The 72,089-nt window shown below is 40.5% G+C and overlaps 2 protein-coding genes across 4 annotated transcripts; both read left to right on the forward strand.

The window, feature by feature from the left end:
• Positions 1-1,390: 1,390 nt before the first annotated feature.
• Positions 1,391-17,104, forward strand: LOC311059421 (glutathione S-transferase omega-1-like). Its single transcript, XM_084077349.1, has 6 exons — positions 1,391-1,536; positions 2,575-2,683; positions 3,192-3,414; positions 3,773-3,874; positions 15,496-15,602; positions 16,146-17,104. Exons 1-6 carry the CDS (start codon positions 1,509-1,511, stop codon positions 16,294-16,296), a joined length of 720 nt encoding a protein of 239 aa, XP_083933475.1. The 5' UTR covers positions 1,391-1,508; the 3' UTR covers positions 16,297-17,104.
• A 3,994-nt stretch (positions 17,105-21,098) lies between these two features.
• LOC311059225 (potassium channel subfamily K member 1-like) lies at positions 21,099-40,078 on the forward strand. 3 transcript variants are annotated; one of them, XR_014602142.1, is made up of 5 exons: positions 21,099-21,818; positions 28,382-28,535; positions 29,089-29,330; positions 36,826-39,192; positions 39,249-40,078. XR_014602142.1 is itself a non-coding variant. In XM_084076942.1 (4 exons), exons 1-4 carry the CDS (start codon positions 21,458-21,460, stop codon positions 37,107-37,109), a joined length of 1,041 nt encoding a protein of 346 aa, XP_083933068.1. In that variant the 5' UTR covers positions 21,099-21,457; the 3' UTR covers positions 37,110-40,078. The 3 variants fall into 3 exon arrangements, 2 of the variants coding, with proteins under 2 accessions (XP_083933068.1, XP_083933069.1); XM_084076942.1 differs by having other exon boundaries at positions 36,826-40,078; XM_084076943.1 differs by lacking the exons at positions 36,826-39,192; positions 39,249-40,078 and adding an exon at positions 33,091-33,735.
• Positions 40,079-72,089: the final 32,011 nt, after the last annotated feature.

Consider the following 72,089-nt stretch of genomic DNA (forward strand, 5'->3'; position numbering starts at 1 on the left):
AAAATCCTAAAGCACAACATATGAGAACCACTGGCTTAAACTATGAGATTATTTCCTGAGTTTACAGTGTTCCCATCCCATACTATGAAAGAATGACATCAGATGTCTGTGAAATCTTTGATAGACGATATATAACAACGGGTCATTGGATTATCATTATTAAAGACTATATTTGAGGACAGTATTAGAAACAACAACATCTAATGGCACAATTGTACAGTAATGTATACCCTTTTATTTTAGACACTGCGTGAGAGGTATGTTTCGCGGTGGTGGAAAGTAACTACATTGATCAGAATCAACTTATTGTTATATTTTACACAAGGATTTTCTTTCAGTATCAGATTTCTCTGAAATCTGATGCTGACAAATCAAGAAGTTGAGTGGTTCTGAATAAACATTGGCAAGTGGAAATACTGTACATAACTGGTACCAACCACAGGGCCTTGGCCCTTTACTTCAATGGTGGCATATTCATACAGTACTTCACGTCAGGTATTGGGTATTTATTATTAGTGTATAATTAATGTGATGTATATGTATATATCTATTTTGGGAAATTATTCCTCAGCTAGTTAGAAAGACGTTTAATTGGGATTTTTTTTTAGCACTGTATGGAAAAAAATATATATATATACATTTATATATATACATATCATTAAATGTAACCTTCCATGAGGCACTCTTTTATTAAGAAATGCCATGCACTGATGCACATCAGGCTTGCAATGGTGTTAACTCCCACAGCACAGAGGGGCGGTGCAACCCACGCTGTGAATTGGCTAGCTGGCTGTGAAGCACATGTTGACAAGTAAATGTCCCAATTTGTGACATGACATAGGTCTGTGTTTTGCTTTTTGTGTGGGGCTTATTTCTTCCCCCTTTTCTCCCAATTTAGTCACTATGCCACTTGAAGGGTAATACCACTCATTTTCAACATTGAACTATGTCTTTAATACACCTTAGAGCTGTTGTGTGGAAATAAGAAAAAAGTCCCCCCCCCATCTATGTTGCCTAGAACTGGATAATTGATTGAGGTCATGTGATCAGTGACATACGTACGGTGTACTTTTGGCTGAGGGGGCGGAGCCAAAGTACACCTTGCGTATGTCACTGATCACTTGTTTGAAAAGCCCAAAAAAACGTAACCCGCAACAACCAATATTTACAAGCAACTTTACAGATAAACAAGCCCAAAGTGGCTAATAATATGAAAACCAAGCCCGCCCATAGGCCCCGCCCTATGGGACCCACCGCCTTTCGCCCATTGGGTCTCTTCTCTTCGCAGATGAGTGAGGCTGGGAACGAGGCTACCATTGGACTTCATCCGACACGCCCACTATGGGGCGGGCAACTGATTGTGTAACAGGCTTTTAAAACCGTTGCACTTGCAGCCACATTGCTTTTGTTGTTGCGTGTCCGTCCGTCCGTTTCCAACTTGAACCGTCCTTACCAATACAATTTGATATATTAGGATATATACAATATTATATAACCTACATTCCACAATGGCAACACAGAAATCGTTCGCCAAAGGTAAGGCGTGCATTTTTTTAATTTATTTTGTGAATGATATAAGTCACATAATGTGACTTATATCATTATAGCCCTAGAATGTCTGTGATATGACATACATTTCATGTATTCCAGATAAATGTAATACATAAATATCACAGCCATTCAAGGGCGATTATTTGCAAGCTGCAGACCAACATCCACTTCTTCGCCTATAAAAAGAAGATGCAATCTTATACTGCGAGATTACAATTCTATTATTGCCATCTTTATAATGCACCCGGTTATATAGACTACCTGCTGAAAATGAGCTCTGAATGTGAAGTTTACACAAGGTGGAGGTGGATTAATCATTACAATGCATCACAATCATTTCAATGCATTCCATTTCCTTGTCAGGATTAGTAACGCCCTGTCTGCCTTTCAAGTGTTGTGTCTGTCATCATAAAAGTCATATGACTCAGTACTTGTGACATTTTGCAAAGTCATGGTGATTTTGCACTCAATTCAGTTTTAGCTTTGGCTAGATTATGGCTGATTATTTGACTAGAAATTAATACAAATCAAAAGCACTGAATTAAATGTTTTAGTTTTACGGATTAAATGCAGAATGTATTCCTGTTAATAGATGTGTTATGATATGTGACTTCAACTTCGTGGATTAAAATGTCAACCACCCTGACACTCATAGTGCATAAAGCAGTTGTTTTTTTTTCAAAGGGGTCCTTGTAGTTGTAGGGGTTCCAGGGGGTCCCCAGCAAAATGAATATACCATTGCAATCAGTTTAACCACTTAACCCTTCTTTATACTTTGACTAGCCTATTGAAAATAGCAGATCTACAAGCTCACAACATGTCATGATGTGAAATTGGAATAGAAAGATAAATAACACAAATCTTCTTGTATGACAAAATATTTTCAGGTGGGGTCCGCGGCCAAATATACAGAGATTTTTGGGATCCTTGACATGAACATTATTGAGAACCACTAGCATGAAGCTCCGTATTTTCCTACTAGAAGATGTGTAATGTGGGCATGTGTTTGTGTGTGTGTTTCAGGTAGCCCTGCCCCAGGCCCAGTGCCTAAAGATCACATCAGACTGTACAGCATGAGATTCTGTCCCTTTGCCCAGAGGGCCAGATTAGTGCTCCACGCCAAAGGAATCAAGTGAGAAACTTTTACATTCAAAATATTGCACAGATTTGTTTTTTTTATATCGTTGCTGTCGGGCAGAAACCTCCTATCTCCATATTCTCATTGTTTGTGTTTTATTTTTGTAAATTAACACCCTACTTGATCATACTACAGCGTCACACAAAAGTATCAAAAGTAGCAGATCTACAAGCTTGAAACGTGGCGCGAAGCGACCCGTTTTGACCTTGTAGATCTACTATTTTTTTATTTGAATCCTGAAAAGTAACAGTTTTGGACGTGTAAGGTTTCCACCCGACAGAGACGATATATAGTTGTATCATGTACAGCGGTGGTTCTTAAAGTGGGTTAATTGAGGGGTTTCCAAATGGACCCTTAGGCCTGTATCTCTGAGACTTATGGAAGTCCTTGAAATGAAAACGTTTGAGAACCACTGTATTAAAAGGATGCTGTACCACACAGTACAGTATGTTGAAATGTGTGTACCCAGTACCTAGTTTTAATTTTTGTATTTATTTGTCAGGCATGAGACCATCAACGTCAATCTGAAGGATAAACCTGAATGGTTCCTGGAAAAGAACCCACTTGGCCAGGTTCCAACTCTGGAGACAGGCAGTGGTCAGGTGATCTGTGAGTCTCCAATCACCTGTGAGTACCTGGATGAAGTCTACTCTGGAACTAAACTGCTGCCCGCCGATCCTTTTGAGAAAGCTCAGCAGAAGATGATGCTGGAACATTTCTCCAAGGTACATGTTATTAGCAAAAGAATTTAAAAAAACACATTATGTACCAAATGCCTGCCTCTATCTCAAAACTACTCAGTGACAGTAAGATCCTCAGTTGTAACCACTTGAAACCAAGTGCACCTATTCTGGGGCAAACATTCACCAAAAATAGCAGATGTACAAGCTCATAGTCACAACATTGTGAGCTTGTCGATTGGCCATTTTCAGCAAAGAGATTTTGGCGTAGAGGGAAATGCTAGGGGAGTGTAGAAATGGAGGTCAATTTTGTTCGATTTGTACACTCTGAGTTAAATTAACACTTACATTTTACACTTACAGTGTACACATAATCAATTTCCCATGTATTGTGTGCTCACAGGTAATACCATACTTCTACAAGATCCCATTGGGCAGAACGAATGGTGAGGATGTAACTGCACTGGAAGACGAACTGAAAGACAAGTTTGCCAAGTTAAACGAGGCAAGTTTTCTTTTTCTTGTTTTTAAGAAAATTGAATCTTGGATCTCAAGATCCACATGGGAACAGGACGCATCACCATGGCAGCTTGTGATGGACATTTTCATTAATAATTCATTTTTGCCACGGATAAAATAATCATCTTACCAAAAACACAGTGGCCTAGCCCTAAATGTATACTAATGGACTCCTAATGTGTCATAGGGTCTATTCCAATGTGCTGCACATTTTAAAACAATAGTATGTCTGCATTAACTACTGAGCCACTTAACGACCAACAGATTAAATCCTAATTATTTTGGATAATAATAATTGAGTCTCATCAGTACAGACAGTGCTTCAACCTCAAAAGGGCCACTTAGCTGCAAACGTGAGTGGGTGCGTATTATACATCATATGGCTAATATAGAGATTGCTGGCTTTTCAAAAGACAGTGTTACTTGAGGACAGAAGGAGATCCAGTTCTACCAGCTAAACCATTTGGTTTGGCAAGGTACGGTAGCTAGTGGATTCCATTAAGGTATTCTCTGTCGATGAGAAAGTCCAAGGCATGCACATGTAACAATGGAAAAAAGACACACCCTACAAGCTACATTTGATTTGTTTGAAACAAGGAGACAAAAAGGATATGTACATGCTGAGTGATTAATGAAGGGCATGCCAGGATTTTAATTGAATGCAGTGTCACAATAGGCTAATGTGAAGGCTTGTGGAGTGTTATTATAGTTGTCAATTATTGAAATCCCAAACTTGGACCATGCCACATTTAATGCTTGTCTTAGGACTGACACCTGCCAGTCTCCAGGTTTTCGAAAGTACCACCACTACCAAGTACTACCACTTTAACCCTGACATCCCAATTTTGGGCACGTTATTATATTATAGGCTGAAAAGATAAGAAAATGACTGTTCTACAAGCTCTACAACATGCTGTGATGTGTTGTGATTGATTGATTTGGATAATAATAATCCAGCTTGTAGATAGCCCCCCCCAAATGATGATTGTATTTATTTATTTGATAAGTGGCTTGTTTTAAAATGTGTAGCGCTGTGGAATAGAGTAGACAATATGGCACATCAAGGTGTCCATTATTATATATTTAGGGCTAGGCCTATGTGATTCTGGTATATTACCTTTTTGTAAAGCACATTTAGCTATTTTCACAGAATTGAGGCAGCTATTAGCAATAATTTCCTTTAGCTGTCTTGTTGTCTTCACCTGATGCAATTGTGTGTACAGGTACCATGTGCAATAGGCCTACTAAAAATCTCCTGCAACTCATGTCATGAGCATGTTACTTTACCAATCACCAAAGTTATTCAAACGCATTTTTATGTTTCTACATTATAATGAAGAAAATATATAGCTATTGAAGTAAATTCTGTGTAACACACCGTGGTTAAATAACGTGGAATAAACGCAAGCTTTTAGTGGGGTTGCAGAACAAAGGAGACTAGTCCGTGGTGATAAGGTTCCTCCGTGTCTTTATTTGTCGACAAGGAGCATAAAGGTTACTGCCAGAGGGTCCAGAATTTAGCAGCACCCTGCTTTCACATTCAACAGGCGCATATATACTCTAGATTTCAAAATAGGCTCCTTGGTTTCAGAGCCCCTCCTGTCCTCATTTTCAACCAATCACAGGCTGATCCGTCATGGCCGAGCCGGTAGCCCACTGCGCATTTTAATAGGGTCACACAATGCCTTGAAATCAATTCAACAATATTCTGCTTTTAGTACAGAACCACATTTCACAATTAAGTTTCATTATGAGATTAATACTCTGCACATTATACACTTTAAAATGGTACCAAGAATCATGTTCTCATTCATCTGTAAACAATAGTTACTCAATGAGGCTTAGGGTTAGGAACAGGAATCAATTCAAAGTGGATACTTTTTACTTCTCCTGGCTTCTACTTTAGTTAAAATCACACAGGTCATAGATAAAGACTTTGTTCATTTTACTTCAGTATATGTTTTTACCCAGAAATAATAGTTACACAATCAAAGCAACTTTGTTTTTCATTCAAGTGAGTTAGATTCATTCAAGTGAGTTTCATTCATGTGGGCTTGTGGTCACAGGGCTGTTCAGACAGGTAGGCCTATGCTAAATAGAATACCATGGGGTCGAGCCTCAAAGCAAATGATCACAATAGAACAAAAGCTCCTCTTCCTGGTGTAAACACAAATCTCTTTTGTTAACCAAGGCGAGGTGTTTGTCTTTGTCTCCCCAAACACCCATTTGGTTACCTGGGCCGTCTCTCCAAGTAGAGGGTCTATTGTCACACAGCAAATGGTCATGTCCCTGTAAGGAACATTTTAAAGAACCTAAATTTAATCATTCTACTTGTACCAATTAAATAAGTCAAGTTGTGGCCTATTTTATGTATGATTATGTTATGAAATATACTACATATCCCCTCTCAGAAGACTTATAACGTCTTCTGTAAATCAGAGCTTTAGGATATATTTCAGCACAAAATCATAATCCAAACCTCTGCCTGGGAAACAACCTGCAAAAAGTTAGTGTACGCAATACCCCTCTTGATTGTAGAATGGTAACCTATACAAATCAAAAAATAAAACCAAAACCTTAATTTTTTAAATCAGCTCCATCTGTATCTCACTCATTGGCTTAGTTCAACTGAATAAGATGTCTATCAACCAAGGCACGTTTGTGTCGCGAACCACATTCGTTTCCTCAATAGCTAGAAAATCATTTGACAGATCCAATATATACAGTCGCGGCATGCCACTCCAGTCGTGTTCAATCTCAATTTCTCCCCGAAAAGAATACGAACGAGTTCGCTTCTTGGCCAAAGTAGCGACTCTCCCACGCGTGCACTCGTGGGTCGTAATCTCTCAAAGAAAAACCTTGATCTCAACACAACCGGGTCAGCACATCACAACAATACACTAGAGACCAGTCAAATTATTAAACCGCCATGAATGAAGCACAAATCAAATTTAACCTTTGCAATAAAATAAAACCAAAACAATTCATCAAATAAACCAATTAATATCAAGCATAGTCTGTATCTCATTACAACCTGCAACAAGCATAATCAAAAAAAGACATCATGAATACATTACGATATGTGGTTTACAGGAGGTTCACGCGCTTACAGAAGGAACTTCTGTATTTTTTTCTTTTTTCGCCTATACTAACAAACGCAATCTTCTTCTTGTTCCTGTATTTATGGAATGTTCAGTCATTGAAGCAAAAAACTGTTCACAGCTTGGGACAAGGGAAAAAGAAAAGGGGGGTGTGGTGAAAATGATGAAGCGTGGGGGTGTAGTGTCATTTTCCAATGACACTTACTGGGGCATTTCTCTGTGCTTGCAAAAGGCGTGTGAAAACTTACACGGATCGCCAAAAATCACCCCTCCACTGAGAGAGGGTATGGCAACTTGGTTGAATCTCCAAGTCCTGCAGATCTGGATTCTGGAACATCTAGCCGTCCGCTTGACGTCTGTGGCTCTATCCTTCTGCCGTCGTGTAGTGTTGTAGTTCGATGAGTAGACAGAGGAGAAGTTGACCTCAGGTTGAAGATTCACACCGCCCCTGGTTTGCAGAGCTGAGTTGAAACAGTAGATCTTCTCGTCTTTTGCAGTCATCTCCTAGATCTGAGGCCCCGTCCCGTTCTGGATCGCTATGAGGCCACACCCTGGTCTCCTGTAGAGCTGATGGCGGGGAGTAGAGTCCCTTCCTGGTGTAGCTGTCTCACTTTTGGCAGCAGGAACAGTTATGGGTCGAGGTTGTCACTTGTAGCCGCTGTCATCCCGTGTGGACCGCCGCCGACATGATTCGTTTGACCTCTCCTCGACACCCGGTTCTGACAGCCTGATTCCTCTGACAGCTTATCACCTATCCGTTCACCTCCTCCTCAGCATCTCCCATTCTTCCTAGCACGAGAAGATTTTGGAAAAAACGTCCCTACACTTTCCTAAGAAATAAAACATGCACCCCTTCAAGTCAATACACTCACACAAGAGGTGTTACTCATTCACTCAATTCAGTTCATGCAAAGGTATTAGTGTAGGTCACGAAAAAACTCTTAATTAAATATTGATCTGGCCTATGAACTGGTCAGTTTGTTCCTAAAAAATACTATGTCCAAAACCCCAATTTTAAATGTTCCCTTTTATACCTCCCCTCTTGAGACATAAGGCCATACTAATGGACATCATGTCTCATTAAACCCCAAAAGATCAGCACTGAAGTCCCAAAATTACAAAAATGTTATACTGTGCACTGTAGCAACAGCTAAGTTTCTCCACGGTGTCTCAGTACTGACAACAATTTACCATTCGTGTATGACGCTCACCGAACCAGTTTACTGGATCTGTCCCAATCCACACCCTACTGTGGAAAATGGCCAAACAATTTAGTCCTAATTATTCTTATTATCGTACATTGTCCTATAGCTATACTCGAAATGAGCAGGAAAAAAATACCAGTGTCAAAAAACGAACAGCATCTCTAGCTCCTTCCAACAAACCATCCTATACTAGGTTAAAACTTTGTTAAATTTAGTCAACCACCTGAAAGCATATCAAACTCTATGCTAAATCTCCAATTAGAGTAATTGACAGTGATCACTATTATGATTCAAAATAGGTAGAAAATAAAGTTGTGGCTTCGCTTCTTTTTTTTTTTTTTTTTTTTTTTTTAAGGTCAAGTTCAATGGTGACTCAGGGTTTTCTTTTCTTGTCAACAACGGTTTATGTATTCCATCATTGCCCTACGCCACCTGTTCCAATATGTCCAGCTAAAGTAATGTCTCTGTACGTGTCAACTTTTGAAATGTCTCTATTCCTATATCTTCTTGTCATCCATACGGCAGGGAGCAATAACTGAAGTGTGTTGCCCGGGGAGGGGACAGTGTTGTGCAAAATGAGTCATATGACCACACGTGAAGCAACCCGTATACTTGAGAGGCCTGTTCCTCTGCCCAGAAAATGGTCTAAATCCTTGCACTTGCTGATGTGCCCCTTGCGGTGCAGGTATAGGGGTGGGAGTCTGCTGTGGTGCAGACCGATAGCCTTCCGGATGGGGAACCAGCTGTTGATACTCCATGTGCCCCTGCTGCACACAGTCAGGGAGTCGCCAGGTCGGGCTGAAACCTGGTAAAATCTGTGGGGTACCTTGTAGAAGAGCTGGGGCTGCCCGTGGAGCAATGGGGTTGATAGCCGGTGGTATCTGGTTACACTGGCGCCAAAGATGTCCATATTTCTGACAGATGTAGCACGGCCCTCTGAAGGGACCTCCCTGATGTCGTCGTAACGGCTTTGGGTTTGCTTGCCTGTCACCTGCTTCCTGGACGCTGCTCTTTAGATCTGGTCTCGCCATATCAACCACTGCTCCAGCTCCCAGCCCGTCTCGTAGTCCATTGTCACTGCAATGCCCTGTGTCCAGGGCTGACAATTGGTCGATAGGTTTCTCACCCGGTGATACAATGAGATCAGAAGATGCAACGCTCCTCTCAGCTGGTCCTGGGCGTACCTGCGCGGTTGTCATCCTGGTTTGGCATCTCTCATAAGCCTCAGTTAATTTTCTACCCTTTTTGAAAAACAATTTAAATACTGTATTCTCCTTTGCCTTTGTGTCTGAGCAATCCTTCTGATATGCTCTAGCAAGCATTCCGAATGTGTCAATAATTATTGGGTCAAATATGCTGTCTTGTGGCCAAGGATTTGAAGGGTGCAACAACTTGTTCTCCCATATTCCCAAAATTTTGCTGATCACATCAATAAAAGAATCCTCTTGTTGCAAGGAGTGTTTCTGCTGTACCGATACCATAATCGTTGATCAAATATCCAACTGATATTAAACCACAATTATTATCACGTTACTCCAACCTCTATAGGTATTCCCCTCTGGAATCAGATTTTACTTACACTATACTATGTTTTATATCAATTTTTTCTTCTAAAAATCACACACAAATCATAAATGTCTCGAGTCCACAACGGACCTCTGTCAGTTTCTTAAGAACAGTTTTGAAGGAGAAATAATATGGGAATATTATAATGCAAGTGTGATGTGTCTATACCACTCAACACACACGTGAGTCAACCCAATAGTGTTGCTCCTATATCCTAAATGTTTGAATTTGTAAAAATGTGTAAGTCTGGTCAATACATTACTTTAATCCCAGACATGAACCGTCCTCTATTAGCCAGGACCGGAAACAACTCAACCGAATTTGGCGCTCCCCTCCCACGGAAAACTATGAACAGACATGAACGGATTAAATTAGACACAATACAGACAAACAACATTAATCAAGCATACTTAACAGTGAACTTACACACAAGAAACACCATAGAATACCAATAGGCTGAATAACTGGTTAGACAAAGACTGTTAAAAGAAAGGATAACTCCTATAAGTTAGAAATGTTAAAGCACAAAAGAACACAGAACCTCTCAAACTTCTCATTCATACAGTGTGCATGCAACCTTTGTGTCGACCACCAGGTGGAGTCAGTCCAGGTGTTTGGATGCGTCAACCACTGGAAGGGGCAGGTTCATAAATAGAAACCACTCCCACTGCAAGATGCGTCACCAGACACTAACCTAAATATATCTCTTAACCACCAGAGCGCGATAATCGACAAACTAAAATGATAACACAATGTTCTGTAGTTCTGAGTTCTACCACTGTGGTGGAAAACTACAACTCCCAAACTGTCTACTTGAATTAATAAACTAAAATTGAATTCACTTTAGCAAAATAAGAATCACCAATATCTCCCCGTTGCAACAATTCAGACGCTTTTTGGAATAAGCCCCCAAACCCCTGCAATTAGAAAGATTGAGAAACTTCTACTTAATCGTCCTCTCTTTTAGCCTTTTATTATAACCAAACCCTAAATACCCCCCTCTGTATTCAATCACAAATATAAGCATCACTTACGATCCAGTAGCCAACCAAAATGTAATGCTTCCATGAATGAAAACACACAGATCGTATCACACCTATAGTTTGACCTATAATTAACATGATGTGTCCAAATGTCGCTACAAAACGTTACCCCAATAATCAACCCTTAGCATTATCAAAAAACAACAATGACCCCGTCGAGTCCCCTAGCGTCCTAGGTTTGTTATTTCTCAGAAAAATAGCCTTACGTCAATAAGGAGGAACAAAATTATAGTACTTAAACAGTCAGTTAAATTATTAAATTAAATCTGTCGTGTATAAAACACAAAACGGACCGAATTCAAATCTTTTTAACAAATCTTTTCCTTTATATTATCTTAGTATTACTATTATGTTAATACTAAACACCATACTTTAGCACAAATTGAAATAATTATAATCAATCTACTCCTACATGCCATTATTACACTAACAATTATTTTCGTCCCTTTTTTCAACTATATTTAACACTCCAAAAAGATCATCTACGTTGATTTTAGGCCTAAATAATCATATCTGTGTAATTTCAACCTAAGTCCTTAGATAATTATTTCATACTATTCATTTCAGCTTCATCATCCCCTCACGACACATAAAACAATTGAAATGTGTCGGTAACGATCTCCAACTCGCCAATAACTCACAAATACAACCTATTTAAACAATTTACAATGGAACAAGCCATCTCCCTCAATACTGCTAATAAACTCCTTCTACATAAAAACAACTTCAAGCCTCAACCTTTTTGTCAAAACGTACAACTATAAGTGCTTCAAATCATCACAACAGACACAACCTTACTCAAAACATCAAACTTCAAACACGTACTTGAACACACCTACTCACGCCCCACGGGCTAACAAAATTAAATCCACAGAACCAAAATATCAACAAAAATGGAAATACTACGAAATCAAAGAAAAACCACATCCCTCCTCAAGCATAATATCGGCCAACATTAAATTAACGAAATACACTGCTACCACGAAAGCAGAATAAACCGCATAAAAGAGTTATTGCATAAATGTAAAAAGTGTAAAGAAATAAAGAAATCAAATTTAAACCACACAAACCATAGCCGTGCCAAGCTAATCATCTTCCCTTATCCAAATACTCAGCCAATTTCTCGTACTTAGCATCTTGCAAACATATGAGACTCCAACCCCTATATGCCTCTTTGACAAAAATGGCAGCTGAATGCGGTCAAAACTACAGCGCCTTGTCAACATTTCTTATTTGTAAGGTTACTTGCTTATACTTCCGGCAATGGGTCTGGAATATATTCACTACTAACTGTCTCGCAATTGAACTGAAGATTTAAAGAACATCAAGATAATTAAGCGTAACTTGTTTAAAAGTTTGGAAAACGATTATGAGTGCAGTAAAAACAGCCAAAAAGAGAACAAAGGAAACAAAAGAAGATTTTCAGACTTAAAGGGAACCACAAAGCGACTCCCAAAAAAACTACAAAGCAAGATGGCCGCAAAACCGCTAGACCACTGTAGCCAAAATACTTAGAATTCGATCTCAGCACCAAATGTAATCACCAAAGGACAATTATTACACGTTGAAGCCCCAATAACATGCCTCACCCGTGTGACTAAGAGAGGTGAAAACGATCGGGCCTACTACAAATCTAATTATAATAACCCAACAGACCAACGTGTACAAGCACCACACCACAGTGTAATCATGAATGGGATATGTAGAAAGAGAAACCTATTATTGTCGGTTACTGTAACATGAAGTCCTATGATATTGTTATAAATCCAAACGGGTACGGTAACCAGGCTAATTATCTTCCCCTCTGCAAATACTCAGTCAACTACCTGTACTTAACATCTTGCAGATATATAAAAATATATCCACTATTAACTGGCTTGCAATTGAACTGAAGATTTGCAGAAAATCAAGACAACTAAGCGTAACTTATTTAAAAGTTTGGAAAACGAAACAGCTCCAGATATAGTCAATTATCACAGGACATTGTATAGAAAAACTACAGACTAGCAAAAGCTAGTTTGAAAGAGAAAGAGAAAAAAAAAAAACAATAACAGAAAAGATACAGACATGAGCTGTATTTCACCAAAAAGAGCACAATGGAAGAAGGAGAATTAGCCAGCCAAATTTACATGCTGAGAAAAGATAAGCCTTAGTGACATTCACAACAAGAGCAAGTTTCAGCAGAAACATAAAAGTGTTTGCAGAGCCACTTAACCAGCCCCAATCATAAACGCAACGCATTTCGCATGTACTCCTAAACAGAAACCAAACATAATTTCATCAAATATCATCTTTTTACTTCAGCATTCGCAATGCTATATTCCTGGCCTACACCAACACTTTCCCCAGGGATAAAGACCGGGCTTAACGAGTCGTTAAAAAACACATCGCCACTTTTTCATCCATCGCCCTTTACCTCCAACAAAAGTATCACCTATAGCCGAACGAACGATTCATGCCTCTTAGCATTCCATATGCTACTACACCTCTAGTCATAGACATTTTACGGGCGTCTAGCACTCGAGGTCTAGCGCGCGCCGGCGTCTTCATGCGCCTGTACAAACGCACAAAGCTGATAACCGGGATCCATGTAAAAAAATAAACATGGCATTTCAAATGCCACACATAGGTATAACGGAGCTGGCTTATCCTCTCACACTCGGGTAACATCTAAAATGTATCTCTCTTATCCCTACACGGTAGAACACTACAAAATACATAACCATACGAATTCAACCCTATTCTGCTAAACTACTCAACGATTTGACTCGACTAATTGTTAGACTTATGCCGAGAATAATATTCATAATCACAAGTATCTTCCATTGTTCCCAAGACACAGTCAAGGCCACGAGTGACCAGCCCTTACGCCAGCGTGCCACTATGAGCACGTTTTGAGGACACACAGATTGCCACTAAGTCCCCATACCATTATTTACAGTTAAATTTTCACGGGAAGGCTATAAAAGCGAAGCCCCAACTTTCAATGCCTCAGTTCTCAATATCGCAACAAGGTACGTTTAAGCCATATTACACAACAGGTTCTGCATCCTCTTTATGCGCATAACCAGCATACCAAATTACACATGTGTTGTACTGCCGCTAACAAGCCGTGAGCCCATATAGAGCCCCTAAACCTGTATTATTGTACTTCAAAGTACCCATTATCCTCACGGCCTCCCCAATCCATACATCCCCCATAAATGCGCACGTTGCCACGAATGCGTACACAGAATACAAGAAAACAACAGGATCTTTAACGAGTACCCCCTCAGATAAAGCCATTTCACAGAAATGTGGCTATAGTAACACTCACCGTTTGAGCAGCACAAAACTCCACACATCCAGAAAAAGTCCTCATAAGGCGGATAGTTAAATCGTCCTGCCGACTACGCCAACTGAAGTAAATTCTGTGTAACACACCGTGGTTAAATAACGTGGAATAAACGCAAGCTTTTAGTGGGGTTGCAGAACAAAGGAGACTAGTCCGTGGTGATAAGGTTCCTCCGTGTCTTTATTTGTCGACAAGGAGCATAAAGGTTACTGCCAGAGGGTCCAGAATTTAGCAGCACCCTGCTTTCACATTCAACAGGCGCATATATACTCTAGATTTCAAAATAGGCTCCTTGGTTTCAGAGCCCCTCCTGTCCTCATTTTCAACCAATCACAGGCTGATCCGTCATGGCCGAGCCGGTAGCCCACTGCGCATTTTAATAGGGTCACACAATGCCTTGAAATCAATTCAACAATATTCTGCTTTTAGTACAGAACCACATTTCACAATTAAGTTTCATTATGAGATTAATACTCTGCACATTATACACTTTAAAATGGTACCAAGAATCATGTTCTCATTCATCTGTAAACAATAGTTACTCAATGAGGCTTAGGGTTAGGAACAGGAATCAATTCAAAGTGGATACTTTTTACTTCTCCTGGCTTCTACTTTAGTTAAAATCACACAGGTCATAGATAAAGACTTTGTTCATTTTACTTCAGTATATGTTTTTACCCAGAAATAATAGTTACACAATCAAAGCAACTTTGTTTTTCATTCAAGTGAGTTAGATTCATTCAAGTGAGTTTCATTCATGTGGGCTTGTGGTCACAGGGCTGTTCAGACAGGTAGGCCTATGCTAAATAGAATACCATGGGGTCGAGCCTCAAAGCAAATGATCACAATAGAACAAAAGCTCCTCTTCCTGGTGTAAACACAAATCTCTTTTGTTAACCAAGGCGAGGTGTTTGTCTTTGTCTCCCCAAACACCCATTTGGTTACCTGGGCCGTCTCTCCAAGTAGAGGGTCTATTGTCACAACACAGCAAATGGTCATGTCCCTGTAAGGAACATTTTAAAGAACCTAAATTTAATCATTCTACTTGTACCAATTAAATAAGTCAAGTTGTGGCCTATTTTATGTATGATTATGTTATGAAATATACTACACTATATCTAGATTTTTTTTTTTATAAAAAAAAATAATTGCCACGGACATAGATATGTCTTGCCACGGACATGTTTGTCAATGTACGGACATGTTGATGAGCCTTGCATGGGAACGGTGTGGCTCCACTGTGAAAAAAGGAAAAGACAATTTTGGGTTTACTAGTTGACGTTCCCCAGATGTTTTACTCCTACATGACAGAACTGTTTATACCGTGGAAAATAAAATAACTACCGTTTGTTTTTCAGGTCTTAGTCAAAAACAAAACTAAATTCTACGCGGGTGATTCCATCTCGATGATCGATTACATGATGTGGCCGTGGTTTGAGAGGCTGGAGTTGTTCGAACTGAAGCAGTAAGTATTTGTTGTTCTTGAAACTGACATAAACCCTATTGTCCGGGGTCTCACATGGCAGTGTTGGAAAGTTACTATGTACATTTACTCAAGTACTATACTTAAGTAGAATTTTGAGTTACCTTTACTTTACTTGAGTACATGCATTTTCACTTCACAAAAAATATTTGACAATTAAAATCACAAGTTACTTTGTAGATATAGATATAGATTATTATTGCAAAATATACATTGACCAATTAACCCCTATTTTATACTTTGGCTATTCAAAAACAGCAGATCTACAAGCTTGTGAGCTTCCGATCTGCTGTTTTCAAAGATTCGATTTTGACCAATTTTGAAAAGTTATGGAAAAAAATAAAAATATATAATTCTGCATAATGACTACGTTTGGTACTATAAAGTATATTTTGATGCCAATGCTTATGTAATTTAATTCAAGTAAAGTATTGAATCCAGAAATTCTACTTGAACATTCTGGTATTGCTACTTTTACTTAAAAATAAGTAATGTTGATTATATTGAATTTTGTTTTGTTTTCAGTTGTCTGGATGGAACTCCAGAGCTGAAGAAGTGGAGAGAATGCATGTTTGAGGATGCTACTGTCAAAGCCACCATGCACACTGTGGACACTTTCAAGGGTTTCTATAAGACTTACATGGAAGGGAAACCTGACTATGATTATGGCCTGTAGATGAGAGCAATTTTCTTTTTTCTAAAGGGAGATTCCAGGATTACATTCATTACTTTTTGTCTGCTATGAATCACTTTGTTTCTCTAATTTGTTTACATTTCAATAATGCTATAAAGAGGGTGTAATTTGAGGGTGTAAGAGGGTGTATTTACAAGGAATTAGTGGTAGACAGGGGTCATAGCCATGCTGGCTTGCGGTGGACATTTTTGTCAAAATATATTTTTTGCCATCGACATACAATGGAGCGGACAATAATATTACCAGAAACCCATAAAGAGCTATAGCCTTAAATGACCTTTACAGGTGTGTAACTCTGGGAGTTACCCTACGGGTCCATTTGGTTCCATTTGTGCACTCTCGTGAGTTATGGGGGTCCTTGAAAATAAAAAGTTAGAGAACTCCTAGTGAGTGGACTCCTAATGTGTCATAGTAAATCAGTGTCTTACATATTCTGAAGAAAGCCTGGAGATTGACATTCAGTAATTGGGTCTCATGATCAAATTGACAACATTATGATGTTATAATATATGGCATGGAAAAAAACAAAATTTGCAACTTACAAGGCCAAGTCCCATAGACTGTATAAAGAGAAGTCTTGCCACGTCCGTGTACGCGGTGGCACATTGATGACCCCTGGTGGTAGACCATGGGGATATGCTAATGGTGTAATTTAAGGTTTATGTTAGTGTTGTATTTTCAACATCCAGATTTTTCATGTGTTTTTTTTACCATTGAATTTGAAGTGGATGTACCTTTATACAATAAAGACTACATGTGTGTCATGTGATGGCACCATAGACTTCACTAATCTGAAGTTGATACTGCTTTCTTACAGTGTTAAACCACTTAAACCCCAGCATGCCTATTTTGGGGAAACATTTGTCAAAATGAGCTTGTAGATCGGCTATCTTTGGCGAACAGATTTGGTGTAGATGGAAAAAAGTGGTCCAAGGACAAATCAGGTCCGTTTTACTAAGAATGAAGTTGGTTAAATCGGTGGCTTTGTCCAAGGCACACCAATGGGCAAGTTAAAATCAAAAAATATCTTCATAGCAAAGAAAAAAGCGATCTACAAGCTCACAAAGTGTCACAATGCCACACCTCGTGAGCTTGTAGATCTGCTATTTTTGCTCATTCTTAAAAATGTATGGGGAAGAAAACAAAAATAGGGATGCCAGGTTTAGAGTGGCTTAAACATATATTATTATATGTAATATGTTATTTTCCTCTGGATTGGGAAATTAGTTCACACTGATATACATTTAAAAATAATTCATAACTTTGTACAATTATTGCAATAATGTGTGGTCACAAAATCCTAAAGCACAACATATGAGAACCATTGGTTTAAACTATAAGATTATTTCCTGAGCTTACATAGTGTTCCCATCCCATACTATTAAAGAATCACATCAGATGTCTGTGAAGTCTTTGATAGACGATATACAACAACAGGTCATTATCAAAGACTATATTTGACATCAGCATCAGAACAACAAAAACCAATGACACAATTTTAAAGTATACCCTTTTATTTTAGACACTGCGTGAGAGGTATGTTTGGCGGTGGTGGAAAGTAACTAAGTACATTGATCAGAATCAACTTATTGTTATATTTTACACAGGGATTTCCATTGAAATCTGATGCTGACAAATCAAGAAATTGGTTGAGTGGTTGAGTTGTTCTGAATAAACATTGCCAAGTGGAAATACTGTACATAACTGGGTATATACCAACCACAGTACTTCACGTCAGGTATTGGGTATTTATTATTAGTGTATTATTAATATGTGATGGATAGGCTATTTTGGGAACAATTATAATAATCACAAAATGTTATCACTCTTTTATTAAGAAATGCCATGCACTGATTAGGCTTGCAATGGTGTTAACTCCCACAGCCCAGAGGGACAGTGGGACCGCGCTGTGGACTGGCTAGCTGGCTGTGAAGCGCATGCTGACACAAGTAAATGCCCAAATCCCAATTTAGTAGTTATGCCACTTAATTCTTCCCCACACATATTTCAGTGTGTTGCCACTGCTGTTGTATCTTACTGGCTCACCTGCCAGTAAGGAGCCCCCACCAGGAGGACGTAACGAGCCTTCTTTGTCCTACTCCTCCCAAACACTCCCTGCTTACAGATGCCTCCCCAGCCTTTAGGAGAATCTGCAGTAGAGGTCCGTTTGTTTTGACAAATTGATTATTTTTCTTTTCTCCCAAGGTGTTTCAAAAGGTGGCCATTAGCCAGCTATCCAAGTGTAGTGTTTCTGTAAAATTGTGCTGTTGTGTTTGGCCCTATCAGTTTTGGTATGTTTGTTTTAAACTTTAAACTTGTTTTATGTGAATATTATGCACACAAAAATATATAACTGCATTTTATTTCTCAATACCCATATGAACACATAAAATGAAATAGGCCTATACAAAAATAATAATTATCTCCTCTCTGTATATATGAAGACCATTGGAAAGAAATGTTTTATTACTTTACCTCAATGTGGGATAGGCCTACCCTTGATGTGTTTAAGATTCTGCTATTTACAGTTCTCATGCTAATGGGGTTATTCTGGCTGAATAAACCATTTAGGGAGTTACACTGATGTTATATCACAGATTTGTTGATTTATATTGCATGTGTATAGATAAAAGCTGTCTAATGAAGTTATTTGACTAAATCTGTCAAATAACAAGAGCAGGCTAAAAATAACAATATTTGCCGTTGAGATGTAGTGGAGTGCAGTAGATGTATAAAGTATACAAAATTACAATTCATTAAAATTGTAAGTGCTTTTTTTTGTTTTTTTGCTAAAACAAGTGCTTTGATATAAAGTTAAAGCTCTATATTGTGTACGCTAGACTGTGTGTTCAGTAACAGGAGTCTCCCCGGCGTCTCTCCAGCTGTTTAACATACAGTTTCAGGTGGGTTGCCAAGTTCATCCAATCAGGAGAGAGAAGCGATTTATCAGCTTTGATTTTATAGTGTTGCATTTTCAATTTTGTCTGCTCATTTGTGTCATCACATCCAATTTCACTTGTTTATCCTGTATCCTGTATGACACTCTATAATATATATGTTTACTATCAGAATATAAAGCTATTTAACACTTGTTTTAACCATAAAATATCACTTACCTTGGTCCCTACCTTTAAGTTGTCTACAGTAAGTACACATAAGTTTCCACCATAAATGTTTACCAAATAAAATCATTCAGTCAATCAATCACTCACTCACTCATTAGGGGTTACCAGAGAACACAGGTGACAGATGTTGATGGTGTGCTGTCAGAAGAAAAAGGTATTTCATGTGGCATTCCGCAGGGCTCCATTCTTGGACCTCTTCTCTTTCTCGTGTCGATATGCTGCAATGAATTGTAAACTTTTACTGTATGCCAATGCATTACTGGTGCCAGGGAAAAATGAGTATGAGATCTATAAGACATTAGTGTGGAATTAGAATGTGCACCTTGAGTATGCCTGTTTGTGGCAGCGGTGGCCTAGTGGTTAGAGGGGCGGCCTTGATACCAGAAAGTCCCTAGTTCGATTCCCCAATTCATCACATCAATCATGAATCACCGCTGAATAGCCCTTGAGCAAGGCTTCCATGCAGGGTCCGGCTGGAAACAAGTTTCGTACTTAGTCCGACACCCTGGGTAAACAACAAACTTTGCTTTGCTTTGCTTTGCTTGGTACAGTGGGGTATGAGATTAAGGGATAGGTTGCAGGTGGTACAAAACAACATCATTAGATAGTTGAATGCTCCTCCTAGGACACACGTTGGTTATGACAAGTTTAGGGAGGTGGGGATGGTCCCTGTAAAGTACAGGATAGATCAGCTCAAGCATATGGGTCATTATGTAGGCTACACATTTTGCCCCTGACTACCTCAGGACTGGAGTAAGTTGATTGTACATCAATATGAAACTAGGGCGAACCAAACTGTATATGTGATACCAAGAGTCAAAGGTTGTGGCAAGAGGTATTCTATATACACAGGTATTTCTCTTTGAAATCAGCTGCCTCTGTGCGTCAGGCAGTCTCAATCTAAACTGTCCTAAAAAACAATGTGAAAACACTGTATGGAGAAAAAACTACAGGCTAGTAGTAGTGATGCACTTTAATTTGTGTTTATATGATTTGATATTTGTTAGGGATTTTAGTTTGTTTTCAGTGGTTTTGTATTTTGTGAGTTCATGTGATGTGCTACGTGCTATGTTGTGCTATTGATGCTGTTCAAGTTTATTATTGGACTATTTATTTTTATTTATGTTGCAGGAGCACATTGGAAACAACGCTTTGATGTGTTTATCCTGGGTTTAAGTTATATTGTGAATACCGATATTGTATTTATTTTACCAAAATCTTTTTTTCAAATCAAATCAAATCAAATCAAATCAAATCAAATCAAATCAAATCAAATCAAATCAAATAGCGAATTCAGAATGAGAGTGACGAGTGACGACGCTACTCTGTGGCTGGGGGTTACCCATAGAGGGGGTTACCTGGCTGTCAACCAACAAGCCAATAACATTTGTGACCGTCCCTCCGAACCATGGGGTGCGTGTATATACGCCTGTCCCTTCGAACCATGGGATATTCTATACCACCCCACCTGGACAGAAAGGGGAAGAGACTTGTCTGTCGTCTCGAAGCAAGAGTTGTACTTTAGCAAATCTACAAGCTCACAAAGCGTTGCGGACGTGATGCTTTGTGAGCTTGTAGATCTGCTAAAACACCGTCGTACGACGACGCACAAATCAAGCACGCGACGTCACCGTTCCTCTCGCTCAACGGCCACATCACTGACACAAAGAGGAGGCAAACGAAAGAAAGGAGCGTTTTTGAGGGGGTGTTTTTGTCCATGAAAGGAGCAGTTTTTAAGGGTGTTTCTGAACGTGAAATGAGCATTTTGTCCGTGAAAGAGAAGGCTTTATTTATGAGGCTCCCTGACCCTGAGAAAGAAGACATTTCTGGGTTTATATGATTGAATTTGGAACGACACAATACTAGCCTCGGAGGAGAGGAGAGGAGAGGAACTCTTTTCTTAAATACTAGCCTCGGAGGAGAGGAGAAGAACTATTTTTTTTTTAGCGGTGCCAGCCGCTCTACGTTTGGCCGTGTGGCTTTGTCCGTCCGTGTTTTTTTTTTTAAATAGTAAAAAAATGCTCCAGTCCCTAAGCGGCGTGAACTCGTGCGGTGCGCGGATCCTGCGGACGCACCGCTCGACGTGCTGCTTCGTGGGGCTGGTGCTGGGCTACCTGCTGTACCTGGTGCTCGGCGCGGTGGTTTTCTCCTCGGTGGAGCTGCCCTACGAGGACCGGCTGCGGCGCGAGCTGCGCGACACCAAGCGCCAGTTCCTGCGGGACAACGAGTGTCTGAGCGAGGCTCGCCTGGAGGAGTTCCTGCGCCGGGCGCTGGAGGCCAGCAACTACGGGGTGTCCATCCTCAACAACGCGTCCGAGAACTGGAACTGGGACTTCACCTCGGCGCTGTTCTTCGCCAGCACGGTGCTGTCCACCACAGGTGGGTCAGAGCCTGTGTGTGTGTGTGTGTGTGTGTGTGTGTGTGTGTGTGTGTGTGTGTTAGCCTTGGATCAAGACTTACATGTACTTGATCGGTTCTGACTTTTGCTTTTGTATCTACTGTACGAAAGCATCAAGTCAGACTCGATCAAATATATGATAGTCTTAATCCAAATGTGTGTGTGTGTGTGTGTGTGTGTGTGTGTGTGTGTGTGTGTGTGTGTGTGTGTGTACATCCGTTTTTTCATGACTACAATGTCATTTAGATGGCATGTTATTTTGAGATGCCATATGTTGTTTTAGACAGATGCTATTGCTAGGTAGGTTCATTACCTGGTATGCCATTTTAATATAGTATAGATTCAATGTACATAATAATATTTAGACAGCATGCTGTTAGTGTTTAGACAGATGCTAGCTTGGTTCATTGTTTACCTCGTATCCTAATTTCTTGATGCACTACTGTTCTCTGTCAGAGATTTTTTAGGAATTATTTTAAATTATTTGTAATTAATAATGGCTATTTTTAAGAATTATTTGTTCTCATGTTATATTTTATGCTCTTTAGAAAAAAAGAATACAAAAATTATAAAAAATAGCAGATTTACAAGCTCCCAACCTGATAGGATGCCTAGCAGATCTACAAGCTCACAACCTGCAGATAAGATGCCTTGTGTAGATCTGCTATTTTGTGGGTGTCACCTTCGCACAATGACAATGTGCAGTATAAACCTGGCTTCTCTTTTTTTAATCAAGCTTAATTCACAGCATCATCACCATGCTGCTTTCGGGGGTTGCATTCCCACTTCCACACATGCAGGCCTTTGTTCCTGTTTCCCCAGCAGCACCTGATCTGTCAACGTAATACAACACCCTAACCTACAACTTGCCTTACCTGAAAGGGAACAGCCCGCTAAAGGGCCAAAAATAGAACAAAACTGTAACTTCATTGTAAAAGGAAGGGGAAGTATTTTTCTCTTTGACAGCCCGATGACATTACAGTAATAATACTAATTTGGTCAGCACTCCTTTGCGGTATTTGTCACTGTGTGTTTTTACACATCGTTGCTGTCTGGCAGCAGAAACCACATATCTTCATATTATCACTTTTTGTGTTTTCTTTGTAAATTAGTGCCCTACTCAATCATACAGCGTCACACAAAAGCATCAAAAGTAACAGATATACAAGCTCGAAACACGTTTTGAGCTTGTAGATCTGCTACTTTTTAATTTTTCAATTTGAATACTGAAAAGTGACAGTTTTGGACATGAGGTTTCCACCCGACAGAGACCATAAACAATACAGTGAAATGTGGTATCTATCTGCATTTAATCCATCCTAAGTATCAGGAGCAGTGGGCACTACAGGGGGCAGCGCCTCGGAGAGAGCAGCTAGGGGTTAAGTGTCTCGCTGTAGGACACTTCGACACCTTGGAACAATCTACCCACTAACATAAGAGAGAGTCCATCCTTTACATATTTTAAGGTCCAACTAAAAGGATGGATCATGGACAATCAAATTTGAACATTTTAAAATAGGCTAAAATGTAGGTTTTTCTAGAGTATTTTGGTCAAAACTAGGCCTTTTTTTCTTCTCTTCTGTTTGTACCCTTTTAGTAATGTTTATATGTGCTCTTTCTTTTAATGTTGCTTGTTTTCTGTATGGGGACTACGGATGGAAATTAGCATTCTTGCTAAATCCGGTGTATTTACACAGCATTTTATGTGTGCGGTGTTCATTAATATGCGCTGTCCCGTCCATATAAAATATAAATAAATCAAATAGGCCAAGGCCGGGACGTGAACTGAGGACCTTCTGTTTCCCAATCAGCCTCTCTACTCACCCCCACCCCAGTAGGCCAGGCCACCTCATCTAGAGGTAGGCTCCCGACCTTGTAGTAGGACAGTGATTCTCAAACGTTTTAATTTAAAGGACCCCAGTAACTCTGAGAGCGTACACATGGAACCAAATAGATCCCTACAGGTCCATTTGGTTCCGTTTATACGCTCTCAGAGTTACAGACCAGTAAGGGTCCATTTGGAATCCCCTCAATGAACCCCTCAGCTAAAGTTAGGCTACTAAGCTCCCACTATAGCCACCAACACATCTCTGAACAAAGAAGGACCTGGCATACCTTACCTGGTGCAAAATAACTTTAAGGAGCACATCACCCCTTTTTATCCTATCTTTATATAATTGGTCCTCACTAATCGTATTTATAAGATGGCACATTTTCTGTCTACTCGCACTGTGTCTCAGAGGAGGGCTGTGGACATCACCGGGTGGACAGTTTGATAATCTTAAACAAGATTTCAAACTTAAAAAAATGTAATGATGCAAGAACAATGGCTTCTATTTCAGTATACTAACGTTTCCAGGAAGAGAAAGACTTAAGTTTCTATTAGCTTGAAGTCCCCCATCGATGATGTCATGGGTAGGCAGGTTTCTGAACTGTCCACAGCCCTCCAATGAAACACAGAGTGAATAGACAGACATATTGAGCATTAGTGGACCAATTATATGAAGTTGAAAGTTGGTGAAGTGCTCCTTTTTTAAGCAAGCAACCCAGCAGCACGTAAAGTAATTAAAATCAGCCCCACCTTTACCAGCTACAATAAGGGCTTTTCCCACTGGGAGTGATCGACATGCCTTGCTGTAATTCCTTTTCAATGAGAGGTGAACGTGAGTGGGCAGGTAGGGAGGTGGATCGACAAGTGGCCACATTTACAGTACGTACGTGACACTGTCCCGTTAGTGCTCTTTTCATACGCACGCTGGGGCTGCACAATATGGACCAACTGTAATACCTCAATATGATGATGATGTTCAGCCCCAGTGCACGTACGACAGTGGTTCTCAAACATGTCAAGGGCCTCCAAATGAATATGGATTTGGCCACGGACTCACAGACATCCGGAAAGGATTTTGTGCCAGGGATCCCCATATAAGATTTGTGTTGTTAAAAGTTATCAAAACAAATCCAATTTTTGTTTTATAATTTCAAGATTTAAAAAAAAAATGGCAGATCTGCAAGCTCACAAGGTGTTGCATCGCGAGGTGCTGTGAGCTTGTAGATATTTTCAAATAAAGTTAAAAGTGGTTAAACTGATTGTGATGCTATATTAACTAATTTTGCCAGGGACCCCCTGGAACCCCCTCAAGGATCCCCCACCTATATGATGCCATTATGGTATATTCTTCTGACATTAGATACTACACTAAACTGGTCTGGCGGAATCCCTGTGTGGTATTGCTTTTTATTTTACTGAAGTAGATAATCTGAATACTTCTCCCACCACTGTGTGTATTAATCCAAACAACACCATACATTCCAGGGACAGTACATGCCGCAGGACAGGTGTTAGTCTAGGTAGATTATGTGCAAACAAAGGTTTTGTTTATCCACAGTGACTATGAATTAATGTAATGGAGTCCAAAAGGAAGCATGCACATCCCAACAAAAATGGACAGGCTGAATTCTGATTGAACTAAAATACATACACTGGAGAAGGAAGAGAAGTCTGCACACTGTCTTAGCTTCCAGTAGAACATTTTATTACTGGGAGATAAAAAATACTTCCCTTCCTTCTCCAGTATGAATGAATGTAAAACATGTAAAAGACAAGTGCCCTTCCCCGAACACATGCCTATATCATGACTGTTGGTTCCGTCAGAACAAATGCAGTGCATAGGCCATCTTTATCTTTTCTTATCTTGAGTTGCGCAAAACACTATGGTTGGCAGATGGCATTCGGTTTCTTGGAAGAACTTTAGTCCCTTGACAGCATATGGCAGTATTTATGTTTGAGGTGTCAGAATACAGGACTACACATCAGCGGTGTATCACCTGTGTACAGTAGGGCCATGTTTCACATTAGGTTTCCTAGTCCCATCTAGGGCTGCAACCATAGAATACTATCGTTCTATCTAGTACTTTTTTGATTATTTGATTAATCGAAAAGCATGTTTAAAACTCCTTGTTAGATCATTTGTTTATGCATCAACAAACCGATTAACCACTGAAGCACTATTTTCTACTTACATTTTCGCACAACGGTGTCATGCAAAGAAATCTGAGTGAGTTTGTAGATTGGCTATTTTAACAAATTAATTTATTTGGGGAACCTTTTGCCTATAATGGCTTGTCCAAAATAGGGATAGATTATTTCATGAAATGATTGATTACCAATTATTTCTCATAATCAAATTACATTGATTAGTTCAATTAACTGTTGCACCCATTTGAGGTTTCCTGAGGAACTTTAGTCCCACCATATGGCACTGTCAGTATTTATGTTTGATGTTATACAGGAATAACATCAAACAGCATACAGGAATACATTATCAGTCGTGTAGATCAACCTGACAGTTCCTTGTTTAGGTTTCAAACATTATCTACTGTACTAGAGAGCAGAGACACACCCTCTCTGTTGACTAGCCCATTAAAACCGGCAACGCTTCTGTGTCATTTCACATTTTTGGGTTGTCTATTCAAAAATAGCTCACAGCGCGTAACTTCGTGCCGCACTGCAAGCTTGTACATCTGCTATTTCCTTTTTGTTTTTAAATTTGAAAAATCTCGAAACTGTGACAACTGCTGATTTAGAAGGCATTTGTAGAATCGGCCTCAGGTCTTAATGGGCTAGACAGGCTTATGTAAGAACCATCATGACGCTCTGTCATGACAGGACTGGTATAGTTGGTGACGCTTTGTTTTCATACTTGGCATACCTTGATAACAATGCAGGCATTTTGACAAGGTAAGGTGACTAGGTAGGGTGATGTGAATGCCATAGAAGTATTAATTACTATTACTAAAGGGCAGGCCTTTCAAGTGTGAAGTGTGAACAGGGTCTATTTACAGGTGGTGCCAGTATTGTTTTTGTTAAATTCATTTTCTGTCATTATGAGCGACAAATCTCTATTTGAAAATGTTTTATAATAATAATATATAATAATAATAATTTTTTACATTAAATATAAAAAAAGATAGTAAAAAAAGATTAAGTCTCAAATAGAAAAGTAGAAAATCTAACTTTTGATATGCCTTTAGCCACAGACCCTCTTCTGATGCCATGTTTTATCTCCGGGACGCCAGTCTACACTGAAAAACCCTCAGTGTTTAACTCTTGAGAGTCTGCAATTACTACCACGCACTATGGTCACATGTCTATATAAATAGATATGAAATGGCTTTTTTCCACAGCAAGAACTAAGCGAACTGTGCCGTGCCATGTAACATTGCTGTTGGGCAGGAAGCTCTTATCTCGATATTTTAACTTTTTGTGTTTTTTCGTAAATGGACTCCCTACTTGACCATACTACAGCGTCACACTAAAGCATCAAAGTAGCAGATCTACAAGCTCGGAACGCGGCGCGAAGCAATGCGTTTTGAGCTTGTCGGTCTGCTACTTTTGATGTATTTATTTTTTATTCCTGAAAGGTAACCGTTTTGGCCGACAGAGACGATATCTCACGGGTTCTGGGTTTGTTTCCATATGCTATGGCTCAGTTTCAGATCAGGTTTTCAGAACCTAAATTGGGCCCTGCTCAGGAAGTGGTAATAACCCTGAGGTTTGGGAACGCAGAACTTATACTTTCAGATGTTTTTTAAAATAGCTAATACAGCTGCGTGTTGCAACGTATTTGCAGAACTGATACACAGAAATGAAATTCAATAGGTAACTTCTCACACACACACACACACACACACACACACACACACACACACACACACACACACACACACACACACACACACACACACACACACACACACACACACAAATAATTCCCCAGTGACTGATGAGTCTAATTGACATGGTCCTGTCAGAGTGCCATGGAATGTTTAACACTGTTGCCAAGTCCACTTGACCAGAACACGTCACCTTCTCTTATTGTAACACCTTCTCAGGGTTCAGTATGCGTCCTGTGGATTGGGCTAAAGATTTAGTTGTACTTTTGGCATTGGACATTGGAATTTATAAATAAAAAACCTTTCTGAAGACCTTTTTTTTTAGGGTTTGTAAACAATAATTGCATAGGGCAGATATGACAAATAACTTAAAATATACAAAGAAATGGATGACAATGACCATTACCAATAATCAAAATAAATAATGTACTTTGGCCAAAACAGGCCATGCATGTAGCAATTTGAGACTTTCAAAAATATTTAAAAAAATAACGAAGCTTGTGGATCAGCTATTAATTTTTCAACATATGAAAAATTCGGACAATTATGCAAAATTGTGATAAACTCAAATAATTGCGATTATGTTATAATTGTCCCATAATCTCACTTAATTCTTTATCCTTATTGTGTGTGTGTGTGTGTGTGTGTGTGTGTGTGTGTGTGTGTGTGTGTGTGTGTGTGTGTGTGTGTGTGTGTGTGTGTGTGTGTGTGTGTGTGTGTGTGTGTGTGTGTGTGTGTGTGTGTGTGTGTGTGTGTGTGTGTGTGTTAATTCTTTATCCTTATTGTGTGTGTGTGTGTGTGCGTGTGTGTGTGCGTGTGCAGTGAGAGAGAGATAATATAACAAAAATTCTGTATTGTGTGTACACAGGATATGGCCATACAGCACCACTGTCCGACGGGGGTAAAGCCTTCTGCATCGTCTACTCGGTGATAGGCATCCCCTTCACCCTCCTCTTCCTCACCGCCGTGGTGCAGAGGATCATGGTCTTCAGCACGCGGAGGCCCATCTCCTACATCCACAGGTGGGCCTGTCACAATTATCACACAATCGCCCTGATCGCAGTTGTTTGCATAATCGTTTGATGACTGATTACATTACATTACAGTCATTTAGCAGACGCTTTTATCCAAAGCAACATGACTGATGACTGATTACAGTCATTTGGCTTCCATAGAAGCATGTCACTCACCGAAAAAAGGGCTATCTACAAGCTTACAACGCATCTGTGACGTGTTGTAAGCTTGTAGATAGCCTATTCTCGGTTATTCGTTATTTCAAGATTAAAGAGTATTTGAAGTGGTCAAACTAGCGTTAGAATACATGTTCAATCTTCCAGAAAACCCTGATGACCTTGGATATTTTGTAAAAGCAAAGGTTAAAGCCTCAATCTGCAATTTCTTCAACTGGCTGGCTGTATGGCTACCAAAACATAATTATTTTACACATTTTGCTTGTTTATACAGTGCTAGTTTGGGGGGGGGGGGCTCCTTTCACGCCTTGGCCTTTGCCTCACAAGATGTTTAAATCGTGAGATTTTATTTTGCTTTAATCCATGCAAAACCCTGTCCACGCAGACGCTGGGGGCTGTCCAAACCGCTGGTGGCCATCGTCCACGCCGCGCTGCTGGCCGCGGTGGCGGTGGCTTGCTTCTTCCTGGTGCCCGCCGCCATCTTCTCGGCGCTGGAGGAGGACTGGAACTTCCTGGAGTCCTTCTACTTCTGTTTCATATCGCTGAGCACCATCGGCCTGGGCGACTACGTGCCCGGGGAGGCCTTCGACCAGAAGTTCAGAGAGCTCTACAAAGTGGGCATCACTTGTGAGTACCAATTCCATTTCCACACTCACTCACTCCAGAGGGCCACATTGCATATACTGTCTCGCCCCATTTTAACCTTTTTCGCCATTCTATGTCACACAAAAGTAGCAAAAATAGCCGATCTACAAGCTTAAAACGCGACGCAGCGCGACGCGTTTTAAGCTTGTAGATCTGCTATTTTTGCTACTTTTGAATTGGAATCCAGAATTTGTTTTTGCTATTTTGTAATTGGAATCCTGAAAAGTAACATTTTTATTTTATTTCAAATGCATGTAGTTATACTTAAGTTAAGTTTATGAACTTAAATATAAATACATTGGACATAAAAAAGACAATAGAATTTTAATACTAGTCATTAAGCGACTAATATAGACTGAAGCAATTAAAGCGGGTCATGTTTGCGTATTTGGAATTGTAACAGCTGAAATCAATAATATATCACTATTCCGATATTAACCTGCGGGCCGCATTAAGTGAAGGTGGGGGCCGCATGTGGCCCCCGGGCCGCTAGTTGCCCATGTATGACCTAAAGCCTAACATGTCCCCCGTCCAAGGGGGAATTCCCCTTTAGGCTAGTGGTTAAGATGTTGGCTTTCCACGTGGGAGACTCGGATTCGGATCCCGGGCATTACAATGGTGGCGTGACCCGGATCGGGTTTCGTGGTGGGGGAGGAGGTCAAAAGGGGGGTGAGTCTAGCAGTAGTGTCATAGATTCTCTGCCTGATGACCAAAAGCCTAATATCTTCCCCGGCCAAGGGAGAATTCCCCTTTTCCACTCGAATCCTGGACGTTACGCACTGCCACAAAAATAAAGAAAACCTAAAATTCAGGGTACAACAGCTTGAGTTTCCTAACCTGCAAAACCACCATTTCTATTTTTTTTTTGACTGTGTGATTTCAACAAATGAACCCTGGGGGCCTAACGTATGTTAGATATTTCGTGTCCTAGAGCAAAAACAGAAGGGGACCTAGAGCCCTGAAGGTCTCCGGTCGTCAACTAAAGGTTATTACACACCAGGAGCGACACAAATAAACGATACGAAAAAAGCGACTATTTCACATGAAAACCTATATTTGATGCCTCATTCATACAGGTTGATGTTTTTATTTTTGTGAAAAAGTTTACCTTGTTTCTAAAAATAATTCCGTCAATTCATCGCCTTGTTATTGTAATCGTGCTCAGTGTCCATGTACTCATAAAAATAACACAAACAGAAGTTTCAATTCATGCAAATGAATTGGTGTGTACGGATCTTAAGTATAGGGTTTAATTGTTAAAAAAAGAGATAATCGAAAAGGTTATCGATTGAATATTTGCTAAGAAAATAATCTAAATAGTACCAATTAGCACTCCTAGGCAGTAGATATAGAATTGTCCAGTAAGATACATTAGATGTACAGAATGCACTGCGATGGATTCTAGCAACCAGTTAATGCTGGGCATTCTGAATATTCTTTCATACATTATGAGGGCTTGTGTATTGAACATGAAATGCCTGCAGTTATTTTACAGTACGTTTGTTTCCCTGAAGGGTGTGGTTATTTGCACTGACAATATTTAACCAGTTTAATCCTGGCGTCCACATTCTGGGCAAGTTCTTTTTTTTTATTCTTCGAAAATGACAGCTTGGATCGGCAAACAATAAATAGAAAAATGTTTTTGCTAGTCTTAAAACCACAGAGGTGTGACAACAGATAAAACGGGATGTCGCACGTCGAACCGCCCCCGAAAGCGGAAATAGGGGGCTCAGTGTGGCCGAGTAAAAACGGTCTTTTCTCAACGTCGGGTCCGGGGACCACCAGGGGTCCACAAGGGGTCCAAATGGACCATTACACATCTGCAACTCTGAGAGCGTACAAATTTGTACGCTCTCAGAGTTAAATAAACACTGAAGATGTTCCAGTGTGGGTCCTAGAGATAAAGATAGCCCAACGCCTACAAACTGGCGGTCCTTGAACTGAGAAAGATTGGGAATCACTGGTCTATAGACCAGCTTGATGGTTTGATCCCCATGTTCGACCTCCTCAGTCCCTTCAACTATTCATCATAGGCATGGTGACCCTGACCTTTAGCCAGCGTACTTGTATCTCAGGTGATATGTGGGTGCTCTTGTCACGGATCTAACCCAGTGTGTCTCTTAACTTTTACATTTCAAAGATCCTCATAACTAAATGGAAAGTGTCCCATCATCAGCTCATTTGGTTCCATCAGCTAAAGCCCAATGTGAATGCTCGCTGAGGTCCGTTTCATTTTGCAGCACTCAGTACTACAAGGCCACATGCCGTTTTTCATATTTCATTTTTATCATATTTTCACTCCTCAGTTTGCATTGATCGTTTTGTGTTACTAACTTGTGTGTAACTCATCTGGTGTTAACTTCTCTCAGAATGATGGGGGTGATTCTAACCTTCTAACACAACAAATAATCTAAATTGAAAAGAAATTAGTGAAGAAATAACTTTGAAGTCATTTAGAAGTGCAAACAGACATTGTTTTAGACTAACAGGAGGTAGGCCTCTTAACATCGAACTGCAGCCAAAAGAGGTTGTTGTAGTGTTGGTGTTACTTTACAAGTTGCCTCACACAGGTAGCACTATGCAATCATTTATTGAGACATTCAAAACCAACAACGTTCCAGCAGCTTAGCTTTCTTTTAATGTCTCGATAAATTATTCCATGGGAGACTTCTATATTTGCACAGTGGTGGACATTGTATTCATAGTACATTTTCTTCTAAATTCCAAAGAAATTCAAAGATTTTCCAGACATTTTCCAAAAAATATAAATAACAATGAAAATATGGCTAAAGTGATTCATTAATGATGTACTGAACTGAACCAGATTGTAGTGGAGTGTGAAAGTATCCACAAAGTAAAGTCAAGTAAAGTACAGTACAGAAGATACAGAAGAAGTTCAGATAATGTAGTTGGTAAATGTCCACCACTGTATTTTCATGCATTGTTTGTGAAGCAGGGAGTAGCGGAAAAAGTACATTCATGCTGGATGAACCTACCCTGAATAAAAATCATTTAAACAATAATGATAAGTGATCACTGATTCTTGATTGCTCTGGACAATACATGATAATCTGTTCTTCATTTGTCTTGCCTGGTTAATAGTAAACGTTAATTAAATAAATCAAAACTAACTACATGCAGCACAGCTTAGTGCACTGCTCTGCTATGCTGTTGTGAAAGAAGCAAGCTGCACACTGCCCTCTGCTGTCCCTATAGATCACTAACACATTCTGTGTGGCTGAAATTATTCCTCTGGCTAAATAAACATGCTGAAAGTAAGGGATGATTTTTAAATTGTGACATGTTAGTAGATTTTCCTTTTCTTTCAAAATCAACACTAGGCTCTCCATAGTAGGGCTGGGCAATATATCAATATTATATCGTTGATGAGATGAGACTTGTATCATCTGGGATTTTGGATGTGGTAATATTGTGATATGGCACAAGTGTGTCTTTGCCGGGTTTTAATAGCGTAATCCCAATTCTACACTTTCAAACATTTTCTAAAATAGCAACAACAAAAAAGATCTCCAAGTTCACAACGTGTCACATTGCTATGTGTTGGGAACTTGTAGATCAGGTAATTCCGCTATCTTTGGAGACAAAAAAAAATAACAAAATGATATTATCGTCTCAATATCGATATTAGCAAAACATTATAGTGATATTCCATATCGCCCAACCCTACTACAAGGCCTACTGTATCTGGCATAATCCATTTCCGCTTTGCTTGTTTGTGCAGCGTATCTGATCCTGGGTCTGATAGTAATGTTGGTGGGTCTGGAGACGTTCAGTGAGCTGAAGCAGTTAAAACAGCTCAGGAAGATGTTCTACCTGAAGAAGGTATCACATCACATGATGTGGTGAATGTTTGAAATTCTGCATTAGGGAGAACCCCTCCTGGAGATGTAGCATCTCGTTGTCGAGGGGGTCTTGAGTGTTTAGTTTTGCCTGCAATACAAAGCCAAGTGCTGGTTTAGATTTTTTTTCGCAAATAACTTTTGCTTCACCTTGTTTTCCGCTGTGCATTGATAATTTTCCGGTACAGACTGGTGTCGGGGTGTCAAGCGTCTTCTTGTGTTAAACCCCTCTCTGTTGTCTCTGTCGTCTGGGTTCTTACTGTGGGTGCTAGAAAAGTGAAATCAGAATGATGAGGTCGGGGGAAAGAAAATGGTGAATAACAAAACTTTTTACTTTGAGTAGTTATTCGGCATATAAATAAACATTGTTGTCTGTCCCTGACATTGAGCAGCAACTAAAATATGTTGTTTTGTTGGTGTTATTTTTACACGTAGCCACAACACTGGTACTGTAGCGCCTACGCAATCATTTATTGAGACATTACAAAAAAACATTCCAGGAGCTAAGCTGAAGCTACTGCAATTATTTTAAATGTCACAATTAATTATTGCATCGTAGCAATGACGCGTGAGTGGCTACTTGTTTATTTTTATGCTTTCATTGATGCACCTCTTCCATTAACCTAAGCTCATGTCGTGCTGGCACACAGTAAATACATACTGTACCAGCAAAGCAGTGGTGGAAAGTATTTTAAATGTCGCAATTAATTAGCAATGACGCGTGTGTGGCTACTTGTTTATTTTTATGCTTTCATTGATGCACCTCTTCCATTAACCTAAGCTCCTGTCGTGCTGGCACACGGTAAATACACACTGTACCAGCAAAGCAGTGGTGGAAAGTAACTAAGTACCTTTACTCAATTACTGTATCTAGAGTTTTGAGGTACTTTTACTTTATACTGTATTGACATGTTTTGATACATTAATGCTTCTACTCTCAGAGGCAAATCATGCTATTTCTCCATTACAATTATTTGTAAACTGCCGTTACAAGTTACTTTGACAACTTTAGATTATTATGACAAAACATACATTAAAGGGATATTTCACTTTCAAATAAAATAAACATTAGAAAAAATGATAATTATTTTTCTTTTTACCAAAAAAGAAAAACAGTAAAATGGCCCATTTATAATGTCTACTTTGGCACGCAATATATTTGTCTCTGCCAGGCCGAAGGCATGGCCGAGACTATGTTTTGCACCCTGTCCGTCCGTCCTTTTGTCTGTGAACAGCTAATCTTAAGGCACCATTGGCTTGATCGCAGCGAAACTGTGCACACACACTCCCATTTCCTCAGCAGATAAAGTTTGTCTCCACTCTAACACGCCGAATCTGTCATTTAAATTATCTAATGATGTGCCAAGGTGCAAACGCACCTAGCTCTTCAGAGGGAATAGGAAAAGTCACAAATTGGTCTAATTTAAGTTTTTCCCCAAAACACACCCATGACCAATTCAGAGACTTAAATACAGACCTTTTGCGCCCGTACCTCACTTTGTGCCCAGGTAACGCGCCACTTAACTTACACAATTGGAGTTTAACACACTCCCAACGCATTTGCATGCTGCACGTTATGTTCTTGATTAGGCCTATATATCAACAGATGTTTAGCCAGTTTTCATCTGTGGTTGATTCCCAGTTAATCAACCACCTGTGGATGACCTTCATCATCTTGTGTGTCTTCTCGATATGGCTCTTATGGCTCTTTTTGACTATGAAGCATAACCCAGAACATTCCACAACCTGAAACTTCCCAGAACCCATGAAGTTATGTGACGTTTTTTTGTTTGTTCCCACTATAACCAGAACCACCCCTGAAGGGGGAGGTACGTCATCAAAAAGTAGATAGATAGACCTTTATTGATCTTGCGGGGGGAAATCAGTTGCCAAGAGGCAGCACAGCAGTTAGAGTTATAGAGTTACAGATACAGAGTAAGAAAAGTACTGCTGGATACAGTAAGGGAAGAAATAACATTACAGAAGCACCATCAATAATGAAACAAACTAATTAAACCAGTGCCGATCTACAAGCTGTAGCTCACTATTTTCAAAAGATTTTGAAATTTTAAGTTCTTGTTTACTCCCAGAGCTCACGGTCAGTACCACCTCCTGAGCAGGGCCTAAATTAAGTTCTAACAACCTTTTTTCTGAAACCGAGCCGTAGCGCATGCAAAACAAATCCAGAACCTGTGAAATGTTACACAGCACAGTTAAGTTCTTGTAGTCGAAAAGAGCAATTAATGAGCTCTTATTTAATTTCCTCAAGGCCGGTTTGTACACCCTGTGCCTGGGGGTCTCTGCCTGGGCTCTATGCTGCTGGCGGTTTATACAGGGGGGTCCCTGGGCTATAATATCGTTGCTGTCGGGCAGAAACCTCATCTCCATATTTTAACTTTTTGTGTTTTTTTGTAAATTAACACCCTACTTGATCATACTACAGCGTCACACAAAAGTATCAAAAGTAGCAGATCAGCAAAAGTAGCAGATCGACAAGCTCAAAACTTGCAATTTTTGAATTTGAATCCTGAAAAGTAACAAAAGTTTTGGACATGTGAGATTTCCACCCAACAGAGATGATATGGTGGCCTGGTGGTGTGTAATCCAGCCATGTTTTTTCCTGCTTCTCCTTGCTTGCTTTCCACATGCAACAAAGCCTTAGCACACAGCTACACACTGCCCTCTGGTGTTCCTATAGGTCAGTGGTTCTCAACCAGTGGTCCTTGAGGGGGTTCCAGGTGGTCCCCAGCTAAATGATGGAGAGCTGGTAACCAAATGGACCCTTATTAGATCTTTAACTCTTGAGAGTGTAAAATGGATTTTACGCTCTCAAAGAGTTAAATTATTGTTAAACAAATGTTCTGCGTTACTTAATTTACAAGAAGTCTACACAATTAGAGAATGTAGAGGATGGTAAGAGATGATTTTCATGTTGGTAATCTCTTCCAACACTGGGCTCTACAAGGGCTACTCTGACATAAAGCTGCAACTATTGATTATTTGTTTTCGTAGTGATTATTCTATATCAATTAATTTTTCGATTAGTCAAATAAATAACACTTTTTAAAATCTTTATTTAAGTAAGCACTTAAAAAAATACTCGATGTATAACCAATCAATGCATACAATCCAAATAATCGACTAAAGCTAGTAGTCTGATACCTAAGCCCTACTGTATGGTTCAAAGGTGTCGTGAAAAAATACTGAAAATAGCCGATCGACAAGCTCACAACTTGTGAGCAAGTTGAGCGTTTCGATCTGGTATTTTCAGTATTTTTGCTACTGTATTTAAAATATATATACATATAGCAAAATAGCAAAAGCAGCAAATCTACAAGCTCAAAACGCATCGCTTCACGCCGCGTTTCGAGCATGTAGATCTGCTACTTTTACAAAAAGTTAAACTATGGAGAAAAAAGGTTTCTGCCCAACAGCAACAAAATCATATTGGTTAGTACATTTTGGAGGATAAATACTATTAAGTCCACAACTGTATTTCCATTGAGGTCCTCAACATAAATAACATGACAATTACACTCGGGTAAAACATTTATAAAAAAAAAAAATTCCGCTTTCCGTGTGTGTGTGTGTGTGTGTGTGTGTGTGTGTGTGTCCAGTGTATCTGATCCTGGGTCTCATCGTCATCCTGGTGGTCCTGGAGACCTTCTGTGAGCTGCAGCAGCTGAAGCAGCTCAGGAAGATGTTCTACCTGAAGAAGGAGACCAAGCCCCAGGACCGGCTGGCCATCCTGGAGCACGACCACCTGGCCTTCAGCACCGTGTCCGAGAGCAGTCTCACCACCTTCACCGCCGCCCCCGACGGCAAAGACAAGGTCCATTCCTTTCTGAGAGTCCCCGTGATGGTGGCCTCTAACAACGGGGACGACCCCATGATCGAATGATAAAACCCCACCCTGATTTTAGTTCAGGACGACAATGTGAAAGTAAGGGAGAAGCAAGCATGCACATCCACTCACTAAACACCAGGTGCCGGGCAGAGGTCAGAATCCCAAAAGAATAAAGTCCGCACACTGGATCATGGACCTGACGTTTGAAGCCTTATCAGCTCTTCATCAGACCTGACGAAGAGTCGATAAAGCTCGAAACTTCACGTCCAATGATGGTGTGAAAGAAACCAATATTTTATTTTTACTTTGAAGCGTGATGCAGTGTGCAGACCTTATTGTTTTTCAAAGTAAGGGAGAATGCACACCTAGTCGAAAATAGCCGACCTACAAGCTCATGCGTTATGTATGAGTTTGAAGGTCGACTATTGTAGGCACGCAGCATCGCAGTGCAACGCAGTATAAATTAGGCTCTAGGGCAGTGGTTCTCGCATATTTTCTTGGCAAGGGACCACCCAAATTGATACGTGATTCTCACATGGGTTTTAGTGAAGTATTCTTTCTAGCATAACATTCAGTGCAACTCAGTGCTGTGCAGCACAGGCCAGTGTTTCCTAAACAAAATTATGTTTTGTATTATTTCAAAAGCAAATACAATTTTTCACAAAATCACACATTTTCAATTTCAGAAATAAATATAATAATTAATAAGATTTAAACAAAACAAAAAAATAAATAGTGAAAATATCAGATCTACAAGCCATTTTCACTATTAAATTAGATTTTGTAAATTTGGGTCATGGAGAGACATGGATTAAACCAATCCATGTCTCTGTCATTTCTCTTTTGGGTCTTGAGCCAAAAGGTCTGGGAATCGCTGGCAAAGACCACAGACACAGTATGTGCGTACACTATAATAGAAAATAAAGATGATGTAGTTCAACCATGGCATAGCTCTGGACAAAGGAACTGCCTTCCTTCTATTGTAATTAAGATTAATTTATTAGGGAGACTGGCTCACAAGGGCACAGCTTAACCTGCTGCATTATTTATTGGACGAGTAGGGAAGTTTTAGTATAGATTATCCGTCTCTGAAATCTCAATAAATTATTTAAATTCTAGTCTAGCTATCACATTTCATAACAAACGAAAACATAAACGTTTACTGGTGTGTGGAGTATTACCTCAACAGGTTGCAATGCAATTTTGAAGCCGTTAATATTTAGCACTGTCATTTAATGTATTGACTTTGCCTGAAAGAGATTATGTGTTTGTAAGTTAAGTGTCATTATTGTAGGAGAACTGACGGTATTCTTGAATCAATTTCGGTAAAAATAGAAACGCATTTGGTTACGTAGACGAGACAATTTTTATGAGAAATTATATTTTTTAGAAATGTTTTGGATAATGTGTAAACAAAGGGTTTGACAATTTGCTATGAGTAATAACTAAAAGTGGATGACAATTTCTACATCTTTCAAACACAATTTTGAAAACATTTTTTTGTTTTCACTGGTTGTATGGAACTTTAACCGAAGACAAAATATATTTTTAAAACATGTCGCGAAATCCATGAAGATGCGTGCATAAAAGGTACTTTGAAGGGCTTGATATTTCTTTGATGCGTGTGGTGTCACGCATTGGAAAAAAACTGATCTACAAGCTCACAACTTGTCATGCTGTGGCTGCTTTTTCTTTTCTTTTTTTCGGTAAGTGACACCGCCACACAACTAGGTATAAATCCGGCTTGAGAAAATAAAAGGGAAACTTGAAAATGTATAACAGGAATGCACTTGTATTGTAGTAAGTTCCAGTTTTATTTATAAACATTTTATTGTGTACATCAGGGAATTTTAAACTTTCATACGGGAACTTAATTTTGTTCATGTATGTATGATGTTTCTCCTCCATCAAATTTTTTATTTTATTTTTATAATGTTGGATTTCATTGAAAAGGGAAATCTTTCTCAGAAAGATATGTGCTGCTGTGTGAACGCTAGTGTCATGTCACTTTCCTCTTTTTGGAAAACTGAAGACCCTTTTGTACAGGCGTGTATTATTAGTTTGATTGTAATGCAGACTTATTTGTTGTGCGGTGCATAATGGTATATTTCATACCAGTGTGACTGTGTGTGTGTGTGTATATATATATATTTGTTGTGCATAATAATATTTTTAGTAATCTTCAAGGTGCAGTAAGTGATATTCTTTTTGTTAAAATAAGTGTTAAATTACTGGCCATTCTGATAGTAATCATTGATATAGTATATACTGTAGTGTTTGTTCGGTAACAGGGGTCTCTCTGTCTCTCCAGCTCTTTAGTAAAGACAATACATTTTCGGGATAGCAATGTTATCCAATCAGGAGTGAGAACTTGTACAGAATACAATATAAAGAGGTTCAATTGGAAGTTATGATACAAAGACGACAACATTGTAACTGAAACCCTATACTATTGAAGCTAATAAATGGTTCTCTCCCCTGCTTGGATGAAATTGGCAAGCCACCTGAAAAGTATTTTCTGATTACTAAAGAGCTGGAGAGACAGACCCCTGTTACTGAACATACACTCTATAGAAATGATTACTAACAGAATATAGAGCTTTAACCTTTTTCACACAACACTTTTTGTTTTAACCCAAAAATATCACTTACCTTTTAATTTCTCACAGTGGAGAAGGGACATTGTCATCCTTAAGGACATTGTCTCATCATCATTATTGCCTCAGTGTGTTTTTGTCTTGTTATTTGTGCACTTGGTGATGTTTTGTCTTGGAATTTGGGACTGGCTGTAAAACATTTTTGTCAATAAATGTCAGCAATTGAAAATGTTATCCTCAGTTGCATACATAACTGAAGCTCCAAAAACTGTAGGCGATTTTAAATGGTACAGTTGAGTAGCACACCAATATTCTATCATGCACGTGCATTAACATGCACACGTATTCTAGATGGAGAAAACATGGTTCATGTAGAATTAATGTAACATCAAAAATACTGTTAATAAAATGTTTGGTTACCATTGATTCACTGACTTCTCATTCCATGATCTGAATGAGTGAACTGTGGTTTCCAATCAATCTACTGTACACTTTATCGTTGCTGTTAGGTGGAAACCTTGTATGTCCAAATTCTTTTCAGGAAATGACAATTAGTTATTAATATTATTAAGTCACAAGCTCGTTACTACTTTTCATCGGTTTGGAATACCCTCGCGGAGTCGCGGCCCACCAGTGGGCCCCGGCCAACAGATTGGGAATCGCTGCTATTCATGTGCACAAAGACATCAAGAGATGTGCTGCTGCTCTCTCTACACACAATGGACCTTTAGCTTCACTGTCGTTGAAGAGCTCTCATTATGAAACACTGGTGAATGAGAGGTCCTCGTATTAAAGATATATAAACCCCACACAATGATTAAAAGGAAATGCTTCCTCTTGAAAGAACATGAAAGGCAACAATTTGCACTTCAGACCAAGGCTGTTAAAACTCGAGGCGACCAAAAACTGTAAGACCCTCATCTTAAGAAAGAAAGGGGTGTGTGTGTGTGTGTGTGTGTGTGTGTGTGTGTGTGTGTGTGTGTGTACTCTCAGTCAGTACACAGACAAAAACTGTAGCCAATGAATAAATCACGTTAAACGGTCTTCAAAATCCCAGTCTTTAATTGTAGTGGGACTCGACCCTGTTGAAACACAGTACTTTATGTGACCATTAGACAGTAACATCGAATTAAATATACCCTGCCAGGCCTGACTGCTTTCAGCTCTATAATATTCCTCTCTCTTCTCAGATGTGCTTATTTTTATCACAATTTTCCCATGCACCGTTTCCCTGTTTTTAACACGTAAGCCTTTTTTTTTTCTTTTCACTGAACATCCTCTCTGCTTTGCATATTGACGCTGGCAAGAAACCTTGTGTCTCCATATTTCAACTTTTTACGTTTTCGTTTTTTTTCATAGATTAATGTCTTACATCATCATACAAGAGTGTCACACAAAAGTAGTGAAAATAGCATACAGCAGATCTTGTAGATCAGCTATTTTTGCTATTTTTTTTACATTTATTTTTATAACAATTCAAAAGAAACGGTTTTAGACATACAAGGTTTCCACCCGACAGCAACAATATTTGTGCATGCATCTCTGAATCCTGAAGAGGTGATCTGTCATTCTCCATTTGGAGAGAGAAGGGGATTTGCAGTTTCTTTTGAATATTTATACCCCGTATCTCCTGTGATCACACGAGAGGGAAGACTTGTTTAAAATAATACCAGGAGCAACTGGGGTTTAGCTGAGGCACTGTTTAGGTCTAAGATTACTTTTTGGATTATGCTGTAAGGCAGTGGTTCTCAAAGTGGGGTCCGGGGACCCCCAGGGGTCCTTAGGGGGTTCCAGGGGGTCCCCAGCAAAAGTAGTTAATACAGCACCACAATCATTTGAACCACTTTAACCATTTACACGTTGGATATTCCGAAATAGCAGATCTACAAGCTCACAGAGACAAAGTATCACTTTGTGCCGCACTGTGCACCTTCTGCTATTCTGCTTTTAAATATTGAAAAACTTTTTTAAATTTTATTTATGATTTAGATATTTTTTTTAACACAAATCTTCTCTTCTGGGGGTCCCTGGCACAAAACCCAATTGTTGCTTTAAGGCCTTAGTTGCATACCAGCGTTGTAACTTGTGCATCCAGCTCACTCACGTGAGCCGCATGGCATTGTGAGCTTAGATCTGTTATTTTCGATGCACCATGCAATGCACAACAACAAGTCAGGTACAAGAGTGTTGCAGTGTTCTGAGACAGCTTGTTCCACCAGGCAACTAGGCTTATGAAAAATGAATGTTGACCAGCCTGTTGACTGTCTGTCTGTCTGTCTGAAAACACACACACACACACACACACACACACACACACACACACACACACACACACACAGGTTTGCATTACTATTATTGTGAGGACATTTATGAATGCCGTTTTTACAGGTTTTATGTTGTTGACATTTTCAAACTAAAACCAAAAATAGCATAACTCTAATCCCAAGCCCTAAACGTAACCTCTAAATGTCTAATCCTAACCCCCAGCATCTTTTGAATCCTCACACACACCAAATGACGGCAGTGTAAGTCTGTACGATAGATCGTGCCGCGCTGCAAGCTTGTGCAACTGCTATTTTTGAGAAATCTTGAAAATGTGGTCGTCCGTGGCCAAATATATATAATCTGGGGGGTCCTTGACACGAAAAAGTTTGAGAAGCACTGGGATAGATTCACAGACAAGCTGGAGGTGTCACTGCAGAGCTGTCAGAAGCTTCATCATAGCACCCATGGCTGTGGCACTGCTTTACTTCACTCTGCTTCCATGCACACCCCTGCTCAAGTCAGCTTCTTTCTCTCTCTGTGTGTGTGTGTGTGTGTGTGTGTGTGTGTGTGTGTGTGTGTGTGTGTGTGTGTGTGTGTGTGTGCATACAGTACATGAGTTCATGTGTGCGTGCGCAAAGCTACACTATGACAACAACAAAAACATACAGTATACCAAGAGATACAGAATACATGTACTGATACCAAGAGATTGAATAGCACATTGACATGAATGCACAACCACAATAGTGGTTGCATATACAGTATATTGGCTCTTAGATACAGTGTGCATTTAAGTTAATGCCAACTTAACACGTCGCCTTGCACAATATCACAATCTACAATCTCCAGTCAGTCTGTAAACTAGCAAACGGAAGCAGCTACTGTAGTGTTTCCTGCCTTGGGAGGTAAATTGAGGCAGTTACATATATGCAACGAACGGGGAAATGTGCACGCTTGAGGCCTCCTGCAGTGTCAGGAGGATATAAATAGAACTCCTCCACCACCACCACCACCACCACCAGGCAAGCAGCACTATAGGGGAGCTGACAGTGTCCTCTCAGCCCATGCCAACCCCTGTCACTGGCAGAGTGGCCAGTGGTGGAAAGTAACTAAGTACATTTACTCACTGTTCTGTAGGCTACTTACAGTAAGTACAACTTTGAGGTACTATTACTTTACACAGTGTCCTTTTTTTGACTCCACTACATCTCAGTGGGAAATGTTGTACTTTTTTAACTCCACTGCAATTATTTGACAGCTTTAGTTATAGTTACTTTGTAGATTTAGATTAATACGAAACGTGCATTAACCAATTAAACCCTATTTTATACTCCCGCCGCTATTCAAAAAGCGGGAGTAAATAAACTTTTTCCAAATAGTTTTTTTTTTGGAAAAGATTTTGTACTTTTACTTTGGTACTGTAAGTATATTTTGACGCCAATACTTTTGCACTGCTTTAACTCAAGAAAAATTAACAAAAAAATCTGAGTACTTCTTCCTCCCCTGGTCCCCTGGCCTGAACCATTAGCTGACAGACAGCAAAAGTTAAAAGTTAAAACCCTCAAACTTGATGTGACACCCAGGATGTGAAAGAGTTTCAGAGATAAACAAAAGGAAAACTGCAACAACAGCCAACCTGGGTGTCCTCCGTGAGAGTTAAATGAACTGTAAGGACTTTGCTGTGTACAGCAGTACTGCTATGGGCTTTTTTTTTGGAGCATGTGTTCGCTTTGATAATGGAACCACTTGCTTATACAGCACAGCAAACTTTATAAGCTCAGGCGCTCAGCAGCATCATTACTATACACTGTATTATAGATCACTGTTTCTCAACGTCGGGTCCGGGGACCACCAGGGGCCCACCCGGGGACCACCAGGGGTCCACCAGGGGTCCTGAGTTACAGACCTTACAGGTCTGTAACTCAGAGTGTACACAGACCTGTAAGGGTCACACTGAATCCTTGAGTTGAAATTAGATTTGAGATGATAGATTTCATGGCTGGATATAAGAGTGTAATTCTATGTAAAATGTTCTATGTCATTTGGATATTTTATGCACATGAATGCGTCAAAAACTATACTTTACTACAACTCTTGAGTGGTTGTTATTTCTGTGGACATGATAGCCGTTGACACAGAGTGATCGGGAGATGATGATTTATTTTTCCTGAGACTTGGTTCCCTTCATCTCTTCACTGCTGCTGGCGAGGCAGAGCTTCAGCATGGCCTATGAATTCCTCTGTGACTGTGAACGATTGAGGCAGATCAGATGGAAATATTAATGACAGCGACGTGCCAGTTTATTTCAGTTCAGTGTGCGTAGAGCTGTGAGCTGGGCCCTTCACATTAATGCATGTTTTCTCTGCACCAGTACAGTCATGACAGTCTGAGTGACAGTCCCAAAATCTGACATCTACTAGTAGCCTATGCACGTACATGTACGCGTGTGTGCACTAGGGCTATCCCGATTACACATTTAAGTTGACGATTAATTGTCACACTAATAATTGCGAATAATTGGGTTATAATAATTGGGTTTTTGGCATTGAACATTGGAACATAACATGAATAAAAACGTTCTGTTTGCCTTCTAGGCTTCGTAATGAAAAATTGCACAGGGAAGAAGATGTGTCAAATAACTGAAATATACAAAGAAATTAAATATACATTTCATTTCAACCTTTGTTACTTAGTTGGAGTCCCACCTTCTTTCATCTGACAAAAGCTGAGACCTCCGCAGATGTTCGAATGCACTATATACTGTGCTATATACTTCAGTACTGAGAGAGAAGTACTGTATAGTACTTCACTGCTGAGAAACAACTGTGGTTCCATCTGTACAGTTATGGGGGTCCGGTGACTAATTCACACCAAACTGGGGGTCCTTCAAAAAAATACAAGGCTGACATGAAATGTCATTTACAGCTTGCCTACCAATATATAGAAAACAAGTGCATCCGTGTCCGTCTCAGGCGCACTAGGGTTTCAGCCGATAGAAGCAAACACACAGTAGCGGCAGCTTCAAGGTTCTACCACGGTTCTGGGGGCTTGGTTCAGAGTAAGGGAAGACCTTATTTGCCCTCATTGGCTGGTCTTTAGCCAATAGGGAGAAAAGTGAGAAAGTGACGACTACCTGCAGCGTCTGTTTATTGACAGATTGCTGCCAAGCTGGAAAAAAAAAAGAAAAGAAAAAAAAGGACCACTGAGGTAGGCTACTGTGTGTGGCTCAAGCAGGTGGAGTCAGCATCAGGGGTTTATTTTTCAGCTTGGACAAAAAAGGAACCATCCGCACTCACAAACAAATTTCAAAAGTCTCTAATGATGGCCTGCCATCAGGTCGAAACACGATTGCTGCGGCAGCACATTAAAATGTTCGTGAGTGCGGATTATTCCTTTTTTGTCCATAATTGTGAAGAATCTGCACCCGGATTGACCCTAAACTCTTTGAGTTCAGCTTGCAGAGTCTTTGAATTGTAGCAGACATGGTGGACCCTCTGTTTGAATTGTGACGTCCCCATGAGGCCCCTCTGCCTTTTCATTTTATTTTTTAATGGCCAGTAATTATGCAAGCGTGTGATTACTTAAGGGAACAAAAAAGGCTATTTCAAGAAAGAAAAAAAATCACGCATCTAGGCACTTTTGACAGTTTGTGAGCTGTGAATTGCCGATTTAGCAAGACCAGCACCCACCTATAGTATAGAACATAAATGGGTGAACTCTCTTTCTTACAGCACTGCCACCAAAGTGTGGATCACTGGCTTCCTTCAAAACCCCTGAAAATCCATCTTTCAGGAGGCCAAATGGGAAGGTAAACTCACCTCTCCCATAGAAAGATTGGCAGTACAGCAACTGCAGTACAGCAACTGCAGTATCTGCGGATCCTGTAATTGGGAGAAATGTTATAATAATAAGATCTGTCTTTACAAGAAGAAACACCCCCAGTCAAAGATTAAGCTCACAGTGTTTGGGCCAATTACTCCAAAACGATCGTATTTGTGCTTGTCTCATGACACACTGAACAGCGCTGTCAGGCAGAAACCTTGATCTCCATATTTATCTTTTTTGTAAATTAATGCCCCACTTCAGGGGTCTTCAACAGGGGGTCCGGGACCCCTAAAGCGTCCTCAGAGGGAGGGAGGCCGCCAAATCTTTGTGTGTTATGATATTTTTTTCTCGTTATAGCTTTTAATGCTGTTTGACCGTGTAATTGCCCTGGCCCTCACGGCATACCTTTGATATGCTGCATATATTGATATGTTGTTTCATTTTCTTGTTGAGTCAAGTTCAATTTATTTGCTTCTGTCTTTTTCTCTGTTTTAATTTCTTTTCTCTTTTTCCTGTTTCTTGCCTGTCTTTTTTAATATGCTCTGAATCTTGGACCTCATTAACTCTTTCTGCTTGAGAAGCTTGTACCTCAGTTGTGACTTTATTGAAAGACTTTAGTCTTAGGTTTAGTGTTTAGTGCTACAACTTCTCCTTGGTCTGTCTACAGTTTGGGTTCATTATCTGCCTTGACACAGTACCTGAATACCTACATGGTAACACACGTGACCTTTACTATAGGCTTAGATTTTAAGTACCCCTGCAACTTTGGTTCGACCTTGGTCGTTGGAAATGTGCTATATAAATAAAGTTTGATTTCATAACTACAGTGTCAGTGTCACACAAAAGCTGCTGATCTCTCTGAGAGAGAGAGAGAGAGAGAGAGAGAGAGAGAGAGAGAGAGAGACCCAAAAGATACATTTGATGTCTCCCCAGGACCCCAATGTATTGTGAGCTTGTGCTGTCGATCCTTTTTTTTGCGTGTGAAAGTGGTTACGTAAGAATTAAGGGATATTTACTGGAGACCCATAAAAATGTGTCTGCGACCCAAAGATGGGTCCTGACCCACTGTTTGAGAACTAGTGCTTACTGAATGTTGTTTGGTTCACAATGTATCCACAGGACCTCTCCTCCTCAGTGCCTTGCTGACCACGCTTCAGCTGTGTGTCAACCTCAGCAACAATGGCAGCTGAATAGCAAACATACCCTGAAGAAACCTCACTGAGCCATAGTGGGAGGACAGGGTGCATATTCTGCACCGGTTATGTGTCCACAGCTGAACTGACATTAACGTACAAACTCTGTTTCACAGTCCAAGGCGGTTTCTTGGACATAATGATACGTTTGATTATAGGCTACGTTGATTCTGCATGCTGGACGTGATTGGATACAGACAAATAGGCTTCTGTCTGTCATCCTCTGCTTCTGGAGCTGCATTCTGCTGCAAATGGGGAGGTGTGTCCTGTCAATTGCCTGGCTGTCTTCTATCTGGTAATCACCTGGCTGGCTTCTAATATCTGGCTGTGACTGAACTCTGTGCTTGGTTATAACGGCCAGCTAGTGCACATGCTTGCTTGTGCCCCTAATACTAGCTCAGGTAAAGTCTCCAGCTGATCTTTCTAGTTTTACACCTGGCCTTCAGTATCTCTTGGTCTCTTCCCACAGTCAGCCTCTAGTCCTACGCAGCTCCAACCTGGATGGAATACGCGGCCTGAGGATCTACAACAAGGAAGATGTGCTTCTGTTCTATGCAGCTTGAGAATCTTGGATCTCAGTTAGCTCTTTCTGCTTGAGAAGCTTATAACTCAGTTGTGACTTTATTGAAAGACTTAGGTTTAGTGTTTAGTGCTTCAACTTCTCCTTGGTCTGTCTCTGCTGTTTGGGTTCATTATCTGCCTTGACACAGTACCTGAATACCTACATGGTAACACACGTGACCTTTGCTACAGGCTTAGAGTTTCACTTCCTCCAGCCAATCAGGTGAGGCTGCTTATCGCACGGTTTCCAGGCTGTGTGCTGCATTAAATATTGATTCTAAGAAGCGAGGGGATTTACATCTCACTTTGGAAATGGTACGACACTGGAGGGGACAGCCAAGCTGTCACAGTACCATGGAAAAAGGAAATATGCTCCAAATATGTCATGATAAATGGATTAAAAATGTAGATTTAGTGTTTTGGCCAACAAAGCCATAATGAGTGAAAAATAATTAGACTAAAATGCATTCACTTTGCTTCTTAGGTTGGATTAAATGACAATGCAGGACCCACGATTAGATGCATTAGGCCACAGACCCCCAATTCCTACAAATATGAATCTCTGGGGCCCCAGCCTACACTGTAATATGCTCACTATTTCTGTAACTCTGAGAGTATACAAATGTAACTTTACTTACTTTTCTTGACGGGACAGCACATATTAATGAAGAATACATACTGTATAATGTAAATACACTGGATATAGCGAGGATGCTAATTTTCACCTGATATACAGTGTATCAGTAGTATCCAACATAAAACAGTATAGACCCTGGCGGTCCGGAACTGATGTTGAGCACCACACCAATGACATAATGGTACCGTTTCTTGCTTCCTGCTGCCATCTCTAACTTTGTCTTTGTTTAGTTTCTTCTTTTTTTTTAGGTCATCTTTGACTTTTAATTTTAAGTGAAGATCCACAGCAGAAGCTAGTAGTATAAGAATGGATTTGGCTTCGCCTCTGGATGAGACGTGAGACGGTTGTTGACAGAGTGCTTTATATGCTAAGAAGAGACTGATCCACCTCTCCCCAAGTGTCGCTGACATGCGCTGACCCGCCTATTGATGATTGGATTCCAATGTAGGTTTTGTAGAGTAAGCTCAGCCGTCCATACCCCACCCCCAAATCTGTCTCACAGAAGAAAAAAAACGTGATTGTACTTGTGCTGCTCCCCTGCAGCCTAGCAGATGAGACGCAATGCAGCAAGGGGACCAGAGAGACAGGACTTTTGGACGACCCCACCACCATGCAAGGTACTGACTGACAGCATTCTTTGCGATTATTCTATTGATACGTTTTCGATTAATCCATTAAGACCTGAGGCCGATTCTACAAATCCCTTCTGAATCAGTAGTTCTCACACTTTCAAGATTTTTCAAAAATGTTCAAAAACAGCAGATATACAATTATGTGAGCTCGTAGATCTGCTATTTCTGAATAGCCAACACAAAAATCTAAAATGACACAGATTCTTAACCGGTTTTAATGGTATAATCGAATAATCGAGAAATGTTTGTTGTATATATCAACACATCGATTAACCACAGCTTTATTTTATACTTTGTCGCAGAACGGTATTGTGCAAAATCTGTGAAAATAGCAGATCTACAAACACTCACAAGGCATAGCTTTGCGGCGAGTGTGAGCTTGTAGATCTGCTATTTTCACTATTTTAGAAGTTCTTTTTTTCTTTTTTGGAAACTTTTCGCCTATAATGGCATGCCCAAAATAGGGAACGATTATTACTCAATTATTTGATTGTTATATATAGTTTTTTATAATCTATTAAATCAATTAGTTAGATTAACTGTTGCACCCCTAGCATCACCACTCTTCCTGGTCCAGATGTTCCACTGCTTATTGGAGCTGCATGCATCGCTTTCATCTAATTGTGCAGATGCAGCGATATAATGTACTTTGACTGTTGGGAAATGCATGCCTCACTGTGCATCATTTCTGACAATTTTAGGGTACAGTACTTTGCTGCTATGGTGGAAATTCCCCATGACACAGAAAGTGTCTAGAGTCAACAAACTTACATAACATCCCAGCATTTATTTTTTTTCAATGCAAGAGAGCACTTCACCCATTTTCAAAAAACTCATAAAATATGAAACTTATCTTCATATAATTGGTCCTAACTAATGCTCATTATGAGATGGCTGTGGACAGTTCAGAAACCTGCCTAACAGTGATGTCATCGGAAGGCAGATTTAAAATATCTCTCTCTTTCTTTCTCTCTCTCTCTTACGACACAAGACTTTCACACACCCGGATTAAAAGTTTTAAAGCAGTTGCGTAAGTGAAAAGGTCAACAATAAAAGATAACCCGCACACTGTCACTTGCAAGGTACACATATTGTAGGATAATTTATTTAAAGCAACCTTTCGGTCACACAATGCCTTAGGAAGGTTGTGTGTGATCAAAACGTTTGCTTTAAATACATATATATATATTTCATATAACTGCATGCTGAACAATTTCAGCAGGCTAACTTTCCAGGAAGAGAAAGGCTGTAGTTTCTATTAGCTTGGAATCTCAGCAGATATACAAGCTATGAGCCTGTAGATCTGCTATTTTTGAAAAATCGTGAAAATGTGTGCAAATCTTTTAATGTATATTTTTAAAAGCAAACATTTGTAACTCAAATATTTGCTTCTGGGGGTCCCTGGAACAAAATATTTTGAGATGAGGGTCTGCGGCCAAATACATAATTTTGGGGGTCCAAAGTGTGAGCACCATAGCGACATACGTTTTTTTCAGAAAACTGTAGAGAAGATATTTGTAGAATCGGCCTTGGTTCTAAATAGGTTCATTAAATGAGCATTAGTGAGGAGTGTATATTATACTTTGTAACCAACAGTAGGCATTGCTGAATGAATGGCCATGGTTGGCACATTGCCTTTAATCACCTAATCTTAAAAATGACTCAGGGGATGTTCAGGGGTCTTCAATGTTCAAGCGGGACCCCTTAGCTGAGAGAGCCATGAAGCAGGGACCCCCCACTACATATTGTATATAATTGAGTCACAGATTAAACTTTTTCACAGATTTCATCGATAGCTTTAGACTTTTTTTTACAGCAGCACTATCATCAGTTTATTTTCCCCTTTAAACCCTGAATACTTAATAAATTTGACCATACGCTCTGTACTTGGTTTGCTCCATTTCCCCTCTACACCAAAAATAGTCGATCTACAAGCTCACAACGCGTTGCAGTGCAATGCGTTGTGAGCTTGTAGATCTGCTATTTTCTGAGAATGTTCCCACCAGAATAGGGATGCTAGGTTTCAAGTGGTTAATGTAAAAAAAAAGTTCCAATCACAAAGATTTGGCGGCCCCTCTGTAGTAACTTATTTTTTTCCCTCTTTTAAAAATAAAATATTTTTTGGGGGTCTTTTATGCCTATTCAATAGGACAGTAGGCTGACGGGAAACGGGGAGAGAGAGAGAGAGGCTACATTGGTTTCATATGGCTGCCTCGGTAGACCTCAGTAGCCAAACCGCTGCAAGACGGCGGTCTGTTTTTTCAAGCTACTTGGCAGGTGATTGGATTGGACCCTCTGTCTATCACCGTCTGGGCTTGCTAACTCCAACCAATCATACTGACGTGTCTACATGACGTATAGTAGCTGCGCCAGTAGTAGTTCTTTTGTATACTATTCAACCATTATGAATCGTGAAAGAACTACAATGCAATAGGCGCTTCTCGATGCCGTCACATCCGGTCTCGCCAAGATCCCGCCCTTAGCTGCCGCTGATTGGTTCGACCAGGAGCGTTCCGGTGTAAGCATGACTTGGGTGCGGCAAGTCGTGTGGTAAGAACTGGGAGCTGATGGTAGGTGTGGCGCTCCACCTCCACATTCCATCTCCCAGGGGATTAGCATATTTTAACAGGGATAGACTCCAGCGTTCTCGGGTGATATCGACCATAGGCCTCTCTGACCTACTTACTAAAGGAGCAGCTCCTTGCCTCCTTCATTGAGATGAAGAAGAATTTTATCTGAGGAAAGGAAGCGTATTAGGGAGACTTGTGTGACAGCTGTGCCATTATATCTGTCGGGCAGAAAACTCTTATCTCTTATATCTTATCTGAGGGGCACGGTGGCGCAGTCGGCAGCGCTGTCGCCTCACAGCTAGAAGCTGGGGGGGCGTGTCTTCTCCGCGTCATCCGCGGTTGTGGTTGGCGAAAGCATAGACATATAAAGGTAGACGCCTCCTCTGGCTCTAAAGCGTGTGCATGGCGGACGCACTTCCGCTTCTTGGGGGCAGCTGGAAATTTCCGCGTATGTCACAGAAGGGGGCGTTCAGTAGGCCAATGAGAGGCAGGTGGGGGCGGGACAACTAGATTCTGACAAGTCCTGGAAAAGACGCGCTGTGATTGGCCAGTAGTCAACGCGCTGTGATTGGCCAGTAGTCAACGCGCTGTGATTGGCCAGTGCCCGTGCCCCCCGGAAATATGGCGGCCACCATACCAAGCACGTCGCTCCAATGAACTGCAGAGGCCAATGAGGTATCTAGGTTTCTATATCTGTGGGCGAAAGGGCCTACTTTGTGTGGAGTTTGCATGTTCTCCCCGTGTCTCCTAGGTTAGTTAATACCCTCACAAAAACATGTAGTAATCCTGGTGGCTATACCGCCTCGCCCATGACAGCCTGATGGAGGGGAAGGGAACTGGTTAGAATAACGTGTTCCTTCCACGTGCTACGTCCTACCGGGGGAAACTCCCCCCTGTCAGGTGACAAGAAGGTCAGTTGGCTCTCATGCATTGAAGGAGGCATGAGCTTGGCCCTGGGCTTCCTGCTGGTGGGGGAAGTGTAGCGGCCAGGATCACTTAGAAAATTGGCACCGGGGGAAAAAGGGTTACAAAATCGTGGGATGAAAAAAAGAATGATAAAAAAATAAACCTCTTATCTCCATATTTTAACTTTGTGTTTTTTTGGTAAATTAATGCCCTACTTGATCATACTACGGCATCACACAAAAGCATCAAAAGTAGCAGATCCACAAGCTTGAAGTGCGTCGCGAAGCGGGGTGCAATACGTTAGTCCGACAGCGCATTCCTCCGACAGCGCAGTGCTCCGACATTAAACAGTAAACCCGAACCAAACCCGCACCCTAACCCTAACCGCACGCGGATGCCACATAGTCGGAGAAAAGGTCTGTCGGATTAACGCATGCCTCCCGCGAAGCGAGCCATGTAGATCTGCTACTTTTCATATATTATTTAATTTGAATCCTGGAGAATTAACAGTTGTGGAGTTCCACCTGACCCGACAGAGATTATATGGAATCTTCATGACAAGACTTTTAATTAATTCATTTTACATAATTGCTGACGCTCCATATTTCGTTTTAATCCCCTGGTTCTCATGGTCGGCCTGGGGACCACCAGGGATCCAGATGGACTCTTACAGGGTCTATGTAACCCAGAGAGTGTACAAATGGAACCAAATTAAACCTTATACGGATGATCCATTTGGTTCCATTTCTACACTCTCAAGAGTTAAATTAACACTGAGTTGACTGCACCCTGATGCGCTCGGGTTGGCACAGTGGCAAAGTCCCTGCCCACCACCACAGAGGTTGTGGGTTCGAATCCACAGTGGTGCAACCGGCTTTGTCGAGCGTCTATGCGAACACAATTAGCCCGTGTTCGAGGGAGGGAAGCCGGGCGGGGAGGGTGATGATTTGTCACAGAATGTAATCCTACGGGTTGGGGCGGCACCTGTCAGTGGGGAGTAGGACGAATAAAAAAAATCGGTTTATTCAGTATGGGCCATTTGGTACGCCGGTGTGGTTTGGTACTTTACACCCCTACTAAGATGTTTTGCCCCTGTGTGGATACGCTGGTGACGTTTCAGGTTACCTAACCAACTGAAACTCTTGTCACACTGTTTACAATAGAATGGTTTTTCTCCCGTGTGGACACGCTGGTGACTTTTCAGGTGGTGTATCAGACTGAAACTCTTGCCACACTGTTTACAGAGGAAAGGTTTTTCTCCAGTGTGGAGACGCTGATGTCTTTTTGTTTCATTTAAACAACTGAAACTCCTGCCACACTGTTTACAATGGAAAGGTTTTTCCCCCGTGTGGCTACGCTGGTGACGTTTCAGGTTAGCTGAAATACTGAAACTCTAGTCACACTGTTTACAGTGGAAAGGTTTTTCTCCAGTGTGGACACGCTGGTGTATCTTCAGGTTACTTAACCAACCGAAACACTTGCCACACTGTTTACAGTGGAAAGGTTTTTCTCCAGTGTGTGTCTTCTGGTGTGTCTTCAGGTTACTTAACCAACCGAAACACTTGCCACACTGTTTACAGTGGAAAGGTTTTTCTCCAGTGTGGACACTCTGGTGTGTCTTCAACTGAGAATTGCGACTGAAACTCTTGCCACACTGTTTACAGTGGAAAGGCTTTTCTCCAGTGTGGACACACTGGTGTGTCTTCAGGTTAGCCGGTGTGGTTGGCTGGTGACTCTTCAGAACGCCTAACTGACTGAAACTCTTGCCACACTGTTTACAGTGGAAAGGTTTTTCTCCCGTGTGGATACGCTGGTGACTCTTCAGAACGCCTGACTGACTGAAACTCTTGTCACATTGTTTACAGATGTGAGTTTTCTTTCCTGTGTCAGTCAGACGATGTCTCTTTACTTCCGATCGCGTAAAAGTCTTGGTAACTGTTGACGACTGTAAGGACTTGATTCTTCTGAGTTTCCTTGCTGCTGGCTCGTTGTCGGGAACAGTGGGTTCATCGTCAAAGCTGCTGCTATGCATGAGCTGTAATGGTCCAAGAATGTAACTAATGATGTTTGACCTTACGATCCAGGATTGGTTACAGGGCAATTACCAGATTAAAATCAAATGTATGGATCTCTGCTGGAATAGTTCCTCTTGTAGATGATGAAGAAATCCTCGATGCCTCTCTCCATGTGTGTCATTCACACTGTGCAGTCTGGTTTTAAGCTGAGCTGATTCAAAGCTCACGTCATGATTAAGTTGTCACTATGATGTCAGCCATGCCCAAATATGGAGTTCCATGTCATTTACTGAGAAAGTTTCATCCCAGTCAAACCTCAATTGTCTTCCAGTATGACATTAAAACATAATAAAAATAAATGGAAAAGATACAATAGAAAAGAGTGCTCCTCGGAGCGCAAGTCTCAGCCAGGCCGGGTTGCCTACCAAGGGCGTGCAAACTTTGGGAAGGCAGAGTCATAGCCAATTAGAATGGAATCTAATCTGAGTGATACATCTTGATCAAATTACCCCAGATAGGCACTCAGGTGGCACAGTGATAAAGTCTCTAAACACCACTGCGGAGGTTGTGGGTTCAAATCCACCGTGGTGCATCCGACTTTGTCGAGCTTCTATATATGAGGGCGGGAAGCCGGGTAAGGAGGATGATATTTGTCAATGCACATACTCCTAAGGGCTGTGGTGGCACCTGTCAGCAGGGAGTGTTAGGCGGGGTGGAGTAGGACGAATGTAGTAGTAGTGCGTAGTACGTCCTCCCGGTGGGGGCTCCTCACTGGCAGGTGAGTCAGTAGGATACAGGGGCGGACTGGGACCAAAATTCAGCCCTGGCATTTTGGTCCGAACCAGCCCACCACCCCCCGGACCATTTTGTCAACGGGGGGGCAGCCTGAAAGAAAAAAAAACGTGTTTCACTGTTTTAACCCAGCAACCCTATGTAAATAACGCCACTGCTGTAAAGCATCCCAGCCCAAACATTAACTAATAATTGGGCCGCGAGACCCGGAAATGACCGTAATAATCCTAACACGGGAGCAATATATATATATAATATATATATATATATATATATATATATATATATTTTAAATGGCCAGTCCGCAAATGGCCAGTCCGCCCCTGGTAGGATACAACAGCAGTCAGTGACAACACAAAAATGTGTGTGTGGAGGGATCAATTCGCATAACGACTAAATTGGGGAGAAAAAGGGGTTAAAAAATAATTGGCTACTCTGAAATAAAAATACATTTTAAAAATTGTGTCAATTGGTCTAATGCAGTCGCCAGTCGTTCTCAAACATTTTCATGTCAAGGACCCCAAATCAGTGGTGTGTTCTACCATGGTACGCTGTAGACGCAGTGTGGCCTGCAGATTTTTTTCGTCGCCACCGTATACATCCAAAAACAGTTCGAAACTGCGTATCTGATACGATGCACCCAGGAGTGGCTGTGCTGGGGGGGGGCGCAGCAATACAAACAGCAAGAATGCGGTCTGTCTGACTAGTCTGACTCTGAGTTGAAGGCTTATGTGTATTGTTCTTGAGGGAAGGAATTCACACATTTCAACGACCTGCCATTCACTTCATTGAACGTAGGTCAGTGAATTGAGTACTTCATTATTATTCAAATTGCGCGTCATAGCACAGCAACATCTTGAATCTTCAATATAGTTTGTGTCTTCAATGCCAAGTTAATACTCTTCTGTAATAGATACAGGAATGCTCGCTGTTAACACTGCTATTATATCTGATAAGCCTAACCAGCATTTATTTATAACAATCCTTGCACTCTTCTATGGTAATAACTTTGCATTGAAAATGCATCTAAGGCTAAAAGCAGCTCCAAAGTGGTTGAGTTACAGGGTGATTAACAATAGAAACAGTAGAAAATCAGTACAAAGCATATTGTAAGTGTACTCAGTGTTACTGTGAAACTGGGCCTGAGTGGGCCTAGCCGAGTTTGTGCGGGCCGAAACGTGCACGGAGCGCGCGCATTTTTCTTTTACATTAATTATACGCGTGTGCGTGCCGTGCGTGTGGGAGGAACAAGGGGGGGAATAGTTATAGTATACCCTCCAAAAAAATCTATAACACACCACTGCCCCAAATTGATATGTATTTTGGCCACGGACCCCTATCTGATAATGTTTTGTCCCAGGGACGACCAGAAGAGACGATTTGTATTAAAAAAGTATGTACCAAAAAGTATTCAAACATGTTAAAGCACTTTCAAGATAGCAGATCTAAAATAGCAGATGTACAAGCTCGCTAGCTGGCATTAACCTCCATTCTTTGATACATACAATGAAATCAAAGCACTTTTATCGCTATCAGACTGGCATACATCAACGCAATTTACCGACGTGCACAAACATAGCATTACAACACAGGACATCAAAGGGCACATTCAACACACAAAATAAGTGGCATTTAACATACATTTTGCCTGAACCCACAAACTTCATTGAATTCGAGCACAACTTCTTGAACTGCAACACAATTCTGCTCAACTTCTTTGATGTGAACACCGCATGCTCTAGCAGATTAAAGAAGCGCTGATTAACCGCAGGTGCGCGCGATGGCCGGTGGCGTGCACACACTGAACGAGCATGCGCTAGAGTTATCCAGGTCACATGACCAGGAACAGGTACTGTTGTTGTTTTGGGAGCGGGAGGTTGAGAGGAGCGGTCATTAATAAACCAACTAAAACACACGAAGCTTTCTTTGTATAATGATTCAATTCAGGTTGCACTAACTATAAGTAATAAGTTATGCACACAACAACATTTATTCTTTTTTTTTGTTAAAAATAGACAATTTAACCTGGAATTGCCCACAATGTTTAGGTGCCACTCGGCCTCGTATCCAGTAGATGGCACTGTTGCAGTATCCTTAAAGAGCCCTTAGGAGCTGCGCTCGGCTCGGCTCGCTGCAGCAACGCAGCGCATCCAGAACAGAACGCAGTCACAGTTATTAACGCTCCTCTCCTCTTCTGAGCTCCAATATGCCCACACTGCCCAGGCAGACATAATGTTGAGACGAATGGCGAACGGAGGAAGGCCGTTTCTCTCTGGGGGACGAACTCTATTCACCACAGCGGTCTAAAACAGCGCCGTTTGAGCGGCTTTGAACCATGTACGAGGTTCAGGATGGAGAGACCACTGGCACTATGTGGGACAGAGTGGCTGCGCGACCCCGACGGGACTGCATGTGTTTCCTGGGACCCCCCACTAGTCTGGTGACCGACCCCATGTAAGAGTGTTTTTTTTTCTTTTTTTCTTTTTACTTTTATAATTCTATAAATATTGTAATTTTCAGTGGTGGAAAAAAGTACTCAAATGTTTTACTTAAGTAAAACTATCAATACCGCAATGTAGAAGTACTCTGTTTCAAGTAAAAGTCCGGAATTCAAAATTGAGTAAAAGTAGCCTACAAAAGTATTGGTATCAAAATGTACTTTAAAGTACCAAAAGTAGAAAGTACTCATTGTGCAGAATGTCCCATTTCACAAGTTTTCAAATGTATAAAATGTATAAATTTCATCATTTGAAAACATCAGAAGCTCACAATACTTCTCATCACTACAGATTGTGAACTTGTAGATTGGCTATTTTCAAATGGCCGAAATGTATATAGGGCTGAAGTGGTTAATGTTTTGTAATAATTATTTTGTAATAATAATCAAAATCTAAGAAGTAACTAAAGTTCTCAAATAATGGTAGTGGAGTAAAAGTAAAATGTTTGCCTCTGATATGTAGTGGAGTAGAAGTATAAAGTACTGAAATTTGTAAATACTCAAGTAAAGTAAAACATACCAAAACAATGTACAGTACTTGTAATAAGTACAGTACTTGAGTAAATGTACTTAGTTACCTAAGTACATACCTCACCACTGGTCATTTTAGGCCCATAACATTCTGAATTGGCAGAATGGCAGGTACAGTACAGTAGCAGGTGTTTTGGATTAGGCTGAATTAACTGACATGGGCACTTTCACTTGATGTTGAATAAAACAACAGTAAATATGCTACTCTAGTAGTTGGCTTGTGTGGATGTGGAACATACTCTATAGCATTACATTCACTATTTATATTGCTGTGACAGTGTGTTGTCACCTAATTATCTGACTAAATAAGATACTAGTGGGTTATAACTAGTAAAGCAAAAATATACAGTGTAATTTGGCCTGAATGATTCCGGTCTGAATGATTAGGTAAATTAGCAAATTAGGTGACTCTACCTAATTTGAACACAACATGAGTTCAGAATCAGGTCACATCAAGGTTTTGTGCTCTAGTGCAGGGGTCCTCAGCCTTTTTCAGCCCAAGGACCCCCTATGAGAGAGAGAGAGAGAGAGAGAGAGAGAGAGAGAGAGAGAGAGAGAGAGAGAGAGAGAGAGAGAGAGAGAGAGAGAGAGAGAGAGAGAGAGAGAGAGAGAGAGAGAGAGAGAGAGAGAGAGAGAGAGAGAGAGAGAGAGAGAGAGAGAGAGAGAGAGAGAGAGAGAGAGAGAGAGAGAGAGAGAGAGAGAGAGAGAGAGAGAGAGAGAGCAGGGACCCCCCCCCAATACATATTGTATAAAATTGTGTTGCGGATTAAGCTTTTTCATAGATTTCACATAGCTTCATAGACTTGTTTGACAGCATTATCATCAGTGTTGGATTCATGTTAATGTAAATTTTAACCACTTAAACCGTCAATACTTAGTAAACTTGACCTTTCACTCTGTACGTAGTCTGTTATTTCCCTCTCTTTGCCAAAAATAGCCGATTTTTAGATCTGTTATTTTTGGCTATAACAAGTTCTTAGAATAGGGATGCTATAGGGTTCAAGTGGTTAATGTAACAAAATTATCCCATCACACAAAGATTTTGCGTCCCCCTGTAGTAACTCTGAAGACCTCCTAGGGGTCCCGGACCCCCTGTTGAAGACCAGTACTTGTGCATTTGGAACGTCGACTGTCACAAGTGCTTTCCTCGACGTTCCAAATTGCTTCCCAATGGAGTCATTAGTTGTACACAAATTCCTCAAAGAAGCCTATATATCATTATCCATCTTATTATTGTACAGTTGTAGCCTATAGGCTACTGTGTGTCTGTATACAGCACTAGTGAATCGGGTCACTTTGGGTTAGTGTCAGCAAGGCCAGTGAAGGATGATGATTTCTCACTGGACGCGCGTCACGCATGGAGACGCACTGGTCTGGATGGACTCTGGTGGCGGTCGGGTCTTATTTTTTTTCCATTTTATTAAAGGAGCTACACCATGAATTTAAAAAATAATAATAATATTTGATATCATATTGTTTATGTCCCTCAAACGTTTTTCAAAAGGTTTGAGCCTAAATCAAGCCTCAGATATACTCATTCCAACTAACTTCTCTCTGGCTTATAAAGCACTTTCACCTGCAATACCACATTGTCCTGTTTGGCACGGGGCGCTATTGAGCCAGTTTGTATGCATGTTATGTCCTGGTTCTGTGTTTTTTTTTGGGGGATTTATTTTTTTGGTTAGAACTGAAAAACGGGAGGAATTGTTCCCAGACGTGACGTAGGGTGGGGGAACAAATCTGACGGACTGTTTTCAGACCAATTTACATAAAAACCACAGATAGCCTATGAAAGCCTGCATGCTCGAAGTCGGGTGTTTGTTGGAACAGAAGAGAGGTGGGGGAGACCAAAAACACACAAAAATTAAGAAAAAGTTAAAATTCATGGTGTAGACCCTTTAAAGGCTTGTATTCAAAATAGACCCCCATAACTCTTAAGTAAAGTAAGCCTTGCCGAGCCCTGTGGCCCGTTGGGCAGGAGCCTATCTCCTGTTTCTGTAGCGTGAGGCGGCTTTATGTACAAGTACTGTACACCCCTGGACATGACACTAGTATGTCGCAGGGACTTGCCCCCAATCCAACTGTGATGGCCGCACCAGCAGCCACACAAAGTTGGTCAAACATGGTGGACACTTGTCTTTTTTGGCTTATTAATTTAGTTTATATTTATTTTCAGCACTACATGCTATCCGTAACTTTACCACCAAACGTGCAATAAACAGTGTGTCATTTAACCGGTTGTGTGTTGTCCTTTATGACTACACACAACTGGTTAAATGACACACAGTTTATTGTCTCCGCCAGGCCGAAAGGCATGGCGAGAGAGTATGTTTTGCCCCCTGTCCGTCCGTCCGTCCGTCCGTCCGTCCGTGTGTGTGTGTGTCTCCTGTCTGTCCGTTCCTGTTTCCATTACTCCTACAGCTTTTATCCAAACGTCATGCATATCGGTACACAGTATCTCTATAGTCATGTGATCAACACGGATCTGTCAGATTTCCCATATTCCATCCTCATTGGCTAAGGTTGGCTTCCAAAGTTTGAAGGATTGGTTAGTTTTGAACAAACTGCCTCAAATCATGAATGCAGCTTGCCATTTCCATATAATTGCACACGTACATTCCCACTAGGCCGAGGAAGAAATGCCACTTAAAATGTTTTACATCAGCCTCATGGTGGCGCTATAACAGGCCGATTTGCATTTTTAACTATAACTGCACCGATCTGCGTGAAACCTTGCACGCACACTCCCTAGAGGCCAAGGAAAAACACCTGCACTGCATTTTTCACATCTTTTTACAGCGCCACCAGGAGGCTGACTTATGTCAAATACATTTTTGGATGTTAATCCTTCAGATTTTATCCAAACATCACGCCAATCGGTACACAGTATCTCTATAGTCATGTGATCAAGACGCATCTGTCCGATATTTCATATTCCATCCTGATTGGCTAAGGTTGGCTTCCAAAGTTTGCAAGATTGGTCCGTTTTGAACAAAATGTCTGAAATCATGAACACGGGGTGCGATTTCCATGAAAATTTACACGCACATTCCCACTAGGCCACGGAAGAAATGCCACCCTTTTCACATTGCCCTGTTATAGCGCCACCAGCAGGTCTACTTTAGCAAAACACATTTTTGCAACAAAATGCCTCAAATCATGAATGCACGCACATTCCCACTAGGCCGAGGAAGAAATGCCACCCTTTTCACATTGGCCTATTATAGCGCCACCAGGAGGCCACAACCTGAACTGGCGGAGACCTGTGCTCCGAGGAGCACTTTTTCTAGTTTAGTTTGTATCTAAGTTTATTTTGTTGAATTATCAGTTTGGAGGAGTGCTGAAGTTTAGATGGCTGGCCATGGACAGCATAGACATATAAAGGTAGACGCCTCCTTCGGCTCTGAAGCGTTCGTATCTGGGGCGCGCTTCCTTGTTCCGCAGGGCTGCCGTGTGCGTCACAGAAGCGGACGTTCGGTAGGCCAATCAGAGGCAGGTGGGGGCGGGACAACTAGATTCTGACAAGTCCCGGAAAAGACGCACTGTGATTGGCCAGTAGTCAACGCGCTGTGAGCGCTGTGATTGGCCAGTAGTCACTTTGAGTGGCAGGTGCCCTGCGGAAGAGCCGTGTATTGCGATACCAGTCGCCCCAATGAACTGCGGAGGCCAATGAGGTATCTAGGTTTCTATATCTGTGATGGACAGGACCAGCTGCTTCACAGGTGCTTATGAGGAGCTGATTAGTAATTGGACTGCACCATGTTCCCTGTGCATATGGGGAGGGGCAGGGGTTTATTATCAGTTTGAATGTATTACTACTACAATCGTGAAGACATTTATTTTGGTATTTCAGTTGTATGTAATTTCTTTATTTAATATAAGTTAGTGCTGTAGTGGATTATGTTGTAGCTATTTGTAGTCTGTTTAAATGTTATTCGTTTGTCTTCCCCTTTGTGTTAAGAGTGGTTTGATCGCCCACTATATATGTTCCCCTCATGTGTCACATTGGGTAGCTCAGTTTTGAAGTTCAGTACTGTGTGTCCTCTTTTGTTTTGGGACTAGAATTCATGTCTTGTCTTATTTTAATGTGAAAAATAAAAGTACAAAAAAAGGAGTTCCTGTTGACTCTCTTGCTGACCAACTCTGGTCCCTTACACCAACTCTTGATGCTGAGTGCCAAGCAGGGAGGCATTGGGTACCATTTTTATAGTCTTTGGAATGACTCGGTCAGGGATTGAACCCTGACCTCCTACTCTCAGGGCGAACACTCTAACCACAAGGCCACTGACTGTAAGGGTCCAGATTTAACCTCTTAACTCTCAGTACTTTTGCTGGGGATCCCCTAGAACCCCCCTCAAAGACCCCTGGGGGTCCCCACTTTCAGAACCATTGCTAAAATCACCCCCTTTTGTCCTCTCTTCCTAGCGGGATGCGCAAGTCGCCTGACCTGAGCCCCAGAAGGCTTTCGGACATCAGCCCTCAACTCAGACAACTGAAATACCTGGTGGTGGACGAGTCCATCAAAGAGGACCTGAGGTCGTCCCGGTCGGTGGAGGACATCAACAGCGCATCGATAGAGGAGAGAATACTGAGAATAACTGGCTACTATGGATACCAACCCTGGAATACGTACTCTAGTAAGTGGATCATTTCTAGAACAAATAAGTTGCTTGGGTTTCTGTTGAATTTCCATGACATTTCTACATTATGTAACGCCCGGGAATCGAATGCGGGTCTCCCGCGTGTAAAGCCAAGATCCTATCCGCTAGCCTAAAGGGGAATTCCCCCTTGGCCGGGGGACATATTAGGCTTTTGGTCATCAGGCAGAGGCTCTGAGCTACTCTGTTACACATAAACAAACTAAATAATAGGATTCTAGAAAATAGCCTATACCATATTTTTGCCCCTTGAACATAGAGTGATGCCGCGCACCAATGCTTTTCATTCTCTTATATAATGGCCTAGAAGACTCTAGGCCATTAGGTCTTCAATGTTTTTCAGACTGAGGACCCCTTAGCTGAGAGACAGAGAGGGACAAAGCAGTGACCCCCCGCAACATAATATCTCTGCTGTCCAGCCAGAAACTGCTAACTCCAAAACGCTCATTGTTCAGGAAACAAAATATAAGTTTTTCAGGAAATGAAGAAAACCTTATATTTTTAAAACAAAGCAATACTGCCTCATCAAAGTTGGTATAGTGACTTTATATATTGTCAGATACTTGCATGTGTCATTATATTATCAACACTTTAACCAAATCGCGGGTAAATCAACACTTTACCCAGCGCAAGTGGAGTTAGCAGTTTCAGACGAGCAGAAATCAAGCTGAAGTGGAGTTAGGTGTCCAAACAACAACCACTCGCAGCTGAGGGAGAGGTTTCAAAAGGGTACAAATTCTCAAAAGCTAACAATGGATCTCCAAGCTCACAATGCATCACAACAACGTGTGAATTAATGCCCTGATGCTTCATGACACTTATTATATAGGCCTACAATAATAAACAGGACTTTAAATATTACAATAACTTCTGCAAAGAGGTAGTAGAATAGCGCGACAGAAATGCTATGAACGCCTTTCTTCTTGTCACATTGCTCTCCTCATTAAACACTTAATAGATTTTAGAAATATAATTACTTGTTTTCATAACATTAGCGTCAGTGCTAAGTTTGATAAACAGGTACACTGCATAGTTTTAACAGACTACGGGGAGCTTGTTTACGTGGTCCTCCTCCTCGTTCACTGCGCACCGCGCTCTACTCATGCTGTTGAAAAGCAGCGCTGTAGAGGAGAGGGGGGAGTTTTTTGTTTTTGACGGACAGTTTGAGGATCCAATGGAGTTGGGAGTTTTCGTCAGAGGCGCTTTTTAATACTTTTCATTGGTTCAAATGTTTTGATATTTTACACAGACCTAAAGGGTGTTCAATAGCCTTGATTTATGAAAAAAATAATAATAATGAAAATGGAGTTAGCTGGTCCTGGCTGGACACCGACGATATCTTATATTAAAACTGGCATGTGGGTAGACGGTGGTGGGACATCACAAACATAATGTTAACGAGGGTGCAAACATGTCACAAACGTGACATCGGTGATGTACAGTAGTGCTTACATCACAAACGTAACATGCCCATACTGTATGTAGGAACTGAACTAGTGTTGTATAATTGTGTACAATGTCTGTTGAGCACTGACAGATTTGAGACTAGCTTGGAAGTATTCCACAGGTTTTTCTTTGAAGTGACTGACTATGGGTTTCCTCCAAGTAATGCTGCTGCTTTGATGGCTTCATAGATTCGTTTGACATGCAGTATTATCAGTGTTGTGTAAATGAAATGTGTTTTTTTTGCTTGTATGTTTGCCCCCTAGGGGTTCCGAACCCCTTGTTGAAGACTCATGCTTGGCCTAGAGCAGTGGTTCCCAAACTTTTTAGCTCAAGACTGGTGGCCTAGAGAAATTCGTCAGTCTACACTCTACAGGCATCTATTTTACAGGAGTTGTGATCCCCCGTTATTCTTCTCTATTAAAGGTGGAGTGACCTTTTTCACTTGAATTAGTCATCTGCAATCATGCAGGCACCAGCTCTGAGGGCACAAGGGGACACCAAGGCAGAGTCACCACACCGATACACCATAGTTCTGAGGTTTAATGAGCACACGCACAGAATATATTATACCTTTTGTCCAAATCCCATTACGCGACCGGAAGGTATCTGAGTCATAAGAAGAAGGCAAGATAAGATAGGAAAGGGAATAGATTGGAATCACAATGTTCTCAGCAAGCAGTGGAGGACAAAGTAATCAACCCCTCTCTTGAGACAAAGTATAGATACTCCTGGACAAATTGAGACCGGACTTGGACTCTAGCTCAAAGACTCAAGGGATCTCTGACAAATAGTTACTTAGTGTAAATCAGAGGTTCCCAGCCTTTTTTCTTTGGAACCCAGCATTCTTACAGTACATCTGACACGCACGCACGCACGCACGCACGCGCGTACATACATATACTTCTCATTAGATGTGGCCAAAATAGCAAAGCTTGTAGATTTCTGTCGACCTTTTTTTGAGAAATCTTCAACATTTGTGGATGAAATCAAGTTATGATTTTGTGCAAAATGTTTAAAATGTTGGAAATATTGGCGAAAGGGCCTTTCTGTGTGGAGTTTGCATGTTCTCCCCATGTCCCCTAGGGTAGGTACCCTCACAAAAAACATTCAGTAATCCTGGTCTCTATACTGCCTCCCCCTGGTCAGCCGGGGCACCTGACGGAGGGGAAAGGAACTGGCTGAAACTAGGTTGGCAGAGGGAGTGTAGCGCTCAGGATTACTTAGGCAATTGGCACTGGGTGAAAAAATTGGGTTACAAAAAATCACGGGATAAAACATTAAATAATAATAAAAAAAGAATGTTGGAAATAGACATGTCACCCCCTACACAAAAATAAATAAATAGCAGATGTACAAGCTTGTATATCTGCAAGCTTGTACATCTGCTATTTTTGAACATTATTTCTTTTTTCTCAAAACATTGTCAGATGGGGTCCGCGGCCAAATATTATGTATCAAATTGGCACGAAAAAGTTTGAGAACTACCTAAGAAGGCATTTGTAGAATCGGCCTCTATATCAGCGGATCCCAACCTTTTCTGGATCAGAGCCCACTTGAAAATCTCAAGTATTCATGGCCCACCCATATATCTGACCACGTAACGGCTGCCGTGTTAAGTGGGTCGGCCGCGTGCATTTTCAGAGCATGTTTATTTTAGTGATCAACTGATTCAATATTTATTAATTATTAACCACCCACAATGTATATAAAATGTTACTGTCTTTATGCATCATAAACTGTAACCGATTACATATTCAGGCTATTAGTATTCATTACACAATGTAGCTATATCCATTTTTATGTCTTTATACTTGCATAATGAGGATATTTGATATTCTAGTCCTGAAACTGACGTAATCATTATGCATGGAATTTAATGCATTTAATCTCTGAGCCATTCCAAAACAGAAGCACTGATTCTAACCAGACCAGGTTTAGCATACTGATACTGTTATATGGAATGCATTTCATTTGTATGGCTGAACATCCAATTTTGGTCTCGGTCCAATTTTGAGAAATTTGAATCTAGGCACAAGCTGGACTTTTAATCATATCACTGTTAAACCCAAGAAAGTACAATAGTGATATTAGTCCAGGTTAATATGAGCACAAGTGAATTATTGGCTCTTAATATAATTTGTCCTTATTATGCCTACTTTACATTCTATCATGGGGAAATGGTTAATTGAGGTTGTCATTGGTTATGATTCCATCGACCATAATGTACTTTCATGTGTGCTATATTGTAAACTGATACAAATGATCAAATTCAGGTGAACCACTTAACTCCATTTTTTACTTTGGCTATTTGAAAATAGCCCATTTACAAGCTCACAACGCTTCGAGTTGCTACGTGTTGTGAGCTTGTAGATCGGCTATTTTCAAAATATTTTGAAACTTTCCCCCCAAAATTTAAATTTTGGTATGATCTTCAAAATTGTTAACAAACACAAATCTTCTTTTATGGGGTACTGGCAGAAAAGTATTTTCAGATGGGGCCAAATACATAATTTTGGGAACCAGAACCAGTGATGTAGGCCTACAGTATTCAGTCCTAAACCTTTACTGCATAGTTTATTCTTCTCTGGCCTATTTGCTTACAGTGGACATCTGGTACCTTTCTGCGTACAGGCCAGGGTCATCATTCCTTAGGGTAAACTCTTCAGCTGTGGCCACTCACTGTGTCAGAATGGAGACAAAGGTGTTTGTCTTTTCTGCAAGGACCTGTGTGTGTGCACTCTTGCAGTGCTTCTCAAAAATGTTCCAGTCGAATTCATGTTCATCATAAGTCCATAATGTATTTGGCAGAGGACCGCCATGTGAAAAGATGTTGTGCAAAGGACCCCTAAAAGAAAAGATTTGACTTTTTTTCATACTTTTTCAAAAAATAGCTGATCTATAAGCTCACAACGTTGTGAGCCTTTTAACTAGTGCACAGGCTGCCTGCAGAGGCATCATTTCAGAAAAAAACTAGAGGGTGGCAAAAGGTGATAGATCTGCTAATAAAAAAATAGAAATAAAATAACACTAACAATAGTGTTTTTATTTTTGGTTCCATGCATTTTACGCACTTAGTAGCAAAAACACCCAAAACAGCTCTTTTAAGAGCCACCCGGACATAATTAGTGCTAAATATCATTATATTACTGCATTATCAGCAGTAAAATCAGTTCAAGGGCTTGTGTTGTGTGTGTGCTGTCTTTCCCATGCTGCTGGGTCCCAGTTTGGGTTGGAGTTGGATGAATGAAGGAGTTGAGTGGCCGTCGTTTGCGACCCCCCCCCCCCCTGCCGTTGGGGTCGCCAATGTGCGACCCCAACGGCACCTTCCTGCGACCCCACTTTGGGACGCGACCCATAGTTTGAGAACCGTTTCTGTAGATGACTGGATGTGGATTGAGATGCACTCAGCGCCGATATGCAAAAAAAAGGTGGAGAACATAATGCATAAAATAAGTGAATTTGAGATTTAAAGCCGAATGCTAAGGGATGGCTATTGCTGTCCCCTGGGACCCCAAATGGCTTCCCTGGGTACTTGAAGGCAGAGCTGTGACATTATGTCTTTGGCAATCTGGGAACACATTTGGTAAAACAAAAAAGGGAAAATAAATGTTTTAACCGAAATATATTCCTTTTGCTGTTGTTTATGATTTGTGTTAATCCTTCAGTGAATATTAAGCATGCCCCTGCTCACTCTTAATCGTGTTTATACATGAGATCAGTGAACTAAATCTAATTCATTTCCATAACAGCTGTAGCTGGTTATTTCATATCGTTGCTGTCGGGCAGAGAGACCTTGTATCTCTATCTTTCAACTTTTCATGTGTTTAGTTTTTCTGTAAATGAATGCCCTACTTTGTCGTACAAAAGTGTGCGGTGCGTAAGTGAAAGTGATTACGTTTGTCTAAGTGTAGAACCAATGAAAAGTATTAACAAGAGCTTGTGACTAAATAATAACTACATTGGCTCCTTTGGAACACATGTTCCTTTTTTGTTTCCATATCCTGAAAAGTCCTGGTTTCGGACATACAAGGTTTCCATCCAACAGCGACGATATTAAGATTGGTGGATAAGCTTACCCTGTAGTCAAAGAAAAGGCCTTATTATTTTCTGGCACGTGTTAAGGCCTTAAAGTAAACCTGATGGAGTCCCCCTGGGCTATGTACTAGGCCCCCTCCTGTTTTTGCTCTACACTAATTATCTTGGGCAAAAATAGCTGATCTGCAAACTCACAGGAATATCAGGAGCAAGAACACCAGCCTTCTGAACAGTTTATAACTAGCAACAATCAGAGCAAGCTATACATAAGAGCTAACTGTCTCTGTTGCTCAAACTGAACTTTTCTTTAAATATCAATGCTCCGTTTACACATACAGTACCTTTATGTAACCCATATGACTCTTAATCCACGTGTTTTTAAATTAGCTATATTGTATACACTTTATGCGTCTCCCCTAATTCTCTTTTTGTTCTAATTCTTTTACTACTTTTAACTGCAACATTGACTAGCCTGTACAAATAAGAATTTCCCCCACTTTACTTGTAAATGTAATGACAATAAAGATTGATTCTGATTCATGCAAGGCTATTTTCACCAAATGTTCGCCCCCAGAATAGGGATTGTTTGGTTAAGAAATCATGTTAGTGGCACTGTACATTTGAGTGCGAAAAAGAGTCAATATTATGTCCTTAATTTACATACTTGATGACAAATCAACAGCTTAGAGCTTCACAAGGCACAAAATTAGCTGCTGGTTTCTATTTTAGGCATGGTGGGACTCTAAGGAGAAGGTTGGAATCCTCAGAGAGAGCCTGTCTTCACATCATGCTGTTACAGCTTAAGTGTCTGTTAATAATAATATATTTTGTTTATTTATAATGCACTTTACATTTGAAAACACATCCCAAAGTGCAATAGATTAAAACATTTGCACATAAACATCACACAACAACTATAAAAACAAAAGGTCTAAAACACATTAAAATCACATGAAGGCATATGGCCTTAGAGGTAAAACCAGTGTACTGTAGCTATAAAAAAGAAAAAAGGCCTTTGTTATAAACAACAGACTGTGGTGCTCTCAGGTGGTTAGGGAGGGCATTTCAGGTCAGTGTTTTCAGAGCGGAGGTTGTGAGTGGAGGTTTGTGGGCTGAGCAGTCCTTTGAGGTATAGTAGGAGCCAGCGTTGCCGTGGATGCACTGATGGGCTTACAGGGAGATCTTATATTCTGTCCAGGAGGAGACGGTAAGCCAGTGCAGTGAACAGAGGACGGGTGTGTGATGTGCTCGTATTTACGCATTCTCATCAGAATCCTAGCAGCGTGGTTCTGGATGTATTTGAAGGCTCTTGCTAGGGATCGCGATGAGAAGTGCATTGCAGTAATCCAGCCTGGAGGAGACAAAGGAGTGGGAGTTTTTATCCTTAAGACTGTGATTCTCAACCCCTCAGTTTATTAATGCGTTAGGCCACAGAGCAATATTTGATACAGTTAAAAACAAATCTCTGGGAAACAATCTACACTGTAAAATCCATAGCGTTAATTTAACAACTCTACAGCTGTCTTGTGTATACTGCTATATATGCTTCATTGACATTGGCCAACACTGTTTTAGACTATCTGAAAGTGTTTGATAAAATTGAAAGAAACTTCAAACTTGTCCAAAATAGTGACATCAGGATTAGTTCCTAGAACATTTTAGGATAATAGGAGGCCCCTTAATGACCTACATATCTGTCCCAATGGGCCAGTTTGTAATTTGCCAGAGTTATTAATATCTGTACATATCGGGGAAACTGTGGTGAAGAATCCAAGTCTCTTGAAAAAGGAGTTTTAGAGGTCAATAAGCTTCTTCTCTCTCTTATTTCTTACTCTCTCTGTAGACAGTCGTTTAAAAATCCTGTTATTATAACCTTTAGCTTTATGACTCAAGTCTGCTGCTTGTCTCTCAGAGGCACCATCAGTACTACAATTTCTCTTAAAGGTGTAAAACACTTCTGGGGTCATTTTAATGTCTACCCAGGCTTTTGTGGGCACCCCAGACAGTTGCTTGATTCAATATTTAGATATTTATTAATATTTATTCATTTTTTATCAGACACTGCTGGAGGGTAAACCCGTCTTTAAATATAGATCTTGTTCAGAATAGGAATGCTAGGGTTCAAGTGGTTAAAGAGGGATTGAGCACTAGTTCTCAAACATTTTCACCCCCAAATTATGTATTTGGCCACGGACCCCTATCTGAAAATATTTTGTGCCATGGAACCCCATACAAGATTTGTGTATAGTAATGTTTCAGAAATATTCCAAATTGTTAACATAGATATTTTCAAATAGTACAGTACAGTATAAGAGTATATAAGGCTAAAGTAGTCAAACAGATTTTCATCTTATATCAACTAATTTTGCTGGGACCGCCTTGGAACCCCCTCAAGGAACCCTGGGGTTCCCCGGACCCCACTTTAAGAACCGTTGGGTTAGAATGTGTCTTAACATGTCCTAACTTTTTTTTGTTTTTTGTCTTTGGTTTCTTATTTTATTTTATTTTATTACAGTCCGATACTATTCATATTATGTAGTATATTGTATTGATGATCTTGCACAGTCTTATGGACCATGTCACACCAACATTTTGCAGCTTGTAGGCTGTACATGTATGAGTGAGTGACAAATGAAACACCTTGTGATTCTTGATTCTATATATTGTGACATACAGGTTCAGTAAGAGACTGAGGCGCCACCACTATGGGACGCCCAGGAACAGGTTCAACAACACTCTTATGTATTTTAGGAAGTGATAAAAAAAACTGGACGTACAGGATGTTCTGGAAACATAAAACCATATTCATTTTTAGACATCAGCCGGTCATCTAATGCCTTCTTAAGAAAAGACTGCACTTCTTCGTAAAACTTCAGAGTAGCCTCACATTCACAAGATGTATGAAAACCATTGTTCCTCAATTGCCTCAGTATTTCTGTTCTGTAAGCGTCTTTGCTTTGCACCACTACCCCCTTTTGACAAAAATGCATATACATGAACTACATGTATGTACTTACTATACCAAAGTAAAAGTACAAAACATTTTCAAGATTTGTCAAACTTTTAAAAAATGTGCTGATCTAAAGTACAAGCTATTTCATGTTGCGATGTGATGTGACGTGTTGTGAGCTTGTAATCAGCTATTTTTGAATAGACTAAATATAATATAGTGCTTAATTGGTTAGTGTGTGTTTTGTAATAATAATCTAAATCTACAAAGCAACTTGTAACTAGTCATCATCATCATCATTCGAGTGCCCTCGAGATCTGCAACACAAGCTGCTTCCACTGGTCTCTGTTGCTCATTGCCACCCCAAGTTCATTCAGAGTCTAGGGTTCTAGGTACAGTCTAGGGTGTAACTAGTAATTAAGCTTTCAAATAATTGTAGTGGAGTAAAAAGTACAATATTTGTATAAAGTATACAGTATTGCAAAATTGACATACAGTACTCAAGTAAAGTAAAAGTGCCTCAAAATTGGACTTAAGTACATTACTTGAGTAAATGTAGGCCTACTTACAGTAGTTACTTTCCACGACAGTGGAATACATTTTTAATTAATTTAATTAACTATCCATTTCTTTGAAGTTTTCTTTGAAATTCAAATGCAAACTTAATGCTTGGGGCAGCGCTGCGTGTGGTATGGGAGATGGATAGCACACTGAAATAAACATCCCTATACCCACAGGACTCAAAGCAGTATGAAACGGTTAATATTTGATGTAAGTGGGTAGATATGACAGGCGTAATACATTTGTAAGGTCTAGTATGCACTGAAACCATACAGTGTTCATGCCAGCATATGACATGTTGCATTAGTGATTATTCATGAATGTTTTAATCCCAAATGTTTTAATCTCGAGACCCAAAAGAGA

The sequence above is a fragment of the Gymnoscopelus microlampas genome, assembly GCF_963454915.1.
Source record: "Gymnoscopelus microlampas genome assembly, chromosome: 13".
Lineage (NCBI taxonomy): Eukaryota > Metazoa > Chordata > Actinopteri > Myctophiformes > Myctophidae > Gymnoscopelus > Gymnoscopelus microlampas.

What these genes read in the sequence shown, in the direction of transcription:
- LOC311059421 (XM_084077349.1), top strand. Translation starts at nt 1,509, where the DNA reads ATGGCAACACAGAAATCGTTCGCCAAAG. An exon ending in ACAGAAATCGTTCGCCAAAG is followed by an intron (nt 1,537 to 2,574) that starts GTAAGGCGTGCA and finishes TGTGTGTTTCAG; the next exon opens with GTAGCCCTGCCCCAGGCCCA. An exon ending in AGTTTGCCAAGTTAAACGAG is followed by an intron (nt 3,875 to 15,495) that starts GCAAGTTTTCTT and finishes TTTGTTTTTCAG; the next exon opens with GTCTTAGTCAAAAACAAAAC.
- LOC311059225 (XM_084076942.1), top strand. Translation starts at nt 21,458, where the DNA reads ATGCTCCAGTCCCTAAGCGGCGTGAACTCGTGCGGTGCGCGGATCCTG. An exon ending in CACGGTGCTGTCCACCACAG is followed by an intron (nt 21,819 to 28,381) that starts GTGGGTCAGAGC and finishes GTGTGTACACAG; the next exon opens with GATATGGCCATACAGCACCA. An exon ending in CCCATCTCCTACATCCACAG is followed by an intron (nt 28,536 to 29,088) that starts GTGGGCCTGTCA and finishes CTGTCCACGCAG; the next exon opens with ACGCTGGGGGCTGTCCAAAC.